The sequence below is a fragment of the Camellia sinensis genome, chromosome 3 (genome assembly GCF_055761805.1).
Source record: "Camellia sinensis isolate YWXY chromosome 3, ASM5576180v1, whole genome shotgun sequence".
In the NCBI taxonomy this organism is placed as follows: Eukaryota; Viridiplantae; Streptophyta; class Magnoliopsida; order Ericales; family Theaceae; genus Camellia; species Camellia sinensis.
Genome location: NC_138963.1, coordinates 90,729,054 through 90,801,142, shown reverse-complemented (window position 1 = coordinate 90,801,142; position 72,089 = coordinate 90,729,054). Strand labels below are relative to the sequence as shown.

Here is a 72,089-nt window from a genome sequence, read left to right as displayed (position 1 = left end):
CATGCATGTACATGTTTTTGGGATTTGAGGTTGTTTTCATAAAAAGCCCCACATGCATGTCCATTTTCTAGTTATAGTTCATGAATTCATCATGATTTTGGAAGGATTGACTCATTTGATCATGTGTTAGAAGCTTTGAACTCAATTGAATACATGCATGTTAAATGTACATCTTGTTCTTGAAGTTTATTTGAATTTGTGTTTAATTGACTTACCTTTGGGCTTTGATTTTTCAAATTGATCTTCAAAACATGTTATATTATGGGTTTTCAAGTGTTTTCCAGAAAATTGGCCCAAAATGATTAAATTTTGAGGCTTTTAAGTTGAGTTTTGTGCTTGGGGATGAATTTGAAAATTCAAGATTTTGGACCCACGCTCGACCGTAGGACTTCACGCTCGAGCGTACACTCTGAGTCATGCACCTCCGCTCGAGCGTCGAAAGTCACGCTTGAGCGTGAAATGCATATGCCTAGAAGTTCATGTGTTTTACAGTCCGCTCAAGCAATAAAGTTCACGCTCGAGCAAGGACCTGAGTCTCACGCTCGAGCGGGGGTCGAGCGTCCGTCGAGCGTGAATTGCATGCATCTAGTACTTTTCATGAAGCTTGCAGTCCGCCCGAGCGTAGGAAGTCACACTCGAGCGGAGCTCCTTTGTCTGCATGTCCGCTCGAGCGTAGAAAGCCACGCTCGAGCGTGGACCCCTGTTTCAGCAAATTTTGAAAAGTGTTTTAAAGTGCATCATTGCATCCTCTTTCCATCCTAGGCATTCCTAGGCCATGTTTAAGGCATCTTAATAAGGATATTGATGTAGAACCACACCAAGTCAAGATAGGGACTAAGTTGTTAATTCCCGAGTGTGTAACTTAGTGTGTGTTCGTTCTGTAACTGTGTAGGGTTGGCACCCGAGGACGCCCACTAGCTGCTTATAGCCAGTGCTCTGTGAGTAACAATGTTGGAAAGATATGTTCAATTATGATTATTTTCTGAATGATCAACTGTACTGCTTACTGAAATGCTATTGTTCAATGAATGAATGTTTGTCATATTTGTAAACTGTACTCGTGGCATCCATAGCAACATACTGTTATTGTTATTGTTACTGCTACTGTTACAGTGATCTCTGTCAGTTCCCATGTTTGGAACCACTGCTGTTACTGTTATAATGGCCATCAACTGACTGTTCGGTCTATTAAGACCTACTGTACTGTTTTGTTATGAGATGCACCACATATGACTGCTATAGTCTCTAAGTGACTGATATGACTGTTTAATTACTGAAAGGACATTCATTCTTAACCTCTTTACATAACTGTTATTCACTAGGCTTTAGCTCATTGTTTATATATATATATATATATATATATATATATATATATATATATATATATGTAGGTGTTCAGGCACCGAACCGGAGCTAGGAGCGTCGGACTAGCTCTAGTTTTATCAAGCCAACCACCGTGCCTCACCTCGAGGTTCCAAGTCCGTTCAAGCTACGGCTGTTTTGGGTTGTTCGAATTCACCCTTCTGTTTCTGTTTTGTAATAGATGTTATAGACTCCTAGGGTGTGTTTGATTGGGGGGATAAGGGGGGGATTATTTACTGTGCAGATTGTAATCCGCACAGTAAATCCAATCCCATGTTTATTTTTTTTTTAGTCCATCGGACATGCAGTCCGGCCGGACTCCTTATCCCCCATATGGGGGATTATACTATCCTAAGGAGGGTGTGGGACAATTTTGGGGGGATTATTTACTATTGGGATTAGGTAGTGAAATGACCATTTTGACCCTCTACTATTTAATTATGTATTATATTTAGTAAAATTCAATAAAATTTAAATGTCTCAATTTAAAAATAAAATAATTTTATTCAACTTTTTATTGATGTTTTATTTATTTTTTTAATAATTTTTTATAGATATTTTATTGATGTTTTGTTTTAAAATTTTATTTATATTTTATTTAATTTCATTATTTAAATGTTAATAGATGTTTTATTTAATTTCATTGTTTAATTATTATTATTTTTAAAAACAAATTTATTTAAAATTTTAATTAAAAAATAATATAAATTTTTATTGATATTTTATTTATTTATTTATTTATTTGTAAAAAAATAAATTTATTTAATTGTGTAAAAAATAAAATAAAATAAATTTTTATTTAATCTAGCTAAAAATAATTAAAATATTAAAGATATGTTTAATATTGCTATTACTTAGTAAACAATTGAAAAAGGTTAAAATAGTCTTTTGTTCATTTATCCTATCCAGTCCGTCCAACCAAACGTTGGATTCACTAAAAATAATCCTTTCTAGTCATCTAATCTCATGAAAAAACAAACACAGGATACATATCCAATCCAACCAAATAATCCGGGGGATTCACAGTCACAGGACTCAAGTCCGATGGATTCTAATCCCTCCTTATCCAGTCTGTCCAATCAAACACACCCCTACTGTACAGTTATAGTTAGGGATTCGATCCCTGACATGGATGTTTGTGTATACGTTGCATATACATATGTTTTGGTTGTCAATGCAACATGTTTATAAAAAGTCTTTTTGCATTCAGACTGTCACAGCTCATTGGATATCTTTTATTTACTGTTTTGGCTTCCGCTAGCCCCTTTACTCTGTATTACTGGCATTACTGTTAAGCAGGCCTTCGGTAATCACGGATTACTGGCCGGTTACGGTGCTAAACCCATAGGGGCGGGTTTGGGTCGTGACATTATCACCAATTGAGAATCGCTGAAAACAACAAGTTGCTCTACACTGAAGTGTTTGGCACTGCATAAACCAACCGACAGTGCTTTGTATTCTGCCTCATTATTAGAAGCCTTCTAGCCGAGCCTAAGAGCTTGCTCCCAAATAAATCTTTCTGGTGACATAAGTACTACCCCTACTCCCGAGCCTCGGTTATTAGATGATCCGTCGACATAGAGTTGCCAGATGTTTCCAATAAAGAGTTTCCATGCTTTTGAAGCGCATTGCTTTCCCAGTTTGGTGGTGCGTGGCGCCTGTGCCGAACTGGAGTTCTCAGGCTCGGTACTCTGGGTGGGAGCAAATTCTGCGACGAAATCTGCCAAGACTTGGGCCTTGATTGCTGTCCTGGATTGATATCGAATGTCAAACTCACCAAGTTCTACCACTCATTTTGCTATTCAACCAGAGAAATCAGCTCGGCTGAAGACAGATCTGAAGGGGAATTCAGTGAGGACATTGATGGTATGCCCCTAGAAGTAATGTTGCAACTTTCTTAAGGCGATAAGCAATGCATAAGCTAACTTTTCCAAAGGTAGATACTGTGTCTCGGCATCTAGTAGAGTCTTGCTAACATAATATACTGGCCTTTGTTCCTTGTTAACTTCTCAAATCAATACCGCGCTTACGACGTGATCTGAAATTGCTAGATATAAGTACAGCTCCTCTCCTGGTTCTGGAGTGGACAGAAGATGTGGTGTACTGAGGTATCTTTTGAGACTTTGCAATGCTTCGGTACACTTAGGACTCCATTCAAACGTTGCCTTTTTTCTCAGTAGCTGGAAGAAGGGCTTCATCCGATCTGAAGACTTGCTGATGAACCGATTTAGGGCGGTCGTCATTCCGGCCAACTTTTGTAGCTCTTTAGCCTATGTTGGTACTTCAAGCTCTTGCATTGCTTTGATTTGATCCGAATTTGCCTTGATTCCTCTATGAGTAACCATGTACCCTAAGAACTTCCCTTTTCCTACCCCGAAAGCGCATTTTGAGGCATTAAGGCGAAGCGGATGGTTTTTCAGGATACCAAAAACTTCTTTTAAGTCTGCAAGGTGGTTTGTAGCGAGCTTGCTTTTTACTACCATATCATCTATATAAGCTTCCATGGTTTTTCCAAGTTGGTCCTTGAACATTCGAGTGATCATTCACAAGTAGGTTGCCCCGGCGTTCTTGAGGCCGAACGGCATTACTTTGTAACAATAAGTGTCCTTTGGAGTGATAAATGATGTCTTCTCCTGATCTGGGCCGAACAGTGGTATCTGGTGATAACGGCTATAAGCGTCCAAAAAGCTCATACACTCATGCCCTACTGGTGAATCCACTAGTTGATCGATGCGAGGTAGAGGAAGACTGTCCTTGGGACAAGCTCTGTTCAAGCAGGTGAAGTCAACACAGACTCTCCATTTTCTATTCTTCTTTCTTACTACAACTGTGTTGGACAGCCATTGTCGGTACTGAACTTCTCTAATCGCTCCTGATGCTAGGAGCTTTTCGACTTCGGCAATTACCGCTTCCCAGGTTTGGCCACTGCTTTATCCTAATCAATGTAGTCTCGGAGGTGTCCAGCTACTACTAGGTCTTCCAAGTGTTGCTTCAGTGCTCTGCAATTCTGAGTCATATGTCCCCCTGTCTTGGTAATAGGTGCATCTGCACTTCTGATTACGCCGAGCTGGATCTCCCAACATTTTCGACAGCCAAATAAAGAAGGGCTCTCTCTTGTTCTTTTCCAAAATGCGATAGATTGGTTCTTTGAATACGGTCACGATTGCTTCGTGAGATTTGGATTTATCCACCTCATTCACCGTGAGTCCTCGGCGTTCCCATCAGTCCATTCTCTTCTTGTGCGGAGCTATTTGTTCTGTTGATGCTACCTCGATAGGGATCTGGTCATCCTCGAGGCGAGCATACTACTCAATCCTGGCAAGCAAATCTTTCAATGCTGTGGCCGGGCACTTGGTAAGTGACTGCCTCAACTTACTTTCCGAGCGCAGATCATGTTTGAAAGACATAACAGCCATCTACTCACTGCAAACATTTTCCTCCAGGTCATTGTACTCTTCCTAATACCTTATAGCATAATTGCATAGCGTTTCTTCCTGTTCCTTTCGAAGACCGAACAGTGTATCCAGCTCTTTCGGGATCTTAGTATTAGAGACGAACTTGGCTAAGAACTCTTCGGAGAGTTGCTTCCAATCATAAATTGATCCAACGGGGAGTCGATCAAACCATCGGAGTCCGAATTCTCCCAAGCTGGACGGGAGGAATTTGCACATCAATGCTTCGTCTCGGCTCCATAGAGATATCATCTATCTATAATGGCTTATGTGCGTCAATGGGTCTGACTTCCCATCGTACAACATGGGCTTTGGTGGGGTAAATTTCTTGGGAGGTCTCATGGCTTCGATTTTCGGGGAGAATCGGGAGGATACAAGCCTATCCAACGCTCGGTGCTCTCTCTGGTGGATAGTACGGTCTAGATGATCTCGACGTTTCTCATTATGCTTGTTGCTAATCAGCCAAGTATGAAGGTCTTGAGGAGGGTACTTAGTCTGCTGGCTAACCGTCTTTAGCCTCTTGGCCCTTCTCCGGCGTGAGCCACTTGTGTGGCTGCTCGCCGCCTCACTTTGTACCGGGATTGGCTGGCTCTGCTGCCCAGACTCATTTCTGGGGATCTTCTTCACCGGTGGTTCTCTAGACGAACTTATCGGTCGTAGGCGAGAGGGTTCTGCGTCAGTCCTTTTCTTCGTCGGATCGCCTAGCACCCTTTTGAGTTACACTTTCAGCTCCTGTATCTCCATCCCCATGGAGTCTATGATTCGATCTCTGTAATCCTTTTCTAGAAGAAAGTGATGAGAAGAACCTCCAGCGAAGGGCAATCGATGCTCGACAGATTTGGGAGTCCGGTTATTGTTTCCAGTTTGTTCTTCTAAGACTGTTGGAAGTGCCAAGCCTTTGTCCTTTGTCCTTTGTCTTCTCCATCTGTGGAGTATGTGCCGAAGGTGGGATGTCCTCAATCCCCATTGCCAGAATCGAGTGCAGAACTCAGAGACGAACCTTCCACATTCACCGCACCAATTGTGCGTACAAGATACAGCACTAGATGAAAGTGGATCAGAGCTCAGCACTCAACTGGACTATCCAGGAATTGAGGTCCTTCAGCAACAAACACCATAAGAGCTGCCCGGCCGGGGTTGGCCGAAAAACCCCTCCGGTGTGGGAATGAGTAATCGGAGAATAAGTAAAGTGCTCTCTAAGTGTAGAGAGTTGAGGTTTTGTAAGTAGGGTTCAACTTAGATCAATTACCTTCAATGTGAAGTCCATGTAGTTTATATAGAACTCCTTGCTTGTTGCCCAAGATGGTTTCATAGAGCTCTTGTGCTGCCAAGTTTGCCTTTAGCATTGCCCAAGGTGGGGGACCATCTGGTAGTTGTCAAGGAGTGCATATACTCATTGTAGTCATGCTGATAACAAACCACATTCCTCTGGTTTAACTATTTCCATGATTCTAGGTGTAGGGGACCAGCTGAGGTGGCAACTTGCACATGTATATACTCAGAGCTTCCACGTTTCTCTGAGAGGTTCCCTCAGCTCGGCACCTTTGTGCCTTGGCTCGGCCCTTTGTGAGACTACTGTAGAGATGGGCTGGCCCATTCGGAAATCTTTGTATGGACTCAGCCCACCTCAGTTCTGATGATGGGTTCGGCCCATCAGTTCGGCTCATAAATTGAGCTTTGTAGCTCGGCCCAGCCCAATATCGCGGCTGGGCTGGCATTTCTACTGCGAGTTGGGCCCAAGTGCTTGAGGACTTGGGTGGACAGTTGGTAATGGAGTTGGGCTTAGTTCGTTTGCCCACATGTTTATCTGACCTATTTAGATTTCGGTTTAGAAAAATGGACCGGCCCAAGGCGTAGATCCGACCCATTTTATATCTAGCCCCTTCACTATATTATTTCTATGATTTCTGACTCAAATACACTGTAATTCTTTGTATTCCTTTGTTTGTTGATTTGCTTATGACTACTGCTACAATACCTAACAAATAGTACCCATGCACTCAATTGTTTGTTGGAATGGTGAAACTTGGATTTTGTAAAATTTTGTGAAAATTTTGAGCTACAGGACTGATCTTCTTGTTCTGCATAATATCTAGAAAGGTCCCTCTTTTTTCATTTTTTCTTTTTATTTTTCTATATCAATTGTACATTTAATAAGACTTTCTTCCTCATAAAACTTCCTAAAGGCATTTAATCAATGATGGTGATTTTTTATTTTTATTTTTAATATGACGTCTTCATTTTGCAATATTAATATATTTTTCCTCATTTGCTCTTAAATGCTATGTAATTCATGAAGATATTCTTTTTAATTTTCATCCCACTTTGTCAAGTAAAACGGAGGCATCTCCAAAATGATAAAACTGATAATTAAAACAAAATCACTTATTAAACTTACAAAAATGACTTTATCTAGGTAGTGCTACAAAAAAGAACAATCATTTATGCTATAAAAAACTCAATTCATGATCCACATAGTTTTAATGTGATGCATAATACCTACCATCATATAACCCATTCTTGTGTGTGCCCTAAGAATAAATGTTTGTGTGACACACAATGAACATAGGTGTTTCCTACTTAGTTTCAATATAATATAAAAATAGGAATTTTGCTTGGGATTCTTTGAACTAACTATGCACACCCAAGAATATGTCCTCCTTTCTTAAGCATGCCTAATAAATATATATTGGATGGACATTTTGTGAACATCCATGCCCATATGTGTCTTGTCCAACTTGGGTACCTTTGTTTATTTCCAAGATGTGTATCTTGTAATGTATTACAAGCAGTGATGTTTTATTTTTATATATAATGATGTAGTGCTATTGCATTTCTAAGAATAGGTATTGTTAATTATATGCAATGATTTTCTTCCTCTTTTTTCTTTAATGCTATAGGTCATGGAGAGATACATGTACTCAATGTCAAGGAAATGATATTCATAATGATCTATGTCTCTTTCGATATGATTATCGGCGCCTATCTACTTGGTAACATTGCAGCATTGATTGTGAAAGGATCAAAAACAGAAAGGTTTAGGGACAAAATGGCAGATCTTATTAAATATATGAATACACACAAACTTGGAAAGCCTTTAAGTAATGAGGTCAGGATATTCCAATCCCCATTCGAGCTAATGTACTGTAAAATGATAAAAAAATCTTAACATGTCTCATTTATATTATGCTCAATAGCCCATGTTGACACCTAAAAATAAAAAAATAATAATAAAAACTTAAAAAACAGTCGTCCTGTTTGGTGTAGCTGTTAAAACAGATTATAGATTATAGCTTAACAGATTATAGATTATGACTTTAATTAGAAACTGTTAATCTGTTTGGTGTAACTGTTGGATTATAAATTTAAGTTGCTGAGTATTGTTTATTAAATAAACTGTAAAGTAGTTTTTTCAATTAACTTTTATTTTTTATTATTCACTATTTGTCTACATTTCTCATAATAATAATATTCTATAGTCCATTTGGATCTTTTTCTATTTTTTAAAAAAATAAAAAATAAAAAAATCTAAGAGTATAACTGTGAATTAACATGTCCACAACAGAAGTTGATAATCAGAAGCAAGAGGTGAACAACTACTTAGAATCAGCTTTTTTGACTTAAAATAAGTTGTTAGAATCAAAAACTGTTTGAAATAAGTTTAACCAAATAGTCCAAAATAACTTTTTAAAAGCCAGAAGCCATAAATTCGCTCAAAAAAGCCCCACCAAACACCCCTAGAAGATGCTGATTTAGTGCTTTAAAATAGTTGACCAGTCTCTTGCTTTTTGTTGGAAATGTGTACCTGCAGTTTGCTTCGTCACCCAAAAAAGAATCGTACGTTGTAGATTGATTTGCCCCGTGAACTGTTTCTTCTATGCAGATTTCACAAAAGTTATATGAGCCATATGTTAAAGAGGTTCCACTTTTCAATGGCTGCTCTTTGGGATTCATCAAACAAATTGTAAGCCTTTTTACTAATAGTAAACAAATGCTAAGATCATACCTGCATTGGTTTTACAACATCATGCGACATTTATTGGCTTAATTATCTGTGCAAGGTAAATATTTACTACTAGGGAGGTTAATGAATCTAGCAACTCCTGATCCTATACAACTTCCAACTTATTTAAGAGCATCAGTTTACTAATGTCTAGCTATCTTCAATGCATAGGATTTTTTGAGTAACCTGAATATTGTTTATTGCATTTCCATACTTGTTCTGTCCTTCTATATTATCTATATTATTTTAATAATTACTGGTTTCTTGGTATTCCTTTTAAAAATGTCTCCTCTGAAGTGTCATTTTTTTCATTAATTTGTTGCTTTTGTTGTCTACTATCATAATTTAATGTCATGTTCATTTCTACTAGAACATTATAGATCTGATAAGATTTGGAGCCTTATATTAATTTATAGTAGTCGGCCTTACTTTTTTTCTGATTTTCAGGCAACCAAAGTCCATGAGGAATTTTTCCTCCTAGGAGAAGTAATTATAGAGCAGGTAGATATAGTGGATCAATTGTATCTTGTTTGTTTTGGTGAACTGGTACAATTTTTTCTCATGGGCAGCTTGCTTAAGCCTAAATAGACTTGTAGGAACAAACGGGATCTCGATTAGATTTCCGGTGAAAAAGTTAGAAGGAAAATAGTAAAACACAAGACTTAAAAGGCTCGTTCGGGCGGCAAAATTGCGAAATGACCATCAAAACTTAACACGGGCAACTTGCTCATGCCTAAATAGACTTGTAGGAACAAACGGGGCCTCGTTTCGATTTCTAGTTAGAAAATTAGAAGGAAATTTGTAAAACACAAGACTTAAAGGGCTCGTTCGGGGGGCGAAATTACAAAATGACCACTGAAACTGCCAAAACTTGGCATGGGCAGCTTGTTCAAGCCTAAATAGACTTGTAGGAACAAACGGGACTTCGATTGAATTTCCAGTTAGAAAATTAGAAGGAAATTTGTAAAACATAAGACTTAAAAGGCCTAGTCAGAGGCCGAAATTGCAAAATGACCACCGAAACAGTCAAAACTTCACACGGTCAGCTTGCTCAAGCCTAAATAGACTTGTAGAAACAAAAGGGACCTCGTTTGGATTTCCGGTTAGAAAATTAGAAGGAAAATTGTAAAACACAAGACTTAAAAGGCCCGTTTATGAGGCGAAATTGTGAAATGACCACCGAAACCGCCGAGGGCAGCTTGCTCAAGACTAAATAAACTTGTATGAAATCAAAATTAGACTTCCCATTACAAAATTAAAATCAAAATTGTGAAATTCATACCGAGTTTTTTTTTTTTGTTGTTTTTTCTATCAATCTAATATTGTTTTTTTCTTTTTCATGTGACAAATTGTCAATGGTGAAAAATAGTTCGGGCTGCATCAAAAGATTTGATTTTGTGTTTTTGAAAATAATTTGACATAGGATTTTGATAAATGACTTATGGGTTGGATGTTTAGCATTAAAATATTTAGTTTTGTGTTTTTGCAAATATTTTGATATAGAATTTTGGTAAATGACTTGTAGGTTAGTTGTTTAGCATCAAAATATTTGGTTTTGTGTTTTTGAAAATATTTTGACATAGGATTTGGTAATGGATTTGTGGGTTTGATTTTAATAGTTTGTAAATATTTTGGTATGAATGTTTCAGATTGTTAGAGAATTGTAATTATGTTTATTAGGTTGTTTAACAGCTATTAATTTTGAATTATTATGAATGTCTTGCACAGGTGTATTACTATTTACATTGCATTTGTGTATGTATTGTGTAGAGAAAAACAAATGTTTTGGATTATTTTGAATGAGAAAATAATAAAAATCAAAATTTGTGCAATGAATTTTTAGTGACATGTGATATTTTGGTCGCTATATTTGGCGACAACATATTATTTTTGTCGCTAAAAGTTCGTAGCTATTCCAAGAAAGCAACCAAAACTCAGTTGTCTCTAAAAAGTTGATTTTTAACAACCAAATTAATTTTGTTACTAAATAGTACTTTCGACGATGAATAAATTCGTCACTAAAACTACATAGTCTATTCAAATCTTAACCTTTTAATGACAAATTAGAATTTTACAGCGACGAAAATATGATTTTTGGTGACCTATTTTGCTTGTCACTAAATGTCTACATACGGTGACAATTTATGATTTGGTCGCCAATACTTTTAGTGACAAGCCTTTGGCGACCAATTGAGTACTTGTCACCGATTCTTTTGGCGACAAAATTTGTACTTTTGGCGACTATTTTTTTGGTCACCAAATGTGCTTTTTGTTGTAGTAAATAAAATTACAATTGAAAGAAAAATTGTCAAACGGAATTGCCAATTACAAAAACCTAACATATTTGAACTGTTTTTTTTTAGGATTTGTTGGGTAGAATATTCATACAAAAAATTAAGATGATTGGATATCGATAGCTATATATTTGAATTATATTTATTTTAAAATAATAGACTACAAATATAATTTGAAAAATAATCATCTATTTTTTATAATATAAATTTAATTCAAACATATAGTCATTGATATCCGATCACTTTAATTTTTTGTATAAATATTATTGAAACGATATTAAAATCCCAACCTGAGAGAAGTTGAATCTCTTTCTTTCAATATATACGGTTACGAGCGTTACTATTTAAACTCAAAAATTATATCTGCTTTCTAGATTTGGTGATATATAAAGAAGATAATTAGTTAATAATTAAATCTTGTTTAATTATCAATCAATCATCTTCCTTACATATCATTAAATTTAAAAAATAAGAATAAAAAATGAGCTTATATCAATTTTTTATACTAGTATAGACAGTGGTTTCTGCAACGTGCCGTCATGACGTGGCGGTCGGTCATTAGACATCTGATCGGTAGTAATTTTGTGATCTTCAACGGCCAGATCTTCGGAACGGCATCCCCATCACCGTTAACGGAGTCAGCACCATGCACATGCGTGACACCAACAGAAACCGTACAAAACAAATCACAGCCGTCCGATCAAATCTATCAAGCCCATCCATCAACTCTATTTGTAGTTCACTAACTCTATTGAGTCTCGTAACAAAGATTCTGATAATATATATACTCTTCCCATCTTAAAATATTAATTTTTTATTATCTTAAAATATTAATTTATTTTTAAAAATTAAAAATTAAAATAATATTAATTTTTTATTTTATTTTTTAAAATTTATTAACAACACAAAATGTATAATTATGATAATTGATATTTTTTTTAAATTGTACTATCGATAATTTTGAAAATTTAATTTTTTTTAAATGTAATAATTGTATTATTAAATAAATTAATTTCTTAAAAAGATTATTATTTTAAGACAGAAGAAGTGTTATGTATATATATATATATATACAGAAGTGCTACCCACCCCGAGCAATGCTAGGTATCATGAAAAAACTTTCATGAAAATGATCATGAAAAATTTATGACCCTTGAATTACACTTAAAATAAAACACTACACACTAATCAAGGTAATCTAAGAGTCATAAATTTTTCATGATCAGTTTCATGAAAATTTTTTCATGATCCGTATCTTTTCTCTACCCACCCCACTACCCTATGCACCTGTGAGAAAGAAGAAAAAAAATTAAAAAAATACATAATGAGTTATCATCAGTCAATTGAGGGGCAGGGAGTAACCTATTTTGAGGAAGCATTTTTCTATATATAGAGAAAGAGAAAGAGAGATAGGAGGAGAGAGATAGATGGCGATGCAACAGAAGAGTTGGAGAAATAGCAGTAATGGAGGTGGGACATGGTAGAGTGCTGACAACGATGAGAGCTATGGAGGTTATGAGCTCTTCAAGTTCAAGTTCAAGTTCGTCTAAGAGAAGAAAGTTAGCGTCCAATCTTCATGAACAACTCCTTAACGTCAACCACCGCTACGTCCTGAATTCGCCGGAGAACTTGGTGTCGTCGTCGCCGGCTTCAGATCGCCTTGCGGAGGAGTGTGATTGTCCGAGAAACTTGTCCACCACAGAGTTCGATAAAGAAGGATTGAGATCCTTAGATCTGAATAAGGTGACTCTTATTCAAATTTGAATGCCGGTTTTTTTCTAGCTTAATTATTGAATTTCGCTTCTTAATTGCTCATTCTAAATCGTAAACTTGAAGGTTGAATCACAAGAAGCCTGTAGTTTTGAAAATGAGATCTCCACGCTCATCAACTGCAGATTCAGGTGAACTTTAATTTCTCATTTTAATTCACCTTTAAATATATCATCGAATCGACAATTCTATAGTTTCTTATCTTTGTAAATTTCACTTTGTACCGTATGAAACTGTGAATGTATACATTTATGTTTTTATAAATATTTGGTTGTTCGAATCTTCGTTGTGTAATTCATGGCACTTGTTTGTTTGTTGGTTGCAGAAGAGAGATGACTCCGTCAAGCGAGTTTTCGACAGACAAGGACGAACTGGAGTCTTCGACGGTAACAAAGCCATCATCAGCGGCGAGTCTCCTCCGCAGGAAACATCCAGTGGCAAAGATGCCATCAGCAGCGGAGATCGAAGAGTTTTTTTCCACGGCGGAGAAGTTAGAGCAAAAGCTATTTGCAGACAAGTAGGTGTGCGCAATGATCTGTAATATCACCATCACACGCTCACTTTAGAATTCATCGCAGTCACTTAAAAAATATATATTATTCTTTAATTCAGCACAGCTAGAATTACTGAAAAATCATCAATGTGAAAGAAAATGTTCACAACATCGTGTCTGCATATATATATATATATATATACATATAAACCGTCCAATTAGTACATTTGGGAGAGAAAAGATTAAGTATGAACTTAACTTTTGACATAGGTCTCGTTTGGCAAGAGACTATTTTAGCCAATTAGCCAAAAAGTTACTAAATTAGCCAAAAAGTCAACAACTCATACCAAAAAGTCAAAGATTCTCTTTTCTCTCTACTTTTTGCACATCTTTTCGTAATTAGCTAAAAAGGCATTCCAAACATACAAGTTTTTTTTACCTACCTTTTTAGCCAAATAGCCAAAAAGTTACTAAATTAACCTGTTCCCAAACGAGGCTATAGTATATAAAATAGTTACTTCGAGACTTAAGCACATAATCTCAAAGTTATTAGATCAAAATTTTAACCATCGTTGATACAATTATTTATGATAGTATACTTTTCCTTATTAAGATTTTTACGTCACATATATAGATACAATTATTCATTCATGACAATGTACTTTTCCTTATTAATTTGCATTCAGGTACAACTATGATATAAAGAAGGATCTGCCAAAGGAGGGTCGGTACCAGTGGGTTAGATTAAAGCCATGATGATGAAGAAGAGAGAGAGAAAGCGAGAGAGAGAGAGAGAGTTGAAGAGGAGACAGTGACAGTGTTTCAATGACACAATGGACATCATTCTTCTTTCAGGAAGGTTATCCTTGTTACATGTATTAACTTTCTATCTATCTATATATGTGCAAAGAACCTCTTCGATTCAATTCGATTCGGGCACCACACTCAGAGAAGCTTCTTCTGGGATGATCCATCTCTTGAATTTATTTATTTTTTTCTTGTTTTTTTACACAATTTGATTCCTACAAATACTTGTTCTTTTTCTGTCAGTTTTCACTAGTGGTGGTGGTCCAGCAGAGAAAGTAATTAAAAGTGGAATTTATTTGAGCTTCGCTTGCTTCTTTTTTTAGATTTGTCACTTTCTATCCATCTTTAAGCCCAATTTTGCAATGTGCTCTTTTCTCAATGTGGGACTGTGTTGTGTGGACCATGGACTTGTAATTAGTGGGATCATGTATATGAGTGTGTTCTTGCAAAATAGACATATATATATATATATATATATATTTACAGCTCAGCCTAATAGGTGGGTTGCAAGATTTTGCTGTTGTTTGAGAAGCGAATGATTGAGAATGAATATTTGATTTTTGTGTATTAGTTGAAATTTTGTTTTAATTTAATTTTTTTAATGACTTTTAAACTAAAATATTTACTTGTCAAATAATTTCTAATTCTCGCTTTGCAATTTTCTGTCTCGTTCTCATCAGTAATATTTAAATCACACTTATTTTTATACTCAAACACACATTCAAAGAGAGTGAATGTATGGATCCTACAGGCATGTGTATGTGAGACTTACTTTAATAATTTCATATGCATAAGGTCAGTATCTCATGAGATGGAAGGGCAGGTTGTGAATTTATGAGTAGCAGTAGTAGGAGAGTTGTTCACTTTGTGAGTCTCTCAATGTATTTTGCTTTTTTGTACTTTTAATTATGTTTTTAATAAAAAATTTACTTTGTCGATAAAAATAGAAATAAAAATAAAAGTTTTGTATCTCATTTAATAAGAAAATTTGATTAAAAAAAAAACCATTTATAATAGCATTTTCCTATTATGATTACCTCAACAATTTGAAAAAATATTGAGAGTCGTCATTGGTCAATATACAGTTAATATAAATACAATTAAATAATAAGTTGTCTTCTATTAATTCAATAATATTGTGGTTTCTTCCACAAATCAAGTTTACTTATTGAATAGTGATATCGTTACGTGATATCATTGTTACACCCATTTTTAATCCAACAACTTGGTTCACCCCTTTATGCAAGCAAATCAGTGAGACGAAGCGAAAAATATTATAAAAATATGAATTTGCGAATGTGATATGTGCTATTGTGCAAGTAATTAAGCCAAAATTCATCGTTTCACACTTATTTTCAATTCATTTCACTGATTTGTAATTTCTTTTTATATATTCAGAATTTTATTCAAAAATATTAATATTTGATCTAGTTTCATTCCAGACATGTATCTCAGAATACACTAATTTAATCTCAATCATACACTTAAATTCCAGTCAAAATTCTAGACTAACTTTCTGAGATTTGGTGAAAAAATTCTGATAACTAGTGACAAAGACAATGGGTGCAATTGTGCAGCTCATACATAATTGAGAGTGCTTGGTCTAAGGGAACCAAAGACGAAGAGGACAGCACATTTGTGTTCCGAAGCCAAGGGCATTGTCGGGAAATAAAAGAAACAGATGCATATGCATATGCACATTGTCTTATTAGGGTGAAACATGCATGGAAAAAGTTTGTAACCCCATGTGAGGCCTTTAAGGTTTCACTCTTTATAAAGTATATATTTACTAAAAAAGCTACATACAGTGTATATGCAATATAACAACAGGAGCTCACGTGCTGTGATGATGTGGGTTGGCAATTGCTTTGGATCTGATGCGCAAATTTTTTGAAAGACGAGAGAGAGAGAGAGAGAGAGAGAGAGAGAGAGAGAATGTTACTGCTTATTAATGAAGAAGAAGGTTTGGTCTCGATTCAAACGTTTGTTGCCGTTTTCTCTGCATTCGAAACTGATCTTTGATCCTTACCTTACTTAAAAGAATTACTGCGTGTATTTCTGTGTTCTAGTAGATTGTTGTTGATTTTTATGTTAATTTTGGTCTGATCACTAATATTCTATTTTCACATGCCATAAATGATCAATTCAGATACATGCCATAAATGATCAATTCAGACCTTTAGCATAGTTTTAAATAGCGGTATCGGTTAACCTAACGGTATCGATCGCGGAGTATCGGTATTGGTAGTATCGGCCAGTACGTATCGGGAATCAGGTATCGCGACCGTGAAATTTTAAAAATCATTAGCAATTCCTCTAAAACTAAATTTTATGCATTTTTTTTTACTCTTTTAACCTTAATTTGTTACATTTTAATCAAAGTTTTGATATGTAAGAGCATTTTTTGACTCATTTTCAACTAAATGATATGCATTTATTTTTGGCATATGTTAAACTTTTAATAAAAAAGTTGATTTGAATATTTATTTTTCTTGTACTGAGAAAAAAATAAATATATATATTAATATAAAAAGAGGTGTAGGTGTATAAATAAATAAATAGGAAAAAAAAAAAACTTAAACATTTACAATATAAACCCATGCCCCTTCATGTACCTAAGTACCTCTCTTCATACCCATTTCAATCTCAGACTACCAATGCACCTCCATGTATATTCATTTCAATCTCAGACTCCCATACCATAATACAACCACAAACAATCCTATCCCCTCTCTCTCTCTCTCTCTCTCTCTCTCTCTCTCTCTCTTAAAATGTTGACCGGAAGTTGCAGAATCCCGCCAAACCTAGACAAATTCAACTTTAGATCGACGACAAGAAAAAAAAAATCAGAAACAGAGCACAACAACAACAACAACAACAAAAACAAAAGCAAATCTGTATTGGATTGTATTGGTCCGTATCGGCCCATGTATCAGATTCAAGCCGCTACGTACCGGGAGTCGGACGCTACAGCTGTGAATTTCATTCTCACCGGTATACCGGTCCATATCCGAATCGGTGCTGTTAGGTTTTTTTTTTGGCAATCCCGTTTGACAAAACTCCTTTGAGTTGTAATTTTATTCGCATTTTTATTTCAGTGAGGCTATGAGTTGTTAGATGCGAATCCAACCCGAATCAAGCCTTTCAGAGAAGTTTGTGATGATAAAGCTTTCAAGATTGCCACTTCGCTGATTATAACGGGGATCGAGCTGCTCGGTCAGCTCGCAGGGGTCCAAGGGGTAGCGCCACGACGGGGTCGAGGGGCAGCGCCCCCGAAGCAAAATGTAAAAATGCATTCCAAGTTGCCTGTCCGCTCGAGCGGACATTACCCTGCTCGAGCGGAGAATTCCTGGTTTCAGCAGTTTTGGTCGCCTGTAAAAGTACTGACATGTGTAATTTTGCGCTCGAGCGGACCTCTGTTATATCACGCGCATATTTTGCTGAAGCCGCTCGAGCGGGCTGTTGGGCACTCGAGCGGAGATCGCGGGACAGATTCTATAAATTCACATGTTGGGTCAGATTTTAGGATTACTACTCCAGATCTTCTTTTTGGGTTCTATGGTTTATATCTGGGGATACTTTGTGAGTTTTCTTTGATGTTTTGATTGAGTATTCAACTGATATTTTAAAGAGTATACATCAAAGGTTTTGTTTGTTCTACAAAAGAGAGAGTTGTTCTTCGGTGGATTCTGAAGAATTCAAGCCTGAAGCTTTGGTGGATTCCGGGGTGGCTCATCGTAAAAGACAATTCCGAGGTGAAGACGGGTTGGAAGAGGCACATAGTGGTTGGTTCAATTAGGCGTGGATTCGCTAGGTAATTGAGAGTATACCTGTGTAATTCCTTTAAATCTTTTTAGTGGATTGTTTTGTGGCTGTTGCCCGTGGTTTTTTAATCACAGTTGGAGGTGTCCAATTGTGGTTTTTTCCACGTTAAAATCGTTGTGTTAATTTGTCTTGATTGTTTAATTTGGATTGTTATATACTGCTTAAAATTGTTACATAATCACAAATCAATATCTAGGGGATTTTTAGATTTTTCAGGTGCTATGATTTTTCGGTACGAATCGGTCGGTACGGCCGATATTTAGAACTATGACCATTAGTGTTTTTATTTCTTAAATTATGAATTTATCCTCTAATTATTTACATTTTAGACAAAATTTTAAAATACATTTCTTAATCCACACCACCACCAACAAGCTATTGTCATCGTCGTCGCCGTTGCCATCGCTGCGAAACCCCCTATGTTGTGTACTCCCTTGCACAACTAATGCTCCTTTGTCCTGAACCCTCTTAGGCCAAAAAAAAGGTCCCATTTGAAATAGTAATAAAGATTGATGGTACCAGTAACTAGATGACCTATGGGCCAAACTAGATGACATACGGGTAAATCGAATAATGAAATATTGAGCCAACAGTTACTCAAGATTTTTGACAGTCTTAGATTAAATATTCAAATGAAACTTTATTTAACTAAGCCTTTGAACTTAGCTTGTCCAATTCTACTGTTAACAAGCCCTTAGCCCTTATTTAACTAAGCCTTTGAGGTCTTTTTTCTGTATCTTGTTTAGAATAGCAAAATCCTTAATCAAACTATCAGATAGTCCAACCTCACAAACCACACTCTTGTGGTAATTAATCTTGTGCCCTGAGACCATTTCAAAGCACTTTAATATTCTTTTCAGATTAAGCACCTCCTGCACAATACAACCACCCCTTTGCCTCCAACATGTACTCCTTTTACCAATCCCATTTTCCTGGCTCTGAGCAGTAGAATATTGAGCCCTTCGGCTGCCAGATTAAACAAAAATGGTGATAATGGATCACCCCGCCTGAGGCCTTTCTGAGCACTAAACTCTTTAGTTGGTGACCCATTCACAAGAACTGAGATTCTGACAGTGGAAATACACTCTATCATCCATGAAATTCATTTGGAACCAAAACCAAAACCAAAATTTGATAACATGGAAAACAAAAAGGCCCAGTTGATGGAGTCATAAGTTTTCTCAAAATCGAGCTTGAGCAGTAGCCCCTTCTTCTTGGCTTTCTTCCACCATCCACAATTTCATTCGCAATCAAAACCACATCCAAGATATTCTTTCCCCCCACAAAAGTTGATTGAGTTTCACTAATTACTTCTGACATAACTGGTTTAAGGTGGTGGGATACCACCAACTCCTTCCATTTTTCTGCCACTGGGTATATGACGATGACCCCATATGATTTCTCTATGCTGACAGGCCTCGATGTGGGAGGTCGGCCGATTCCGTACGACCCAGACATGGGGGAGTGGGAGGCATCCTGGATCTATCTATTGGGAGCACCCTCACCCATCTTCCGATCCAGCACAGTCAAGTACACATGGTTTTCGAACCACTTCAGAAAGACCGAGCCCATGACTGTCAAGGACATAGAGCAGTATGCTCGTGGATTCTTGATGTACCTCATTGGCACCACACTGTTCGCCAACAAGTCGAACACGGTCGAGCTATATCTTCTGAGCGCTTTGGTAGACCTGTCCCAGGTCCGGGATTATGATTGGGGCAGTGCTGGCCTTGCCACCCTCTATTGTTATATGAGTTCGGTCTCCCGCAGGAGCGGGGTGAGAGTAGGTGGCTATTGGAGAGCCTGGGAGGTATGCTTTACTTTTCAGCTTTGCAGTTCCTACTATACTTTCTGCTTTGCATTTTCTTGCTTACTACATTCCCTGTATTTGCTGCATTCTGCATTGCACACATGTTTTGCTTTCTACGTCATCTGTGTATTCTGTATTCTCATTACCATTATCTCGTTTTTCTACAGTTATGGATGTACGCCTATTTCCCGATGCTAGCCCCTGAGCTCGAGGTCGATACACCTCTCGAGATCCCTTATTCACGCCGATATGACGAGAGATGTCTGCCAAGGCCTCGGGAGACTCTACCATATCTCCGGCATTACTTTGACACGGTACAGGTGATCGAGGTAATCCAGAACTCTCAGTTCCTTATACTTTTAGCTTCAACCCATTTTGTATGTCTAATGGCAACTAATCAATTCATGCACTTGCTATTCGCAGATCACTTGGCAGCCTTGGATAGCAATGCAAGGGTTCTCTCGATTTCAGTTTGCTGGGGCGTGGGCCGCCTCTCGGTACCGGATCCTATTCAAGGGACCGATTGGTAGAGCCTGGTTTCTCAAAAAGCGCTTCATGCGCCAGACACTGGGCGATCCCTTTCAGGCAGTCCTTTCATCTCCTCCGTTAGACATGCGCACCACAGAGAGTCTGTCCCCTCGGGAGGTTAGTAACCTCATGTAGGGTGTTGACGTAGTTCTTTTCCTCGAGGAAGGGGAGTACACAACATACCTCCATACATATCTGACGCCCCCATTAACAGGTGTTCGTGTCCCTATGAGGAGAACTACTGACATTCCCTCGTCGGGCAGTGCCCGAGCTGTAAACGTCCCCTCGACGAGCAGGGCTCGTGCATCGAGAGGTAGGGCCAGGGGGATGCCTCCCACTAGGCAGTGTGTTGGATGGCCAAATCCTCCGACAGAGCTGACAAGTTAGCAGTATGGGACGCCTTATCAGATTCCACTTGAGCCCCCATTGCCAGATCATCTATATGTCAGGGCTTCTGACTCAGCACTGGTATGCATTACAGCTTTCATTTAGCACTCAGATACTTAGACATTCATTCATTCATTGATGATTTCAACTTACACCTGTAGCATTCCACGGAGTATGTCGAGGGGCTACTCGGGGTGATGGCCTCCTTTGAGAGCATGATCTTGAGGAGAAAGACCGTGCTTAGCTCTCACGAGATCCAGGTAAATTTTCAGTTTTTCATGCATTGCCATACTTTTGCTGATATACCTAAACTGAACACTTCATTGCATTGATTCGCTGTATGCGTAGATCACATCTGACACGACATACTACATGCACACATCGTATCTGACTTCCACACATACTCTTCATACTACATTTGTACTTGACACTTGCTGATAAATTCAAAATGTCTTTTCAGGTCACACCCTTGCAGACAAGACCCTCTGAGCCTTCTCAAGCAGCAGAGAGAGAGGTTCTGGCACGCGACCGAGGAAGACGTCGGGCGCCTGCCAGATGCATTGACGAGTCTAGCGACGAGGAGGAGGAGGAGGAGGAGGAGGAGAATGGGAGTCCCCAGTCAGAGTCATCCGAGGATAGAGGCAATGCTGATGAGGGTTCTGAGGATGGGAGCGGAGCTAGCTTTGGTTCAGATAGCGGTGCCGACGGCGACAGTGCTCCAAAGCCTGCTCGGCCAGGGAAGAGGGCCTCTTGAGTTTAAGATAGCCAGCACCAATGTAGATGTTTCTGCTTTATTTCTCTTTTTGCTTTAGTATTAGCACATTGTACAGCCTTAGGCAGTTTTCTTTTCTTCAAAACTTTGTACTTTTGTAAAGAGAAACCATGATGAAATGAAAGTAGCTTTTTGATCAAAAAGTGTTGCATTTGTATTCTAAGTATCGCATCGCACCATTTTGCACAAAAGTGAGATTGATGGAAATTGAACATTCGTGTATTGCCAAGTCAAGTAGTGAACCAACACAACAAACAAAACAACACAACTTAAATAACAATTCGATAAACGAATTACAACAACTCGATAAGCAAAGAGCAATAACTCAATAAGCAAATAGCGACAACTTGATAAACAAAACTAAACAACTCAATAATGAAGCAAATTCAACAAAATGAGTAAAACCGAACAACAGAACGCATCTGAAATAGAACAAAATACAAATTCCAGCACTTCAACCACTTCAAGAGGACCAGAGGCTACTTGCTGGAGAGAAGGAGTGGCTGTAGGCCACTTAATGGATGTGTCGGCCACTTAAAGGGTCGGTCGGCCAGTTAAAGTGGCCGGTCGGCCAGTGAGGCTGGGAACCTCCAGATTTTGGCCACCTGTCCTCCACTCAAAGCCTTATCTTCTATAAAGGTTCCAGCTTCGTGGTTCCCTCATTCTAACTCAGTTTTTGCACCAAATGGAGGCATTTCTTGTCCAAAATCTCACAAATTGAATTTCTAACTTAGATGGCTCGGAAAAGCTGAATTTCTGGGATTTCGGGATAAATGCACTATTCGCGCTAAGCTGCATCCCGCTGCGACTTCCATTCCTCCATGCCGCGGCTAGGTGTTCGAATCTGGTAACTCATGTTTTTAGCTTTGGCAGACAAGAGATGTGTCCCACTTTTGAAGATTTCCAAGCTTTGATGGAGTCTCAGTGCGATAAAGAGATCTTACCCCAATTCCATTTTGGCCACATCTAAGCCTTAGGATGGATGTGTGGGCTTACTTTGCATGACGCTCGGTCTTTGATTCGCGACAGAGAATTAGACATCCCCAGCTTGATTCATCGGTTTTCTGATGCCGGTGATCGCGGCGATCATCACTGGCAGGGTTTTCGGTGACATGCACTTTGCTTGTGCGTGTTGTCTTATTTCTTGCTTGCCCCAGGCTCCGGTGGGTCTAGCGTCCATTTGATTGAGGTTGCCCAAGGTTTAAAAGAGGGTAAGAGCTGCATTGCCATGACACTAGCTGAGACACTGATGGGTTTGGATGCCCTCCGTCGCCGGGAGATGACTAGATTCGCGGGGAGTCCACTACTCTTAGAGGTAACGTTTCCCTCCCTACTCACATGTGTATTCCTCACATCACTCAGCCCTCAGGCTCAGTTTTTCTCTCAAAACCCTTTTCTCACTTTTCTCTCCACGTACACCTCTCTATTCTTTAATCTCTTATTTTTTTCATCATTCCCCAGATATAGTTGATGGACAAGTTGAGGGTGGTGGACTCATGCCCAGCATATGCAGCTCGCGGCTATTTCTTCCGGCAACGTCTAGTTGATGCCCCAGATGAGGGATGGTGGTGTGAATGGATGTGCATTCTATCCGCTGTCAACATTGCTTGGTGCTTCTCCTGGCTTAATTTACCAGCGATGAGCTACAGCATGTCTCGCCAGCCCAGGATTCAATTAATCGGCCTGACACATTGTGTCTTTTACTTCCCGTTTCGATTCTGACGCCAGTTCGGCCACGATCAGACTTGCCTGAAAGAGGGGATAGAGTACCCTACTGCATTTCCAATCCGAGGTGCATAGCTAGCGCGGTATGCCACAGCATGGAGGACGAGAGAGCTTCTGGCCCCCGATCCCACTTTCAGTTCCACCCTCTCTGATGAGTGCATAGCTTAGCTCGATGAAGAGGTGCAGGTTGGGCCTACTTTGGCATCAGAAGCTTCCACCAGCTCTGAGAGGGGGCGTAGGAATACCTGACTATGCCCCGAGTTTATTTGCCTTAATCAGCACTTTCAAGTTTTCTTTATGAATGTAATAAAAAGCAACTTCAATTTGTATTCAAGAGTAGGAGAACTCTGTACTGAAATCAATGTAATTGAAGGTTGTGGGTACTGAAAATTTTTCGTTTGGTCCAAAAATGGTCTAAGTCGTAAAAAGATTAATTTGAGCAAAATCAACTTTTATTAAAACTTTTCAAAACCATTTTCTCTATGGATCAAAACTGGGCACGCCTGAGATCTATCATTGAGATATACAACCCTAAATCTCGAATAACTGGAAAGTTGCCCCTAGATCACAACCAAGCTCTTGAATGCAAAATAGACAAAGATGACCAACATGATTATATGGACAAAGTTGATTTGGAAGTGTTTATGGCTGGACTTCAAAATGAAGTTGCCTACGTATCCCAAAGATGGAAATCAAGCCTTATGTAGTTCGGTTCAGGTTCGCTCATGTATTAACACTTTCCTTTTGCGCTCTAACTTTTGCCAAAGCCGCCCTTTTTGGGTTTTCAACCTTGCGAGCTCAGTTTTTATTATTTCAAATTTTGTGTGCTCTAACTTTTGCCTAGGTTGTCATTTCGGGATTTCGGCCTAGCGAGCCACTCAGGGATAGTATTTTTTCAACTTGTCCATGTTGATCAGTTGGGAGAACTCTAGGCCATCTAGGTCTATCAAAACGACAGCTCCACTCGACCAGATAGACTTGATGATATAAGGACCAGTCCAATTAGGTCTGAACTTGCCCCTAGGATCATGGATGGAAGCTCGGTTGTCTTTGAGCACTAGATCCCCCTCTTTCAAATTCCTGGACTTAACTTTCTTGTTGAAAGCCTAGCAATTCTTCGTTGATAAACCTGGACGTGGTATAGTGCTTTTAGCTTTCTTTCGTCAAACAGCATGAGTTCTTCGAATCTGCTATGCTACCAATCTGCCTCGGCTATCTGGCACTCATCCATAACCCGTAATGACGGAATCTCAACTTCGATAGGCAGAACAGCCTCCATCCCATAAACTAAGGAATACGGAGTTGCCCCAGTAGAATTTGAATTGAAGTCCGGTAGCCCCAAAGAGCAAATGGCAGCTTATCTGGCCAGTCCCTGTAGGCTTCCACCATCTTCTGCAGAATGTGCTTGATGTTCTTATTGGCAGCCTCAACAGCTCTGTTGGTTTGCGGCCGATATGTAGATGGCTTATGAAAAGCCACGTTGTATTTCTCTAACAAGTCGATCACCTCCTTTTTGAAGTGGGAACCATTATCCGAAATAATCTCATTCGGTACCCCATAGCGATAGATAATGTTGTTCCTGATGAACTTAGCAACGTGTGACACCTTCAACACAACGTAAGATTGGGCCTCAACCCACTTCGTGAAGTAGTCTATCGCTACCAGAATATACTCATGCCCGTTGGACCCCTTCAGAGTGATAGCCTCAATCACATCAATCCCCCAGACTAAAAACGGCCATAGCGAAATCATGTTGTATAGCTTCGACGGCAGAATGTTCATGCGGTTTGCATGGATCTGGCATTTGTGGCATCGCCGAACAAAGTCAATACAATCCTCATCCATGGTTGACCAGTAATAACCCTGTCTAAGGATCTTCCGAGCTAGCATCACCCTGCTCATGTGCGCTCCGCACTCTCCTCCATGGATGGCCTCCATCAGGCGCTTGAACTCTTCAGCATCAACACATAGTTTGTGCATCCCCAGATGACCCCTCTTGTACAGTTTACCCCCGCAGACGATGAACTGAGCATCCATTCTTCGAATTGCCCTCTTATCTTTGGCATTTGCCCCTGGTGGATACACTTCCTTTTCCAAGAAGTTCCAGACGTCGTAATACTAGGGGTTTTGATCTTGTACCTCATCTATGGCAGCAATCAGCTTATAAGCCGCCACGAATTTCTGTTCAAAGATGATTGGACGTATTCGGACTCTAAAAGGGATGTTTATCATAGACGATAGAGTTGCTAATGAATCGACGAACCTGTTGTTCTCTCTTAACAGATGGGCAAAATTCAGTTTCTTAAACTGAGGAATCAGAACGTCCAAGGTCTGGTGATAGATTCTCATCTTTTCTTCTTTAACTTTCCAATCTCATTTAGCTTGAGATACAACAAGGTTCGAGTCTCCGATGACATCCAACTGTTTTGCCCCTAGTTCTAGGGCGGCTTCCAATCCAGTAATACATGCCTCATTGTTCGATACTTTGAACAAGAGTTTAAATTCTAAGGGTATGCGAGAATTGTCGGGTGCTATTAGCTACACCCCTATCCCGCACCCGTACTGGTTTGATGCTCCGTCAAAGTACATCGTCCAAGTCTCTTCTTCGACATACAGAATGGCCTCGTCTGGGAATAGATATTCAACTACTTTATCTCTCTCCACTGGGTAGTCAGCTAGGAACTCCGTTACCACTCTCCCTTTCACTGACTTGCGCGTCATGTACTTCAGATCAAATTCGGAAAATAAAAGCAACCAACGGGCTAGCCTACCTGTAAGTGCTGGTTTCTCGAAGAGATATTTGATAGGATCTAATCTCAAAACCAGTATTACAGAGTGAGCTAACAGGTAGTGTCTCAACTTCCTGGTAGCCCATACCAAGGCCAGACAAGCTTTCTCCAGCGGAGTGCAATGGGTCTCGTAATCCAGCATTTTCTTGCTCAGGTAGTAGATTGCCTTCTCCACTTTGTCCTCAGACTCCTGTGCAAGCATGCAGTCCGTCGTCGTTTCGGTCACTAACAGGTACAGAATCAACGGTTTACCCGGCTCTGGCAACGACAACACAAGTGGGTTCTGTAAATATTGCTTGATTTGCTCGAAAGCAATCTGGCATCAGTCGTCCTATTGGAACTTTTTTCCTTTCTTCAAGAGACCAAACAGTGGTTCACAAGTCAAGGTTAATTTTGCAATAAACCGTCTTATGAATTGCACTTTACCCAGAAAGCCTCGCACCTCCTTTTCAGTCCTCGGTGGTGGCATTTCTAAGATGGCCTTGATTTTGGAAGAATCGACCTCGATACCCCTTTGTGTGATCAAGAACCCCAACATTTTTCCTGCTGTAACACCGAAAGAACATTTCTAAGAGTTCAGCCATAACCGATACTCTCTGATCCGTTGGAAAAATTTCTTCAAGACGGTGTAGTGGTCCTCTCTTTCCTTGGCCTTGATTATCATGTCATCCACGTACACCTCAACCTCTTTGTGGATCATATCGTACAAGATTGTGGTCGTAGCCTGCTGATATGTAGCCCCAGCGTTCTTCAAACCAAACGGCATCACCCTATAACAATAGGTTCCCCATGGGGTAATGAAAGTAGTTTTCTCCCCATCTTCAGGTGTCATCAAAATCTGATTGTAGCCCAAAAAACCATCCATGAACGAGAGCAGCGCATGTCCAACAGTGAAGTTCACTAATTCATCGATATGCGATAGAGAAAAGTCATCCTTTAGACTGGCTTTGTTCAAATCCCTGAAGTCCACACATACCCGAATTTTGCCGTCTTTCTTCGGCATCGAAACTATATTGGCCAACCAAGTTGGGTACTCAGATACTAACAGGAACTGTGTGTCAATCTGCTTGGTGACCTCTTCTTTGATTTTTAGAGCCCAGTCCGGGTGGATCCTTCGGAGCTTATGTTTAAAAGGTCGGGCCTCTAGGTCAAAAGGGATCCGGTGCTGTATAATCTCAGGATCGATTCCAGGCATATCTTCGTAGGACCATGCGAAAACATCTTTGAAATCTTTTAATAAAACGACTAAGTGCTCGCGTTCTTCAGAAGATAACATGGACCCGATCTGGACCAGCCGCGAGTCCTTCTCAATACCAACATTAATTGAGGTGATTTCATCAACCAAAGGTTTTACAAACCTCTCCTGCTCTTGATCAAGCTAATATTTCAAAACTGGAGGAATTTCTTCCTCGTCGTTTTCATCAAAATTTTGAAAGTTTTGATTAGTGCAATAAATTAAAGGCATAGAAAAGTACTCAGAAACCACAGCCGTACCATTCTCATTAATCACATCCATATCGCATGTTCCTTCGGTTACAACAGACTCAAAGGAAAAAGAAAAAGACGACCTGGACATGACAGTGGCATCTAGGTTATCACCCCCAGGATTACCCGACTCAGACTCAGAAGAGCTGGAATCTGATTCCAACTCCACAGACTCTGTGGAATCAGATTCCGGCTCACTATCTGACCTGGAAATGCTCAATAAAAAAGCCCTCATCATATTGCCAACTGAGGGAAGGTGCGATGGATGCGTCGAGAATGCCAGAAAATGGGCCCACAGCCGCTTCATCCCCGATCATGGAAACTAAGAAGTTATCCCCCAAGCACTCCGGTACGATCTAAGGATCTGAGAGGAGACAGGCCAATGCTACCCCCATCTCAATTTCTGTGCTCTCGGAATCTTCCTCCTTGCACTGCTCAGCCTCATCGGGTGGGTCTGTCTACTCTTCGGCAACTTCATCCCCCGACAATTGAAAGTCAAAAAGATTTCGAAGCCGGGCAAGCGTCGTTTCTCTAAATTCAACCAGGGCTTCGGAAAGCCGTAAAACAGGTAGTCTTCCCCCTCCCAGACGAAGCGTCCATTCAAGGTCCCTTAGATAGGTCTGTGCATCAACTCATAATGTTTCCTGGCTTGCTTTGCCTTGGCTCTTCCGGCCATCTCTCTTCCTTTCCTCACCCAATCCTCTTTGGTAGGCAAATAACCTAGGCCAAAAGTATATGGGTTGTGTGAAACTTCGACCAATGCTGCGACACCCTTCCGGCCACTTCGCCCCAATCCCATCCCGGGCATGTGTTGAAGCTTGTTCATGAGGTAGACAGATTGTGCGCTGACGTATAGCCCCTCATCAACAGCTAGCATATCCTGTACAACCCAAGCCTCAACTAGGGTAAATCCTGACAAAAACACATCCTCCACGTCGTGCTCAATTTCTAGAACTGGTGTAGAAGCCTCTGGCAGCGGATGTATCAAAGAATTCCCAAAGACAATCGCTACCCCCTTCCCGTAGGGGTACTTCAGTATTTGGTGTAAGGTGGAAGCCTTCACTTGGTGCAACCACGGCCGCCTGAGAAGTAGATTAAAGGTGGCTGGAACATCCAAGACATGGAACTCAATCTCTTGCTGCCCCAGACCAACCTGAGTCCTAATCTGTACAGTCCCCATCACCTCTCGGCTGGTATTATCATAGGCCCGAATCACCTGGGCCGTCGGTACGAAATCCGCAGGCTTAAACTCGATAGCATACGCCGTTCTCGACGAACATACATTGATTGCAGACCCCGTTTCGACAAAACCACCGGTATCCACTTCTCTTTACACTCCGCAGAGATGTAGAGTGGTTTGTTATGATCTGAGCCCTCGGGCGGTAGTTCCTTGTCAGTGAAGGTCAAGGTCGGGGAAGCTCCTCCCGGGAAAACCAGCCATACCAATTGTTCGAGTGTGGTATCGATTGAAAGCTTGGCCCTATCCATGGCTGTAAGGATGGCCTATCTGTGACCCCTCGAGGCCATAAGCAGTTTCCTCAACATACCAAGTGTCATCCGGTTGGTTCTGCCCCCAGTCTTCGTCAGTGTGGGCAAGACGCAAGTCGTCGTCTTCCCACCACATCCCATCGGCAATCGATAGACAGCTGTCCGATTCCATTGTAACTGTTTCTATGCTTACAGCACACTCTACCCCCTCAGGTGCTTTGGCCTTCCTATCCCTCTCAAGATCCTCAATCTTTTCTTGCTCAAGTCGCTTCAATGCAGCCTCTTGTTCAGTGTCTACTGTACTCAAACTGCCCGAATCCCATGCAAAATTCTTCGCACCGGTGCTCTCCGACGATTCTTTCTAATTGCCGGCTATTCCGACCACCGCTGATATTCTGGTCTCTGACAGTCCCTGTTCTGGCTGAGATTTTTCAACAACATCTGGCTAGTCGCTGAGCCACACCATATTCTCTGCCGATTCATCCAAGTTGAACCAATTGATGTTCATATCCCCTGAGTCCTGCTCTTCAAAGAATTACAAATTTGCGATGTCTTCTTCCAGCTCTGCTAGGTCATCTAGCCCCTAACTAGGTCCATCCTCCCAGACCACACTGATTTCTGCGCCAGTTAGCAGCTCTACCCTCGGCTTAACCTGATCTGTTGACACAATATAACCACACGAGTTGTATGCTTCCTCGCCAAAACTCCCAGATCCCTCAGGTTCTGAATCAACACTCTCATTTGCCTCTAAAGCCACCCCAGTTCTGTCTTCAACAGTCACCACCACTGGCTCGGGTTGGGTTAGGGAGGTGCTCAACATGCACAAGTCTGTGCTATTTGGGATAAACACCTCAAGCTTGGGTAGGTGGGTGGGTGTGATGTATATGCTTGGGTAATATGGAATAGCCGCGGTTTGGATCAAGTTGATGTGTTTGGGTGAAGGAGCTTGGTTATGTAGTGGAAGTGGGTTGGTGGTGGCATTTGGCTTTTCTGGAGGCGCAATCACCTTATTGTCAATAAGATCCTAGATCTCATGACGCAGTCTATAGCATTGGTCGGTGTCGTGACCATGCTGTTGATGAAAGGCAAAGTATTTGGCCGGGTTATGGGAGGAAGGAAGTTTGTCTGGTAATGGCCGCGGCTCCAGGGGCTTCAAATGCCCTTTCCTGATTAGAACCCCCAGAGCCTTGAACAAAGGCATGTACAGTGGAGTAAAGGTCCTCTAGCCTTGAGGTGGATATCTGGCTGCTTGTGAACTGGTTCCGGACGCACCAGTGAATGGGGTGGCTATTTTTGGCGTGGTGGTGGTGACCATGTCCACATCAGAAGTTCTTGCGGTTGCACTACTGCTGGTAGCTGCACTCGAACCGCGGGTAAACGCCCTCTTAGACTACTCTCTCTCGTATCCTCAATCTGTACCCCAATCTCGTGTAAGTTCGCAAAGGTGGGGAAGGGTAAGACAATCATTTTCTGCATCAGCTTGGGTTAGAGGTTGCGCACAACCATCCTTATCTGATCCTTCTCGAGTGGCCGAGTTGTCATCATGGAGGCTTTAGCTCTCCATCAAGTGACAAAGTCAGAAAAGCCTTCATTCGGCTCTTCCCTGGTCGCTTCAAGATCACGGGTCGTGACCTCAATCTGGGTGTTGTATGAATATTGTGCGACGAAGGCCTTGGCCATCTCCTCCCAGCTCCTTTTCACTGAGTCCTTCAGCTTGGCGTACCAAATGGCCGCAATACCCGACAGGGTCCGGCCGAAGAGCGAAAGTTTCTGGAGTCTCGTTAAGCCCATCGGGCGCAAAATATTAGAGAACAGCCTTAGATGAACCATAGGGTCGCCTGAGCCGTCAAAACGGTCTATGTAGGGCATCTTGAATCTGTCCGACAATGTTACCGCCGAATCAGTGTAACCATTCTCTATGTCCGGGGATCGAGTTGACTCCCTGGGCCCGTTTAAATAGCTTTTCAAGCTTACTCATCTTCAGAGTGGTTGGGTCCATCTTAGATTCAAACGGTGTATCGTTGAGAAGGCCGATGTCTTTGAAGTCTGTGGTAGGATTGGTAGCGGGACTGGCCCTGTTGGAGCATCCATATCTTCCTGGACGTTTGCAGTATCCCCGAGTGTTGGAACTCTAGGTGGGAGCAGCGGTGGATGCGAAGCAGATGCTCCGGCTTGTTGCGGTTGCTGCTGTTGTTGGAGCCTGGCAATCAATTCTGCCTGTTGGGCTACAACCTCTACTTGACACGTGGTAATCTCTGCCCGGCGAGCAGTATCCCGCTGCATGGCCTACATGGTCTCTTGGAGTTGACGTATCATGTCCTCCATTTTGACTGTAAAGTGCTGATCTGACTGAACAGGTATGTATTCCCTCTCTGAGGTGGAAACAGACATCTCAGCCCGACTGCGTACAGGTGAGGCGGATAATAATCGCTGAACCAACGATTGTTGTACTGATACTCTCTGCCTAACTGCCCCCCGTCTTGTAACCGGGGGTAATGAAAAGAACACTGCTTGTCCGTTAACTAGATCCTCAAGTCGGTGAAGCCTTCTACCTCTAACCCAAAGTGCTTTGGGGGAAACTACCTCCTCGGAAGCAATAATGCAATACTACCTTGCAAAAAGATAAATAAAGCAAAATAAGGAAACAACAAGCAGAAAAACGGGCAGCATTTCGGCTTAAATAAAGACAACACACAGTTGATATCATAAGCTGAACAAACTGTTCTCAAACACTGATCTCTGCCCCTGAATCACTGCCTCAAATCTGATACCCCAAATACTGATGTCCTCAGACTGATACCCAGACTTGCAAACTGATACATACAACCTGTAGAGACGCACTCTGACAGCACATATCAAGCAAGTAAGAGCCAAAACACCCTATGGTGGGATAGGGTTTCCCTGTCCTATTTGGTCAGGAACTAGGGTTTCACTACGCACACAGTGGTTTCAAACAACCTACAATCAAATAAGCATCCTGTCCTAGTTTGGAATGGTCTTTATGGCTTCCGATATGCAACTAGGTCGAATGGTCAAAAAGGGTGCCTCGGTAAAAATCAAAGTTTGTGTTTCCATCGTGGCAGAGCCCGTAACCGGTCAGCCTTATGGCACGCTTTTCCAAGCAAGCCTCCGACAAACCATTCAGGAATAACAGACGGCAAACACGATGTCCTAGGCGCACCAATGCAAATGCAATGCAAAGGAACACATAAGTGTAAACAAAAAAACATATCATGATGTTCGAGTCAAGTTCTCTAAATCCCCAGCAGAGTCGCCAGAAACTGTAGACCGCCCGAACTTTCTCTGCGCTCTCCCCTTTCGGAGAGGGCACGAATTTGGGGTTCAAAGCTACTACAGTTCGAACTCCTGTCACGGTTCTGAATCTAATCTCACAAAGTGCAATGTAAGACTGATAAATCACCAAAGAGTCCAAATCCAGCAAATCGTTTTGAAAAATCAATTTTAATCGAAAAGCGCCAAACATGGACTGCTTTGCAAGATTTCAAAGTCGCTACCTAAATAATTTGTTTTTGGGAAATTTAGGAAACCCTGACTCGTGCTTAAGGCCACGTATCTGTCATCACCAAAGTTGCCTCGGCTCGGGAACTTGGGTACAAGAGGGGAAGGTCTTGAAATGAGCACCCCCGCCTACCTGATCAAAGATTGACATCTACTAACATTATATGTTGTTTTTGAAAACACATGTGTTCTTATTCCGGTTATTAATCTAACTTACTATGTGATGCGCACAGTATACAAGTATAGACTAAATCGCTCAATTTGGAGCAAAATATCTCAATGTTTGTTTTCGAAAATGGTTTGAATTTGCCAGCCTCAAGTGGGCTTAGAAATGTGGATTTGCCACCAAACAAGGTGGGCTTAAAACATGATGATTTGCCACTCCAAGTGGGCTTAAAACTCACATTTTGATGAATTGTTCTAATTCAAGTAATAAAGCCTTTATCCACAGGCATTCATGCATTTAATCACTTAAGCAAATAGCATCATGGCAAGCATGCTATCATGGCAACATACACATCCCATGCAGTATGCTAAAGCGTAAACACTTACAGTGTACTCCGAACCAAAACAGAAAACTAGTTAGAAATCATGCATGATCCTAACCATGTTAAGTGCCTAATGCAACACATGCAAAATGCAACTAAATAGGCTTGGCTATCTAAGATGGCATATGAGTTGCAACACTTGATAACATACTTTGAAACACGTATTCAAGAAAGTGTATTGAAATACAATGCAGTTTGTATGATGTGCCGAGCCCGGTGCATGCAAGACAAATGAATGATGCACACATGCAAACATAAGGGTGCTAATTGAAATATGCCCTAAACTAACCATCGAAAGCTGATAAGTAAAACGGAGAAAGAAATGGGGTTAGAAGACATGCATACACACACGCACCCTTATTACAACATTTGCCCTCTCGAATGAAGGTCGGAATGAAAGAGAGCTAACTAGCTACGCTAATTAAGCTAACTATTACAAAATGAAACTAATTAACTAACAAGTTAACTACTTACAAACACAAATGAATAGCTAAACGCATTAACTATTTAAGTACAGAATCAACGAGTTAACCATCTAAGCAAAGCAGTTAAAAGGAGCCTCGGGGTGAGGAATGCATGCATGCTCGATTGCTTCTTCCTGAAATCCCGTCGCCTTGCCAACGGTTGCCTCTGTTTGTATTTGCTTTGATTCTGAATGCCAAACAAATCTTCAGGTTGTCTTTGCTCCAGAACCAAAATAACTTTGAACCATCTTCAAGCTAGTGGACTGTCGGCCACCAGGGGAGGCTATAGGCCACTTGTCAGCTACTTAAGGAGGCTGTAGGCCACTTAAAGTGGCCGGTCAGCCAGTTGCTTCTGCACACTTCCAATTTGCTGCAAACAGAGTTCAACAAGGGCAAAGCAAGGCATTTGCAGGGTATGTGTGTACAACCACCCTCCGTATCATTTCTCAAGCTCAAAGGAGTGCGGTACTCGACTCTCGGGCCACCAACCGAGCATGGCAATGCATGATGGCCGAGAAGCCAAGTTTGTACAAGTTAATGAATGCACAAGTAACACACAAGACTCAAGAGGCCTTCACCCTATCATGCACAATCAAGGGGGACGGCGACCAAGAAATGAGGCATGTTTCATCACTTCAAGTATGAAACACCCCTCGTTTCTCGTGTTTGGATTAGCGTCCTATCCAAACACAATGTAATGCAAACAACGTATGCTCATCTTTCAATGCTAAGGTGGCATGCACAAGGCTCTAACATGCAAGCAATGCGTGTCTGGCATGTTTAAAGGCTAAGGCATCAAAACTAGTGAAGTGTATTACACATGAGGCATGCATTATCAATCCCAAATGGTCAAACCGACTATGGACAGACCTACATCATACCAAAATAGTGGCACAATCATGTTGAAAATGAAGCACCAAAAGCTACAACAACATGCTCATGCATTGGCTTGCAAGCTAGTCATTAAACACAACTCTCAAACACAATAAAGAAGTGATAAACAAGAGAGTATGGCAGAGATGTAGGCACTGAAATTGCATACCAAATGGTGCTATAACATGCAAACAACACAAGCATAGTATGCTAGGGTCCTTAAGCATTGAAACTAGTGAAGGACACAACACAAGGGCTATGCAATACTATGCACAAACAACCAAACCAGCCCAAAATAGAGCTATATCATGGCAAATTAGTGGCAAAAACATGCTCAAACTAAGGCTCAAAGGAGTAGAAAATCATGCTCCTTTGGTAGCTCACAAATAAGGCACAAAGGCACAACTCTCAAAAGCTCTCAACGAGTGAAAGAAGTGAGAACATGACACATGTATATGCTCTGAAATTACATGCTAAATGATGCCAAAACATGCAACCATCACAAATATAGCATGCTAAAGTGCTCAAAACTCAAGACTAGCTAAGGCACTTGCAACATAGCCATATCAAGCAAGCCCCAAAGGACCAAGATCACTTAAAATAGTCCTAAGGCATGTCAAAACAATGCTAGAAACATGATGGAGTGTAGCCAATACAAGCTAGAATGGTAAGCCAAAACACCTAGCATGCAAGGCTAATAAGTGAGATTACACTACAAGTACCAAAACCAAGCAAGAGGTGACTCCATCAACCAAAATCAGAGTTGTATCATGGAAAAATAAGACCAAAAACATGCTGAGATAGAGCTAACATAAGCTAGAATGAGAGGCATGAAGCATGATGCATGTTAGGCCAACAAGTAGGATTGCACTACAAGTGTAAGATGCAAGAAACCAATGATCCAACCAACCCAAGACAGAGTTATGGCAAGTCCAAAAAGTCACAAAAACATGCTTGGACTAAGCTAGCAAATGAGAGAAATACATGCTCATGTATTAGGCCACCAACACAAGGAATAAAGGCACAACTCTTAACCACAAAGAAAGAGTGATAAACATGGGAGTATGATAGAAGTTTATGCTCTGAATTTACATACCAAATGATTCTATATCACACAAATGTCACAAATAAGGCATGCTAGGGATCCCAAGACACAAGATTAGCAAAGGCCATTACACTATGGCCACACAAGGCAAGCCCCAAAGGGCCAAGATCATTCCAAACAGAGTTTAAGCAAGTCAAAACAAGGCTAAGAACCTGCTGGTGCAGAGCTAAAACAAGCTAGAATTAGAGGCACAAAGCATGATGCATGTTAAGCCTATAAGGAGGATCGCACTACGAGTACAAAGACCAAGCAAGAGGTCACCCCACCAACTAAAATCAGAGTTAAAGCATGCCAAAATAACACCAAAAACATGCTGGAGTGAAGCCAATACATGCTAGAATAACAAGCTTACTTCTGAAGCATGTTAGGTTAGTGAACAAGTTTACACTACAAGTACAAAAAGAATACAACATGAGGCCAAACCAATCCAAAACAGAGTTATAACATGAACAAATAAGGCCTAAACATGCTAAGATAGAGCCTCAAGAGGGTAGAAAAACATGCCAAAGTGTTAAGCCAACAATACACGCAAACAAAGCACAAAAGGGAGGGGGACCACCCCCATCCATTTTGGGTCTCAAAACCCACTTTCCACCATTGAAATTCCTCTAGAATTTAGTAGTGAAAAGGCTAAACAAAGGTGATCTCAAAGGCCTTAAAGGATAGCTCAAAGCAAGGCAAAATAAGGCACAAAAGGGAATAGACCACCCCTAACTCAAACAAGGCCTCAAACAAACATCTTAAACACTTAAAAACAAAAGTTTTTTGCAGTTGAGAGTAAGGCCTAAAAAAGCATGCAAGGATGGCCAAATACTTAAGCAAAACAAAGCTTAAAGAGGGTAACTACTCACCCTTGAAGAACCATAGCAAAACAGCAACTTCGGAGGTAAAAATCAGCTTTTTAGAACCCAAGTATGACCTCCAAACCTCAGCTCAATGATGGTGGTGTTTTACTAGGTGTTTGTGTGCAAAAGTATGAAGAAACAACACTTTTGAGTCAATATAGCACAAATATAGAGAGAGAGGGAGAATTCTAGTGAGAGAGAGATATCTTTTGCTCTCTAAAAAAATATGAACCCTTGAAAGGGAGAGAGAGCTCCCTTTTTATAGAATTCCAAGCCTCAAGCTTATTTGACAAGCTAGAAGTTTGGTGCAATCCCTCCATACACATGTATGAAGGATGCCTTCTGTGCCCAACAGCTGGCACAGCTGGCAATAAAAATATCTGAAAAAATAAGAAAATGGCCGTCGGCCACCTCAAGTGGCTGACCAGCCACTTCCACTGGCCTACCAGCCACCTAAAGTGGCCTACGGAAGGGACAAGTGGCCTACAAGAGCCAAAAGTGGCCGACAGCCTCTCCCCTCCCTCTAGGCAAGGGGGAACAAGGTATGGCACAAAAACAAACCAAAAGGAAGAGAGTTAAGAGGCCACAAGACAAGGCACTCAGCCGGAGGCCTCGAAAACTAGCCTACGAGCCACTACAAGTGGCCTACAAGAGAGATAAGTAGCCTACAGCTACAAAAAGTGGCCTACAGGTCTCTCTCTCCCTCCAGGCAAAGGCACCAAGGCAATGGTCCAAAAACAAACCAAGAAGAAAAGAGTTAAGAGGTCCCAAGACAAGGCGCTCAGCCGAAACCCGAGAAACTCGAAATGAGCACAAACATGCGCGATCATCGCGTGCACGAACGACAACGTCTGAGTCTTAAAGTCGGTCAAAAATGAGGTGTCTACAGGTTTAAGTCTATTTGCAAGAACTTTAGACAAAATCTTGTACATTGACCCAATCAAGCTTATAGGCCTATAGTCACTTAGCTTGCCTGCGTTGACCTTCTTGGGAATTAATGTGATAAAAGAGCTATTCATCACATGTGACAAACTACCCAAATTGTGAAACTCCTTCATAAAAGACATCACCTCTTCTTTAAACACCTTTCAGTTCTTTTGAAAGTACATTAAGTTAAACCCATCTGAACCTGGTGCTTTATTCCCATTGCACTTTTTTACTGCTACCCATATCTCCTCCTCCGAAAACTCTACTTCCAACTACTAAAAAAAAATCACTACATTTGACACTCTTGAAAGCACCAATTATTATAGGTCTACTCCTCCATTCTTCTGAAAAATGCCTGTTAAAGTGGGCCCATACCTCCTGCTTCACATGCTCTGGATCCTCAACCACTTGCTCATAAACTAAAATAGAATTCAGAGCAGTCATATTCTGCCTACTGCTAGCCATCACATGAAAAAATCTAGTGTTCCTTTCCCTTTTTAGGTTCCATTCTAATCTTGACTTTTGCAACCATGACCATTCCAACATTCTATTAAGCGTCTACATTTCACTTATAATCTCTCTTTTTAACTGCAACTCTGCTTCCACCAAAGGTCTATCTTTAGCCAATACATCCAAGGAATGTAACTCACTTAGTGCAATAGAATGAGGTGACCAAGCGCATTAATCAAGGTGGGTTGGGAATTAGGCGAATCAGAGAGGTTAATGCTTGCTTATTACTGAAGTGGTGGTGGAGACCAATGAAGAGGAGGCACTATGGAAAAAGGTGGTTTGCAGTAAATATAAAATTGATGTTGGAGCTTGGGTTCCAAATCAAACTATTGGCATTAGATGGTCTAAGTTATGGGGTGACATTTTAGCAGTGGCAGAGCAAAGAAACAATCTTCTACAATTTTTTGTTAACAATTTTCAAATTAAAGTAGGTAATGGGAGCAGAGTGAGATTTGGGCATGATAAATGGTGTGGTGGAATTTGTCTTAAGGAGGTTTTCCCTAGACTTTACTCCATTTCCATCGTTAAGAATTGTTCTCTCAAGTTTTTTGTTGATAAAAAAGGTCACTTTGAGTTGTGGGATCTCAGTTTTAGACAACCTCTGCTATAGTGGGAGGGTGAGCAGGTATCTAGGCTCACTGTCATGTTAAGAGCAGCTCCTGCATTATGTTTGGGTGAAAAAGACAAACCAATGTGGCTAGCATGCAAATCAGGTCAGTCCTTTGTTGCATCTCTTTATAGGCATAGTGAATTGGGTTTTGGTGATTGTGTGAGGTCTAGTAGAGTGGTGTGGACTAATTATCTCCATCCAAAGTTCAATTTTTTGGGTGGTTAACTTGGAAACATAAAGTCAAAACGCCCGTCTTTCTTCAAAGGATTGGAGTTCTGGGTGAGGAAGCCTCTACTTTGTGTGTTTTTTTGTAAATCTAAGGTTGAATCCGCTGCACATGTACTTATTTCTTATCCTCTAGTTTGGAAGGTTTGGACTGGTCTGTTGCAGTGGTGGGGATCGATTTGGGTTGTGCCTAGTTCGGTTGAGTGCTTGTTGCATTTGTGGGATGGTACCTGCTTCATGAAAGCAAAAAGGAGGATTTGGAAAGCTATACATTTGGTTGCACTTTGGTCCATCTGGAAACATCGGAATGATTGTTTGTTTAAAAATGTTCAGCCGAATATGGAGGAGCTGCAGGAGTTAATTATTATCAGACTAGTGATTTGGTTGAAAGCCTCTTCGAAGCATTATCAGTTTATTATTAATGATTTCCTATAGAACATTTGGTAGATTAGAGTTTGTTTAAGAGGCAAGGTTTGATGTGGTTTACAATGTCACTCATCATATTAAGGTGTAACAGCAGCTTAGTTCTTTTGTCAATGTACTGGGCTTGAATTTGTTTTTCTTGTGTGTGCAGCAACAGTGGTTTTACTTCCTTTGGTTCATACTATTTGGGTTGGTCTGGTTTTTTATCTGTTCTGTTTGCAGTTCTGTGGGTATGGTGGCTGAGTCTGTAGGTTGTTTGTTGTGTTACTGTTGCTGTATTTTGTGTGATTGCTAATGTGCTGGCTATGGGTTTGGTGTTCTAGTTCTCTTTTGTTCATTTTGGTTGGTCCCTCACCAACTTCGGGGATGCTATCTTTATTGGTGTTTTTTGTTTTGTACTTTGTACTCTTTTTTTATCAATAAAGTTTTATCTCTGCCGTTCAAATATATATATATATATATATATATATATATATATATATATATAAATACTATGTTTATTCATTGATGATGGGAATATTTGAGGCATGAAATTGCTTGAGCGAAGACTCAATATGAATAGATTCAAAACACAACAAGGAAGACAAATCTTCCATAGAAATAGGATCAAATTGAGCTCTAATGGTATTCTTGAAAGTATTATATTCTTCTGGTAAACCATTAAGAACTAATAGAGCCAAATCTTCATCATCTAGTGGTGATAAGGCCAGAGCAAGTTGATTTGAGATGGATTTGAATTAACTTAAGTAATCCTCCATTGTTAAGCTTTTTGTAACAATGTGACTGAGTTTATTATTCAATTGATGAATATGAGATTTGGAAAGAGAAGTAAATCTCTTTGCAAAAACAATCCATACCTTATGGCTTGTCTGACAATGAATGACAGATGTGTAGACAGATGGAGACAATGTAGCAATTATGTAGCTCAAAAGATATGAATTAATGGTGATCCATTATGTATAATCTGGATTCAGAACTTCTTGATTGCTAGAATCAAGGATAACAGATAAAGGGCATACCTCTGAGCCATCAACAAATCCAAGAAGCTTCGTAGCTTTCGAAATGTTGTCTAGTTGACTCTTCCAGACAATGTAATTGTTCAATTCAAGTTTTGTAGTTACAAAGGCACTCAGATTCGAAATCAGCAATGTAAGATTTGCAGGTAATGAAGAAGAATGTGAAGAACTTGAAGTATTTTGAGGTATAACCATGGAGGTAGGGAGAGGTATAGGGTTTGGAGGCCATTGAAAGATCTCTAAGAATCTCTGCTCGTAGGAGCCTAAAGCTCTGATACCAAAAGAAAATGTTATTTATTCCATTAAATACCAATTATGGAGAGATCTAGAACTGAAACAACCCCGACCCATGATTAACTGTTAAACCATGATTAATATGTCTAATAAGTAATTAAGATAAAATTCTGAATTAATTTGCATGTATATTGCATTAATTGTGTTCATATCTATCTACTGTAGGAATATTTATTTGTGTTTTTGTTTTGTTTTGCGAATTAAAGGCCTTATCGGCATCCGATCACGAAATTGACTTCATATATGAGTTATTTGGAATTTTTAGAGCATTATGGTAGGTTCAATTGAAATTCGATTTGGAACCAAATAATTAAAGTTAAAAATATCAATTGATTAGTCCTTTATTATACATCACTAACCAAGCCTATGTAAGGCACATTGACTTAGGCCTTTAGTTTACACCTTCATTTCCTCATCTTCATGCTTAAAACGTGGGAGAGAGAGAAAAAAAGAGTTTGAGCTCAAGTTAAGAGAATTGCTAGAGAACTTGGAGGTTTTGGCTTGGAACTTTACACAATTGATCATTTAGAGCCTCATTGATCATCTAAGGTAAGAATTTAACCTTTGAGCTTTGGAATTGAGTCATTTACCACTTGAATTCAAAGAATTAAGTTGTGTAATGCAAGAACCAAGCTTAGATAATAATTGGTTTTGGGAGTGTATCATGCATGCATGCATATTTCTCATGATTTTGAAGTTGAATTCAAAGAATTCCCTCTTGCATGTCCTCATTTTGGTTTTGTTTTAAGAATTCAACATGTTTTTAAGTTAAACACGTCATTCGATCATGTTTTGAAAGTTTTGAACTTACATTTTTACATGCATGATATGTTTTCGCAATTTCAAGTTTACGTTTGCACAATTGACATGCTTATGGGCCTTGATTTCATGACATGTTTTCTTAAGTTTTGGGGCCCAAAGGTTGCATTAAAGCTTTGAATTCGAGTTTTGAACCTGGGAGTGCAATCTAGAAATTCCAGAATTCTACTCTCCACTCGAGCGATAAAACCTACGCTCGAGCGACCACTTTGTATTTTGCACTCCCGCTCTAGTGACCAAAAGTTGACTCCAGCGTAAAATGCTTGCTCCCAAAAGTTTACCATTTTTGCAGACCGCTCGAGCAACAAGAGTTGCGCTCGAGCGAAGACCTCAATCTCACGCTCGAGCAACCGTCGAGCGTACGTTGAGCAAAAAAATCAAGCAACCAATACTATTGCAAAGTTTATAGACCGCTCGAGTGAAAAAAGTTGCGCTCAAACGACCACTCACATGTTTGGACGTCTGCTCGAGTAAAGGAAGTTGTGCTCAAGCGAGACCCCTGTTTTCAGCATATTTGACTAAGTGTTTTCAAGTTTTAACATCCTCATTGCATCCTAGGCATCCCTAAACCAAGATTAAGACATAATAATGAGGATAAGACTTAGAAAAACACGAAGAATTAAATGAAGCAAGTTAAGTACGATCCGAGCGTATGTTTCAATATGTGTATCTGTTATGTTTATGTAGGTCATGCGCCGTAAGCTGTTGATACATTGGTTGCTATCAAGCTTTCTGTGCAACTATCTGTGAGTAATAACTTAGTAAAGCTATATTTGATATGAAATACTTTCTGAACATTATGATATGATATGAAATGTTTCTGAATGATACAAAAAGTTATTTTATAATTCCATGAATGATGATCCATATCTTTGAAATGTATTTGTGGTATCCTTAGCAGAGGCCCTCGCCTAAGGGACATAATACTGTAGCTTATGGTCATGAGGCCCTCACCCAGGGAAAACAATACTGTGGCCCAGGCCCTTACACAGGGGAAACAATACTGTGGCCCATGTATGAGATATGTTACTTGGTACTGGAGGTTCCATTATGGAACTTGATATGCTTGACCAAAGAGATATGTTGATGCCAAAGGAAGTACCATACGTGATTTGAATACGAATATGAACACGAGTTTGTTTTTTATATGACTATGCTTATCTCTCTGATTGATATGACACGAAACTAGACATCATTCATTAAAATCTTTACTCTGTTATTATTCACTTGGCTTTTGCTCACTATTTATTATATGTATGTCGGTGACCAAGCACGTGACCAGGCTCAAAGTTGATGACCTTGAGCCTCAGTCGTGTCCGTGGAGGTTCCTTTTTGTGACACACATATTTGAGACCTTATGTTCTTTTGGTATATGAACAAGTTTTATGTTTATGTATATATTGGGCTAAGTTCCCCTTTGTTATATCTGTCATGAACGTGATGGGAATTACTGTGTTTATGACGTCACGCCTATATATGTAAAGTTTTTTTGAAATTTCTATCTTATGTATGTTTACACAGCTCAATGGACTATGTATGTTACCATATTTGCTTCCGCAACCCCTGATTACGTGTGAATCTGTTCAGAGGCACTTAGTAATTCAAGAATTACTGGCCGGTTATGATGCTAAACCTATAGGGGCGGGTTTGAATCGTGACAAGAACATTATATACATGTGATGCAATTGCTTAATCATAACTACTAACTACTTAGCCTAATCATAACTACTATCTAACTCTAGTTCTAACAGATTAACAATCTTCAAGCTTTGGCTAACTGAGTTGCAATAGACTAAAACTGGGGCTGCAGCTCATACTGCAGCTTTGACATGTGTGATATGTGTGGCTTGAGCTACAGCCGAGTAGTATAATCCAAATGTGCCTTTATTTGTGACTGCCCTGTATCTATGCTCAACATTTCATCTTGATCATTAGTTATCTTATCGTAATTGTGGTGGGCTTGGACTAATTATTCACATATACATTCGAGAAGATTGTTTGGTTGTAAAAATTTAATATTATATATCCAACAAAATACTTTAAAAAATATTTATAATTTGAACATATAAAATAAACTTGGTGTAGTAGGGTTTGGATCACAAGCTAAGATAAATTTGATTAATAAATTTTAAATTTTAAACATTTTTTTTTTTTATGTAACATTGTTATTTTTTCTTTTCTTTGAATACTATATTTGTCATGCACTACAAAAAGTATACAGTTTAGGAACATCATTTTAGTGGCATTTTTTTTTTTTTTTTTGGTATGGAAGTGCTAGTTCGAACAGTCCAGTAGCATCACTTATAAATATTTTATTTATAGAACACCTTGGATGCTCAACAATTATAAATGTTTTTTTACATAAAACACCTAGGATGGTCTACACAAGTCACATGGGCATATTATTAAATAAATAAAAAGTTGTTATGTATTAGATTTGAATCTGATATGTGTGTGAGTTTATATAAGAGTTAGATAAAGTGAAATTCAATATAAAGTAATATTGATAGAATAACAAAGCCTTTTATGTGACACTGATTAAAAGAATTCTCAAATAAGAAATTGTTTCAATATATTATGGTACACTTTAATTCACATAAAAAAGATTATACATAAATCATGATCATATGACCCAATAAAATATTCAATGTAATGATTATTTTCTTTTACATTAGCAAATATATCTTTTCCAATAAAAAATGCTTGAGACCATTAATTAGTAATGGCACTAATGATGTGGCAGTGGATCCCACCACTGTCACAGTGTTGCTGTGACTTGTTTTTTTTTTATTTTTCACCTCATTAATGATGGTTTAGTGGTACCAAATTAGTGGTACCAATCACTATTCTTTCCAATAAATCTACCTTCACAATGTCTTATCTTGTCTCACATATTATGATAATGAATATAAAATGTGAAATAAGCAATTGAAGTGAGATGCACATGGCATGCTGCTCGGCAGTAGTCAACACAATGGGGAGGCATAGCACATGTCAGTAGGCCAATATTGGCTTTCATGTGGAGGCATAGCACAAGCTAGGCTTGAAGTTGTTAGAGCATTCCCAAAACTAGTAAAAGTACACTAATTTTTTTATATATTATTTTTCTTTTAGTCAGTTTTTTCAATGTGAATTTTTAACAATACTCTCATACTTTAGGCAATCATTCACAACAAAGTGTATTTTTTATTTTTTATTTTTTGAAGATGTCCAATGAGAGAGGGGAAATGGAATTTGGAGCCTCTCACAACAGTAACTGTTGCACAGCTTGTGAGAATTATTTTTAGGTTTATTTTGATAATTTAAATTGTTCAATTTTTAAAGAATATGGAGTAGAACATACCTGTGAAACATCAAGTTGATCGGATATCAATAGTCCCTTCATCAACTCGCATTTATATTCAGTTTAATACTTGCTACATATTTATTTTTATATAAAATGTGTTTTGATAAAGAAGATATCGATATCTGATCTACTTGATTTTTTACGGGTATGTTCTACTTCATATTTTTTAAAAAATGAACAGTTCAGATAATTAAAATAGAACCCAAAGTGAGTCCCATTAGCCACACAATAGTCATTTATGTGTAAGTCGCATTACAGTGACCCCAAGTTTGGGAAAATGAGAACAAGAAAAATTGAAGATGGAGAAGAAATATTTTTTTGTGTTTAGCTAGTATAGATTGACTCTCCAAATATTAGGGGAACATTGTACATAGAGTAAACTACATGAAAGTAATGTGAAATTTACTATTGAGGTGGGGTTTGTCGTTTCTTACTGATAATGTATAATAACTGGTGATTGTAAACACAACATAGGCTCTGTTTGGTAGGACTTATTTTCAGCTTATTTCAGCTTTTAGCTTAATTTAAACTATTTTGATGTGTCTGGTTCAGCTTAACAATACAACTTATAGTTTTTTGTAAGTCAAAAATCAACTTATTCTTTGAGTGGGGGAGAAGAAGCTTAATTTATAAGTCAAAAATCAGCTTTTGTTCACAGCTATAAGCTATAAGCTGTTAGGCTATAAGTTATAATCACTTTCCCACAGCTCTATCAAACGGGGCCATACACATCATGTGGTCTTCTGATGCATAAACAAATAGAAAACATACACAGAGAAATTTATCTTTATATATCTAACCTACAAAATTTCAATGAGATATCCATTTAATTAAGGTTTTTTAACAAATTTCATTGACCTGTATTTGTCAGTGTTTACTAGCAATGTATGCTAATTGTTGATGGGAACATAACGTACACATCATGTGGTGTTCTGATGCATAAACAATTGGAAAAATACACACAGGAAAATTTCAATGTGTGTGAGAGAAATTTCACTAGTCTAAAGTAAAACTACAAAATTTTGCTAGTATATGTAATTAAAGTTTCCCAACAAATTTCACTGAACTATATTTGTCATTTCTTATTAACAATGTATGCAAACTGGTGATTGTAAACACAATGTACACATCATTTGGTTCTAATGCATAAACAAATAGAAAACATACGTAGAAAAATTTCTCTTGATATATCTAACTTAAATAATTTCACTGAGATGTCTAATTGAGGTTTCCTAGCAAATTTCACTATATTTGTCATGTTTTATTGACGATGTATGCTAATTGTTGATGGAAACACAAGGTACACATTATGTGGTTTTCTAATGCATAAAAAATTGGAAAAATATATGTAGAGAAATTTCTCTCTGATAAATAACATGTCTATTTCATATATCTAATTTAGAAAATTTTACAAATTCACTGACATATATAATTAAGATTTCCCAAGAAATTTTACTGATCCATATATGATATTTCCCACTAACAAAAACACAAGATTCAAGAAACTTTCAAGATGCCAAGGAATGCAATAGGGCACAGCTTTCATTAAAATTGCAAGAACACAACAACATCAGAATTGTTCACACTCATATTGCAGTCACATCACATCTGAGAAAATACAGAGAAATTTCTCTTCATCAAATTCAATCACTGAAAAATATTTTTCCAATCATAAAAAACTTCAGAAGCTACAAAATACATACCTCCCAAACAAAAACAACAAACACTTCCAATGGAAAATAACGAACACTTCCAATGGAAAAAAACAAACTAAATCGAGCAAAAATTCTAAAAAATCACCTTGAATGAACCTTACAAAACCTCACAAATCAAACCTCATAGATCAAAAAATGGAATCGGAATTTGAAAACAAAATCCAATCGCAATCTCTATGAGACCCCTAACTTTTGTAAACCTTATAAAGTCTCCAAATTTTGAGTTATTATAATACATCCCTTAGTTCTCTGTTTATTCACAAATATAACCCTAGAATCGAAAACGAATCGCGAATAAACCCGTACAAAACCAAATCCACCCCGATAATGTTAGTAATCATTTTTACACACTAATATTAATTATTTAACTATGAGACCCTTGACCTTTGTAATTTTATTTAGACCCTTACTTTTGAATTATTTCTATATAGACCCTCAATCCCCTATTTATTTCCAATTTTAGCTGTAGAGCCGAAAACGCACGCCAACAGAAAACTCGCAAGCCTTGATTGAACCCAAGAACTCAGGGATCCTTCCAAAATCCTAATAATAATAATTAAATTAATCCCCTAACTATATTTGCCAATCAAAAATCCTTTGCTTTTGTTCTCGCCCTTTAATTTGAATTAAAGAAACTTTAACCGAATTGAAGTTTCAAACCATAATTAAATTAAATACCGCACTTAAATAAATGTTCCTATACGTGAATTAAACCCAAAGCCCTCACATTTTTATTAAATCGCTAATTGACCCCAAACAAGTAACCATTATATATATATATATATACACTTGTACCCTAAAATCTATATTTATACACCACACTTTACAATTTCCAATATTTGTACACAAGAAAATAATAAACTAAGTCCCTCAAATCACCATCATATGGCCGGCCATACCTACATACATACAATGAGTGTACTTTTGAGACAAACTTGCATAATTTAAGGGAAATCTTTGACTTTGGCGACAAACTTATATATATATGTATATGCAATTGTACACAAAATAAATTCATAAAATCTCTCCAAATCTTCATCTTGGCCAACCATCATACCCCTCCCCCCCCCCCTCCCGGGGTTATAATGAGAATCAAATCATATATATGTTTATACCATAATCTACTCTTGTCTACAAATATCACATCAAATTGTAGAATAGGCCAGCCACCCCTTTTCCCTAAGATACTATAGGATTTTATTGGATTTATTTAGTACAAACAATCCCTTGAAATCTTGGAGCAATAATGACTTTGGTACCTATATAGATTTGCTATATATATGTATGTACTTCTAACTAGAATGTATTTAAATTAGCCCTAAACCTAACTAGATCATAATTAAATACATAATTAAGGTTCTAATCCTCCCTCATTCCATTACATTTAAACTAAATCAAAGCACTGTTCAATTGAATTGGAACCAATGGGCATTTGGGACTTTTCACACAAAATTCTCTATAAATATACCACTCATCCCCATTTGTTGAGCACATATACACACCCACACACACACCCACACTATATTCAAGTGAGAGAAGAGAGGGAGGAGGGTGAGCTTGGTGGAAGATAGGAGAAGAAGTTTGCTAGCAATTCCAACAACCCTCGAGTAAGCTACAACACAACTCTCTCTTCCATTTTTCTTTTTCAAATACATGTTATTAGAAGTTTAAAATGGTATTTTTAGATGTATTATAATGGTATTCTTGTGTTAAAAATGAAAGGAGTTGAGCCTTGATTATACCCTTCTTCTATTTTTCTTAATCGGTATAAGACTACATTTTTTTCTATCAATCTCTCAAAATTTTCACAGGCACACTTTCACCTTAAATTTCTGAGTTTAATACATATTATTTAGCATGTTTTCATTACAAGATAAGTGGAAAATTTCCCCTAGCTGACCTCTTTTCTCACCAACTTTCTATTTTCAAGAACTGTGCCAGAAAAATCTATTTTACAGCCACCTTACGAAAATTGTAGAAAAATGTATAAAAATATTCTGGACCTCCATTTTATGTCAAAATCTTTCTTAAGGAGTTATATTTCAAGGAAAAATTTTTTCATTAAAAACGAGTGAGCGGTTTGTGAAAAAATATGATTTTCGTAACGGTCAACGAATCTGGACAGAGCTGGAGTATTTCTGAAATAACTACAAATCCAGAAAAGCTATTCCATTTCCGAAAAATGTTCTGAAAACTAGATAAAATTCCCTACGAACCATAAGAAGGCCGGGCTCTAGAAAAATCTGAAATAGCCCTTTTAAGTATAATTTTTAGGTAGTACTGAATTTGAAAATTCTGTTTTCATTAGTGTTTTATGCTCTTGTGTTCATGAATATGCTCATTAATTTATGATTATGTCTCGATATGATATTTCACATGTCATAGGTTTATGTATTTTATTTTAATCCTTCGATGGTGCTCACACTTATGCAAATCTGGAAATTATATTCATGTGCGAATTTATTCCCTTAACTACTTGAATATGCTTAGAGCTACTTGTGTCTATCTTCATATGTGAATCTCATGTGTTGTAACCCTATTTCCTTCTTTTTGTGCTATTTAGTTGTTCAAACTTGTACAATAGATGTTGTTTCAAGAGCATGTCCTAACTCTGGCTTAAATTATCTAACTCAAACGGGAAACTTAATGGGTGGTAATGGGTTGCGAATTTTTGGATAAGATTACTAAGATATTGATTGGTTGACAGGATGCGTTCCCTATTTAGAAGTTAAAATCTTGCACAAGTGGTTGTCGAAACCCTTGAACGGAACGGTTGTATTCGGACCCTAGGTATTTGGTGTAAGAATTAAGGGATTTGGGCAAGGCCCATTATTACCGTCTCTTTTGAGGCCCTACGGTTGGCGCTACGCAGTATATGACCGTTGGTAGGCATCCGAGATTAGTTTTACAACAAAGTAGCAAAAGATGGGGCATACCAAATAATCTGCGTCCGATTCTTGTGGTTGGGAGGACGAAGTCTCTTTGAGGGATTTCTAGATTTCTAACATCTAACCTTGTAATCCTTTATTATTGAATGATTATCATGCTTCATATGCATTTACTGGGCATTCAAAACTCATGGCGTTTCATGCCAGGCATCGAAGAAACGTACGAAGCCAACGATGAGTCAAAGACATTTGAAGACTTAAGTTTTCCTTAGAGAAAGTTTGGAACCATTTCACTCATTAGTCTAATTGTGCTTTTATTTATTCTTTTTTTATTGTAATAGTAATGGAACTCGTTTTGTAAATTTAAAATTTGAGACGCTGTAATTATTATTTACTTTGTAATCCTATACCTATCTCTGCGTTGCTTATGAGACCTTGCGTCAATGCTTTTTAAGATCTGTCAAAAGGGTGGTGCGCTACCTAAGAAAGTCGGACTTAGAAGGGAGGCTAACTTGACTCCTCCAGCGATCTGGGATCTTACTCAGTCATTGGCCATAAGACTCATTAGTGTCGTTTCCTAGACTCCTAACTTTAGATAAACCCGTATTTAATTGATAATAAATTCTCTGAAGTTCGCGATTTTTGGAGCGTTACAATCTCCATTAAAACTGAAAACAAATCAATTTCAACCTATATTATAAGAAAGGGTAAATAGGCATTTTAGATATAAAAAAAAAATGGCATAAAAGAACCTAAACTACTAAAATAATAACACAAGGGAATCTTAACTAAAAAAATAAATTATCTTAGACCTCTCCTACAACTCAAACTATATGGAGGATGCATTGCTAATTTTCCGCTTTAAATACATTTAAATTAGATGCATCTAAAAAAATAAATAAATAAATAAAAATAAAAAATTGACCAAAATGTTAAAAAAAAATCACTAAAAATAATATATATATATATATATATATATATATATGAATTAAAAACTTAAAATCCGATTTTTGAAAACTAGATAACCGGGGGGAAAAAATCCCAAACACCTTCTAAAAAAGCCAAAAGACAATGGCTTGTTTTGGTTTAGTTTTCATAATCCGTTTTGAGTATTTTTTTTCTAAAAAATTAAAATTTGATTTGGTGGGAAAAAAATGAAAAATAATTGTCACTTTTTTTAATAATTTGATCTTCCTGAAAGATGGAAATAATTTTTAAAAATTCAAAAATATCTTTTTTGATATTTATTATTTTTTCAAAACTATTTTCTATTTTTTTAAAAAAAAAATTAGAAAGTAATTTAAGAAAATCAAACCAGACATGGCCAAAAAGCTTTTCAATTGTTTGTCAATAGTAAAAAAAAATTAAATGTCACACCAACTTTTTCACTGAAAAAAAATCGTAAAAATTTCTCAAACAAATTAATTTTTTTACTCTTAAAAAAACCTAAAAAATCAACCCTAAACCTAGCCTTACTAGTAAAATAAAAAAAAATTACAAATCAGTTTGTTTGGTTTGAATCACTTTTCTGAAAATTGAATTTTTTATTTTCATATTTTTATTTTTACTAAACTTTTTAATATTTAAGCAAATTTTTTAATTTTTAGATACACCTAATATAAATAGAGTGATGCACCAATAAATCTTAAGATGATAACTTATGAACTATTTAGTCCTGTGTTTATTTGTGTAGACCAATAAGTCCTATTATAGTGTGATTGACAAAAAATGACACTAATAAGTATGGGGAGTTGTGAAATAATAAGGGGGTAAATCTGGTAGTTCGCTTATATGGAAATTACACATTTGGGGCTTCTTTTATATGTTATTAATTGAATTTCAGATTGCATGTTTAGAAAGATTTTGTGGATATATGTAACGTTGATCAACACCGACGTGGTTTTTGGTGCAATGTAAATGGGAATCGCTAGTTTTCAGCATCGATTAGCAAACCCAGATCCCACACATTTGTGAATCAGGATCCCTAACATTGACCAAACCCTAAGAACATTTGTCAAGCGTAACATCGGTTCACAAACGATGAAAAAATTGAGGCGGAGGATGATCTGCGACAGTGAGGATTGATACATTTAACATCAGTTTCAGCCGTGAAGAGGTCATTCGATCACAATTAAAAAGTTAGAAACTAAAGTGACACGAGTCCTAAACTATAAGAATTGTTAGTGTAATTTGCCTTTTTCTTTTTTTTTGGGGGGGGGGCATACACATGTTAATGGGAATGGTAGATGTGACTTTTTTGGGCAATACACATGTTTGGAACATCATTCCTTAATTTGGGATTTATTGGTAATTTCTCCATATAAATATACTTAAAAAAATATAATATTTGTGAAAAATTCTATAAAAAAATTCATTAAATACCAAAAATATAAATATAAATATATATAAATTTAGTACATTTTTTGTATTATTGTGTATTTATTGATTTTTTAAAATAATTTCGAACAAATATTTTGCTTTTTATGTACATCTTGGTTAAGTGCATCTATTAAATAAAATAAAATAAAAATTAAAAAAAACTATTTAAAACATTAAAATTCACTAAAAATACAAAACTATGAAAAATAAAAAATTTGAAATAAAAAATTGGAACCAAACCAGATGTGTTTTCAGGAGGTACAAATTTTCTGTATGCATGGTAAATTCTAATATATACCCCCTTTAATAAATATGTACCATATACATTCCTAATTGTGTCATTGTTTTTTTAATTATGATCAATTTTTTTCTTTAATTATAACATTATTTTAATTATGACTCGGGAGTTTTTTAGTTACGCTTTATGTTGTGTTTAGTTATGATATATATATATATATATATATATATATATATATATATATATATATATATATATATATATATATTATAGTTATGACTTAAAAAATTAAAATTGTACAATTTCTCTTTTTTTAAATTATAAGGTGCATAGGTGTGTACCACAAAATCCCACATCTTTTATGTGGGTTCTTTTGGGAAGTGGGTTATAATCCACTTTCCAGATTATAACTCACTTCTCTCTCGACTAAAAAGCTGATTATAATGAGATTTTAATCAGTTTTTAACCAAAAAACTGATTATAACTATCTTCCCAAAATAGCTATGTGTGTAAAAATCGTATGCCAATCCCACATCTTTTACACATTGAATTGTAATTTTTTATGTTCTTGGTGCACATCTTTCATGTATGTCAAAATCGTACCACAAAAGATTTCATCCATACTACAATTTTCTGAATTTAATTTTTTAAAAATTGAGTTTTTTATTTTTTATTTTTAGTGAATATTTTTGAAATTTTAAACAATTTTTTTACTTTTTTAGATATACTTTACTTAGATATATCTAAAAAGTAAATATTTATAAAAAAAAATATTTTAAAAAAATCAATAAATACCAAGAATTCGAAAAATGTACTGAATTCTCTTCTCTTTTTTTTTTGTATTTTTTGTATTTAGTGAATTTTCTAAAAAATAATTTCATAAATATTAAACTTTTTAAATATATTTATGTTAGGTGCATCTAAAAATTAAAAAAATTACTTAGAATATTAAAAAAATTCAATGAAAAAAAAACACGAAAAAAAATTTAATATTTTAAAAATTGAATCTTAAAAATCCAAACTAAACAAGCTAATTATATTTTTTTCTTTTTTCTTTTTAAATTCATACAATTATATTTTCAGCCATCCGGGTAATTCACAATATTCGGAGTAAAATTTCCCGTTTCTATGATCCAATTTAATCATCAAAGGCCAATGTTTGTTTAAATGGATTGAATAAGATGAGATTGTAATCTATCGGACTATTAATTCTCGAATATAGTCCTTGAACTATTTAGTCGAAAAAAATGTATATCCATATTTGTTTTCTCATGGAATTGGATGTCTAAAAAATATTATCCCATTGAATTCAATATTTGATTGGAATATTATAAAGAAAGATAAATGCTTAACATATTATTTTACCTTTTTCAATTGTTTACTAAGTAATAGTCAAACTAAATTTGTCTTTAATATTTTAATTTTTTTTAGCTAGATTAAATAAAAAAATTAAAAAAAATTTAAATAAATTTATTTTAAAAAATGATAAATATTAAATAATGAAATTAAATAAAATATGAACAAAAATTTAAAATAAAACATCTATAAAATTTTATTTTAAAAAATAAATAAATATAAATATAAATTAAATTTTTTATTTTATTTTATTTTATTTTTGAATAAATTACAAATACACCATCTGAGGTTTGATTAAAATACAAATTGTCCCCTATTATTTAGAAAATTAAGAATACCCCCTTGTCAAAAAATTTTATCTAACAAAATTAATTAAAAAAATAAAATTCATAATTGCTCTCCTATACAATAATAAAATTATCTAAATTATTAATTGAAACATATTTCGAATATCATTAAAAACTGTTAATTGACTTAATAATTTATTAATAAAAAAGACAATTTGTTATGAAATTAGAAATATCAGGAGTGTAATATAATTTCCAGAATCACATGGGACGATTCGTATTTTAATCAAATCCAAGGAGATATATTTGTAATTTACTCTTTATTTTTTAATTGAGATTTTTATATCTTATTTTATTTTACTGAATACAATACATAATGAAATCAAATATTTAAAACGCAAATATGTCATTTTACAATTTACTCCCATGAATTCCAATCTCACCATTTTTATCCCACGTTTTTAAAGACACAAATGGTCCAACATATATATAGAATTCATTAGAAGTGAGCAACGGATATCTGATCCGCCTAAACCGATCGGCCGCATTTTGTACGGATGCGTAATGATGAGTAGATGATTACGAATTAATTTTTTTTCAATCCGCCTAGTTTTAAACAGATTGCAAATTTGAGGTTCCTGTGGCAACAACCGAACCGCCAAACTGCGAGTACTCCTATTGATTTGTCAGACTTGTGTTTTTAATTTATTTCGATATTATATTTGTGCTTTTAATTGAAAAAGAGTTTAAATATTCTATTGTGTTTTCAATTTAGAAATTCTTTTATCCAATGAGAAGTGTTGATATTTAATATTTTTATGTGAAAAATATAAGGCTTAATTTTGTCATTTTTTTAAAATCAAATTAAATAGTTTTTGAATAAAAAAAAATAATAATATAGTTTTGATAATGTTTGGTTTTCTTATATGTATTTATTATTGATGTTTGACAATTTACTTGATAATATTTTGATTATGTTGAGTTAGATTGTTATCCAAAAAAATGTTGACAAGTTGTATTATGTTCAAAATTTATAAAAATTTAAATCGTCAAACCGATTCACATCCTTCTATCAATCTGCATCCTTCAATCCGGCGGACGGATGTGGATTGATTTTTTTTCTGATCCGCCAATCCGAGGAAAGAATGGCAAATTAAAAGTTCTCTAATTGCAACCGAACCACAAACATCCCTTAAATTCATAATCTAGTACCATTTGGGAAGAAGATTTCCAGGCTTTTTTGGCTATTTTAGCCACAAAAGACAAAATAGGCTATTTTAGCCACAATAAACAAAACATCACATCCAACCCATAACCATTACACTCTTCTCTTATAAAAAAAATCAAAAAATTCAAAAAGTCCTTGCCAAACCAAGATTTTTAGCCCAGGCTAAAATAGCCAAAAAAAAGTCAAAAAGTCAAAAAGTTAACCCATTTTCCAAACGGATTACGCTAGGTTTGGCATAACCTATATAATCCATCTTTTTATCTTTTTATCTTTTTTTCATCACATCACCTCTCTACTTTTCTGCACATCTTTTCATAAAAAGACAAAAAGTACACTTTTTTAGGACACCTCAAACCAACCTTTAATCCAATTTATAAGGGGTGTTTTGAGAAGTTAGTAAAAAATTAATTTTTTAATTTTTTTAATTTATTTAATCTTTTTATGGGTAAGTTATGTGAAAGGTAATGTAACTAAAAAAAAGAGCACTAAATTCTCAACCAAACAAATTAAACATGGAATCTAATCACCCTGCAATCCTCGTAAACAAACACCCCCAAATGGGACAATAGGGATATCTTTCAGGACAAATTTGTTCGCTTCACCAGTTTCCATACCTAGTACTAACTGAGAAGGAGAGGATTTCAAATTTTTGGCTCCATTTCAGCGGTACTTGCTCCGAGAAAGAGAGAGATACATAATAGTAAGTGCTCTGACATGTCTTCTTACTTCCTCTCTCCTCCGTTGCAATTTCAAACCAAACGAAACGGTCCTCTTTTCTTTCTCTTTTTACCTTCCCCCTCCCTTTCTCTCTCCTTAGAAAGATTGAACAAAAAGAACCAATGGTCTCTCTCTTCCTCTATCTCTAATTACATGTTTTTCATACATACATGTACTGAATATTAAAGTAATGTTTGTTTGCTTTATTGGCAGATTAATATGGAGGAGCCATTGGAAACCAAGAGAAAGCGACCCCCCAAAAGGCCTTCGGGTCTTGAAACTGCTACCAACAAGGTGACCAAGTTTTTTTTTTTTTTTTTTTTTTTTTCAAATACTGAACAATTGCTACAACCCTTTGTGAGAAATCCAAACTCAGCTATTTATTTTTGCCAAAACCCTTGTGTCTTGAAGAATTTTGAGTTTCTATTATGCTAGTTTTGCTATTGGAACAATCTATACTTGTATTCTACAAATATTTATGGCCTAGTCCTTGCGTAGAATCGTGGTTTCAATCATAGTTAATAAGAGAACAAGTACACAAAAAAACAAGCATACAAGATACACGTGGTTCGGCAAGTTGTGCCTACTTCCATGGCTGCGAGGCTGAACAAATCTACTGTACTCGATAAGAATTACAAGAAGTCTTTCAACCTCCCAATGCAGCCAAAAAAAAAAATTTTGGAAACACTGTTACTAAAACCCTATATAAAAATTACAATATATACTACCTAATTGCTCCTGGAACCCCACAAAAGGCCTGGGTGAGTCTCCATCCTTGACCTAATGGCCTTGGACCTCCGTAAAAGTCCCTTTACATTAGTCTTAAGAGTACAATAAATATAAGACGTCTCACAATAATAGTTTGACACCATTTTACTTTAGGAACAAATTGACACAATTCGAGTCCGAAATGATGTGAACCACATAATTTGGGACAAAAGTACATTTGAGACAATTTTGGGTTTAAGGGACAAAAATGACTACACCTAAACTTGAGCCCTTGATATTAAGGTCAATATAGCAACTGGGTGTCACTTGGCTTAAAAGACCAATCACAAGCAATTTAAGGTTGAAACCCTTGTTTGGCAGATAGTGAAAATATTTTGGTCACCTTGCCAGTTAGGGGTTGCTTGGGATGACCTAAATAAGTGTATTTTTTGTCTTTTTACGAAAAGATGTGCAGAAAAATAGAGAGATGATGTGATGGAAAAAAAGATAAAAACATAAAAAGTGTGTACTTATTTAGGATAGCCAAACTTGGCCTTAATTTTAACAATGATAGATTGCATTTTTTCTTACCAAAAATGTAGTAATTTTTTTGTTGTTCTTCTGCAATATCTAACTTCCTTAGATTTTATCAGTTATGTAGTAGTCTTTTTTGGTGTTTTTTTGATGGGTTTAACTAATGAAGTTCTTGAATTATCATGTGAATTCCTGAGCAGGTAATTTCTGATAAATTCAAGAAGTCGACAAGGTCAGTGAACACTATATCAATGTCTTTTTCAACTTTTTCAACATGATTGGCATTGTATAAATCTTTAACTACAATCACATATGTTATTCTGATAAGCAGTGAATCAAAAGGGGCTATGATCCTTACCCGTCATGATTGTATCCAAAACAAGTCCTCCGTTATGGAGCGAGCTCAAGTGGTTCAAGCAAACCTAGCAGCCGAATTCCCTAGCTTTCTGAAATCTATGCTTCCATCGCATGTTGCCGGTGGATTTTGGCTTGTAAGCCCAAAATCATTTTAAATTTATTTTTTTAATTTCAGAACTAGTCGAAATATTGAGTTCTAAATTGGGTTTTTTTGCGGTAACTTGTTTGGTGACAGAGTTTTCCCAAGTCGTTCTGCGATAAGCATTTGCCAAGGCAAGATGACACTGTTACTTTGGTTGATGAAAGTGAAGAACATTACAAAGCAAAGTATCTTGTGGGTAAGAATGGACTGAGTGGCGGGTGGAGAGGGTTCTCTATCGCACACAAATTGCTCGAGGGAGATGTTTTAGTCTTCCAATTGGTTCAACCCTGCAAGTTCAAGGTAAAATTTTTCCAATTTTCCTATGAACTCTAGATTTCAATTACTACTCGTATCATTAGCATGGTTCATAATGGAAAATTCATTAGATTCAAGATTCCAATTATTTAACTGTATTATTGCCATAGCAAAAGGTTTTAATTTTTCCTAGCTAGTGTCGATAGGAAAATTAACTGACTGTCACCGCCTCACCGGCCTTCCATCTTTTTATAGGTGTACATTGTGAGAGCAAGTGGTTTAACTGAAATAGATGGCGCTATCGGGCTTTTAACTCTAGATGCTGGCGTAAAACCAATGGATATCGGTAAGTTGGCTTTCTTTTCCATTTCAGGACTCCATAATAATAGCCCCAAAACATTACTCACAATCTTTTCTTGTTTATAAAGATCTAACTGAAGAGGATATGAAGGAAGGAGAGAAATGCTCGCCTCTTTCACTAGACATTCATCAATACAACACTGTCCAGGAGAATGGTATAGTGGCTTTAAGCACTGACATTGGGCTTGGCACAGAACCTGAGTTTGGCTCAGGAAATGAGAGTGATGAATTTAGCTCTGAAGTGTTGGAAGGCATCAAATTTTCAGAATCTTGTGTTGATTTCAAAGACATTAAGAGTATTGACAATTTCACCGTTCTTGTGGATGGTTTAGTCATCGACTCTATGATACCTCCATACCTTCGGACCAAGTACTACGAGCTTTGCTGCAGTCAAAAAGCATTTCTTCACAATCATCTGCTCTCGGGCCTTAACTGTAAATTAGCTGCCGGCATGATTTCTGAAACAGTTAACATTGCAGATGCCATTAAAGCTTCTAAACTTACAACAACCCGAGATAATTTCACAACCTGGGACAAGACCCTGAAAGCCTTTGAGGAATTGGGTATGAATGTTGGATTCCTTCGTGCTCGGATAGACCGGCTTGTGAGCCTTGCATTTGACAAAGAGAAGGTTTTGGAATCTAAAAGGCTTGAAAGAGTTAAAGCAGAGGAAGAGATGAGAAGTCTTGAGGACAAGCTTTTGAAAGTGAAAGAGGTTATGAAAAGTCTAGATGAGGAGACTGAGGGCTTGAAGGGGAATAGAAAGACAGTTGAGGGTGTGTTTCAGGAAGAAGTTAATGCACCGTGGTGAATGAAACTCTGTACATTTTTTGGTACACTGTAGTGCAGGTTTTTTGTATGGAGTTACATGTATATTAAAGTCATCGACATGTTAGTCATTATTCTTCAGAGAAACAACTTGTAACTCAATGCTGTTTGTCAGTTTTTGAATTCCAGAAATCAAAGCAAGTTCTCTCTCTTTCTCTCTCTCTCTCTCTCACACACACACACACATGCGTGCGCACGCACACAGATTATACCTTCTGCTGATAGTCTTATAGATCTGATTCCATTCAGTGACAAGCCTGCAGAACAGTATGCTCATAATATGTGTGGTAGACTAGTCTGGTTGCTCCATAACTCCCCCAACCTGAAAACCTGAAAGGCTGAAACTAATCATATTTCATATTACCACTAGCCATCCATGTTAAGTGTTTCCCTCACGCCCATAAGGAGATAGCACCTTATTTCTTAAAACCCAGGCGACCAGTCGAATATGTATTATTAGTAGATAGTCATCTGGAGGTCTCATGGCAATTAGCAAGCGGAAGAAAGATCTCCACTAATATCATTCATTCAATGAGGCGAGCTGCGACCCACAACAAACGAAGGGGGAAAGGATTAGTATAGATACCCAGTGGCTTCTGTGACATTGGCGACTTTCATGTGTTAGGTTTTTGTAATTGGCAAAACTCTTTTCAATTGTAATTTTATTTGCTCTTATGCGTCAGTGAGGATATGAGTATTTAAATGCGAATCCAATCCAAATTGTGCTTATGCAGAAGAGTTTGTGATCTTGATGCTTTAATGTTTGCCATTTCGCTCGGTCGAAATTGTTTGACTGCTCGAGCGGTCATTTGTGCACTCAAGCGAAGAAAATGATCATCCAGTATTTTTGCTGAGAGTTTGAACTTCTGGGAGCAGTGAACGTTGTGCTCGAGTGGTCAGTCTATATGTTTTGCACCGCCTTTACTCATGCCGCTCAAGCGGTGAAGTGTGTGCTCGAGCGGTGTTATTTGGGATGATCTAAATAAGTATATTTTTTTAATTTTTTACGAAAAGAAGTGTAAAAAAATGAAAAGGTGATGTGACCCAAATAAGTGCATTTATCTAAATAAGTGCACTTATTTAGTTTATTCCAAATAATGTACTATAAAGTGCATTGTTTGCTTGTTTTAGGGTTTAAATCGTCTAGATTTTCAGTGAGGAAGAAAAAAAAACAAAGTATTTTTATATTGGAGAGTGTTTTATGAGTGTTTCCTTAATGATTAAGAGCGATCAATAGATCTATGAACTTTATATCAACATCATCAAGGGGTTTGTTTGTCTTATTTTATTCACAAAAAAGAGAATTGTTCTTTGGTGGTTTTCGAGAAACTTGGACCTGAAAGTTTGGTAGATTTCTGAGTGGCTCATCGTCGTGGATTCAACATCAGCGTTGTGGATTCAATGTTAGACAACACAATTCCAAAGTGACGATGGTAGTGGAAGAGGCACATGGAGGTCAGTTCAATTCGGGCATGGATTTGCTAGGTAATTGAGGGTACACATGTGTAATTCATTTTTGTCTTTTTAATGGATTGTTTTGTAGCTTTGGCCCATGATTTTTTTATCACAATTGGAGGCGCTCCAATTGTGATTTTTCCACATTAAATTAGTGTATTGATTTGTCTTTGATTGTTTGATTGAGATTGTTATTCTTTGTTTAAAATTGAAACATAATCACATATTAATATCTTGGAGATTTTAGATTTTTCATCATGTATGCCTTAAATTCATTCCAATTGGTACGATTTTTACACTCTTTGATATCGACAAGATAAGAAATAGAGATATAGATGTGACACAATATGGATACATTGATGCGAAAATTTTCAAAAAAAAGAAATATGACATAACACATGGGGTGCATGCAAAATATTTAATTTTATATATTTATTATACGTTATATATAAGGATAAACATTTATTATTTGAATATTTAAATCAAATATAATTTTTTAAGTCTAAAAAAGAGAATAAGTATAAATTTATATTGTTTTTGTTTTATCATCGAATTTCAAATTATTTTTGTTGGAGATAATTTCGACAAATAGTTAATTTAAGCAAATAATAAATAATAATAATAAAATAATAAAATTAGACTTACAGTACTTCTGCAAATTGTTTATAAACAAGTTTATGATTGAGGCCAATGTTTGAACACTGTGTCTTTAAGACAAAATTTCGTCCTCTCTAATGGTACTTGAAAACAATGGACGTCCTGTCTTCATGATACAACAATCACCACAAATGAAGAGAGTACATTCTTTTACTGTACAACAAATCAAAATTATGTTTCGCACTCATAAATTCAAATTTACATTGATGAAGAATAAAAGAAAAGAATGCTTGAGGAATTTGGAATGAATAAACTGAAATGGGGGCTGTCTTTATATAGACTTGTTGGCACATGTTCAGTTTGAACTGAAAAGGCACGAAGAAGGGACATGACCCTTGGTTCATACCCTTTAAAATGAAGAGACACCATCCTTGAGTCACACCCTTTATAATGAAGAGGTACCATGAAAGGTTGCATCCTTTCAATTGAATGATGTCCATTTTCATTCACTTCTAAATAGGGCTGCAAACTAACCAAACTGTTCATAAATAGCTCTAGCTCGAGCTCGGCTCATTTAAAGCTCGACTTTTAGGCTCGTTTATTAATCAAGCCAAGCTCAAGTAGCTCTAAGCTCGGCTCGATAAGGCTCGTGAAAATAAAAATACATAAATTAATATTTATTTTTAATAATATATTAAATAAATTTTCAATGATTTATTTTATTTTTTATTTATATTTGGTGTTTGTGTAAATTTACATATTTGATTGATGAAATTTAGTATTAATATAAGTATTATTACAAATTTTACTCATAATTTTGTATTTTTTTATCTTAATAAGTAAATTAATTTAAATCTTTTTTTTTTCAAGCTTGAGCTCGAGCTCGAACTCGGCTCGTTTATGTAATCGAGCGAGCTCGAGTTTAACAAATATTTGACGAGCCGAGCTCGAGCTCGATTTTTGAAGCTCAATTAGAGCACGACTCGAGCTCAAGGTCGACTAATTCTTAATAAACAAGCTTGAACATTCAAAATCTTGGCTCAGCTCGTTTGCAACCCTGCTTTTAATTTTTTTCTAACAATCCTCCACATGAATGAAATTGACAAAACAAGAAATACAACAACATTCAGATTGTGTTAGTACAAATCTAGAAATATACTGCATAGGATAGGTAGTTTTTGGCCTTGAACCTTCCCTTGTAAAGACTATCGGATTTACTGGTTGATCACTAAACATGATGTCTTAAACTATTCTACCGTTAATTTAAATCGGGATAATAACCTGTCACACAGTTTTATTTTCATACATAACTTGATTCTATCAGTTGTGTCCATTTTGACCCTGGATAATTCTTGGATTTATGAGTACTCTAGAGAATTCAGCCTTATCAATTCTCATAGAAGTGGCCCCTTTACACTTATATAGGTGATCCTTATTTTGAGTCTCGTAAACACTCCACCTGAAAGATATCCCTCTAAGTTTTTCAAGATATAAGTAATTATTAAAAACATAGCTTACCCTAGCTTCTTTGCATATAACACATGTGATGTCTAGGGTCTTGAGTTTAAATATTATTGTATTGTAGGGTAGTGTGCATTACTTTCGGGGTTTTGTTTATCGTATTGGGTCATGAAATTTCTTTTCTATTGTTACTTAACCTCTCTTAACTTTTTTGGGTTGAAAATTTTGAGTTTTGGGCATTGGAACTTGTCTTGGGTTGCAAAATCAAATTCTGAGTTTCTGGGCAAAACCGCTTGTGCGGATTTGGGAACCGCTCTAGTGGATTCTCACAGAGTTTTTCAAGTTTTTCAGAGTTTTCTGGGCAGAAAACTGCTTGGGCAGATTTTGGGTCCCGCTCGAGTGGATTTTGGGTGGATTTTTTGGACAGCTCTTTGGAGCAAACTGCCCATGAGGTAAAAAAAATCCACTCGTGCAAATTGGAAATTCCATTCTTTCTGTCTCGAAATTTGTGCTTATTTCCTCAAAACTAATGCCAAAAACGTGTTTGTACAAATTTTCACTTCTTTCTCTCTCTCTCTACTCATATTTTCTCTCCCTTCTCTCTACAAACACACCCAAATCCAACTTCTCTCTAAGATTTAGCTCAAATCTTCAAGAGTTTGCTCAAATCTTCAAGGGTTTGAAGGGGCTTTTTGCACCAAATCGAAGAGAGGAACGAAGACTACATTTATAATCGATTGGATCGAGTTTTTACTAACTTTGAGTTCTAGGGTTTTCTTTCTCTTCATCTCCCAAGCTTGAGAAAGGGAAAATCTTTGAGTTATATATATATTTTTTCAAAATTATGCTTTTTTGAAGCATTTATTATATGTTTGAGTTATGAATTTGGGTTACCCTAAATGATGTTAGAAGATGATTTTATCTATTTTTCCCAAAATTTTTGAGAATATGAGTTATGTTCTAAGGTGTAGGTGTTGTTTTGGAAAAATCTTTTCAAAAAATGGAACAAAAACCTTATTTTGGTGGAAACCCTAGAATTTAGGGATTTTGGAAAAAAGTTGGGATATTGTGAAATTGATGCTTGATAATTTGTTATGTGAGTAAATGATGGAGGAAATTTCTATAGTTGTATCAAATGAAGAAATTCCATGAGAAAATGAGAAATTCTTGATTTAGGAAGCTTGAGGAATAGCTTGTTCTTGTTGTTTTGGAAAGACCAAATGCTAAAAGTGATAATTAATATATGGAAAATGCATGAAGGTTGATATTGTATTATTTTATCCCTTGTAAGTGTATTATAATGTTATAATGACAAGAGATAAGAGAATTTGATCACAATGGAGGATTGTGTGGTGCAATTGAAAATGGACTATATTAATGCATTATTTCATTATTGCATTGCCACTCAATTTTATCATTGTTGCAATTGATTTTGAATCTTACATTAGAAAAGTATTGTTCTGAGAAAGAAAATTGTTTGTGAAACATGATCATTTTGGATTTGTTTTAGGGTAAATACGTTGGTAAGTCCAAATAAGGGGTGTAGTTGGTATCGGTTAAGTTGGCCTGAGTATCCATGGTGAAAGACCGAAAACACGCGCGAAGGAGGTACCACGTGCCTTCCGGTTAGCAACTGGTAAAGTGGGGATTGGTAGTGCTTGTTATGCCTACTTGCAGATAAAAACTTAGGGATTACCTGAGTTATATTTATCCTCCTTTGAACTATATTGAAATCATTGAATTGTTAAATTCTCAAATTGCATTGTGTACAAAGGTTTCAAAAGAAAGAGATATATGTTTTTGAACATAGCATAGCATTTGCATTCATCACAGGAGATTATACAAAATGTATATACTTTGTTAAGATTTTCCTATTGGGCTTTATGCTCACCCTATGGGATTTTGTGCAGGAAATGATGTAGTGATCCAGCCGAGTTAGAGGCATAGAATATATTTTGAGAGCACAAGGCTCTTTCCTTTTTTGTTGTAATTATTTTTGACAAGCCAAGGGCTTTACATGTATGGGTTCGAAAAACCATTTTTGTGTAACCGGGCTTAAGCCTTGGAATTTGTAGCCCTTAAGGGCATTAATTTGTACTCGACTTATCGTGCCACATGCTATAGATTCATATTCTAAGAATGTTGAATGTATGATTGCATGTGAAATATTTTTGTAAATCTTTGGAGTTTAATGAATACACGTGATAGAGATTGATGGTGATGTCTATGTTAAGGCTTTATATTCCTTTTATATGTTAAGCATTGGAAGGGTTGATTTGAAAATAAGATAATGTAATTGGAGGTTGATGAACTTATATTGTGTTAATTTTCGTGGCGTAACAACACATGTTGCAGATATCACTCTTATCATAAGAATGGATATGAGATATATTTCGTTAGTAATTTCTAGTGAGTCATCTATAATTCGGTTGTCTTTTTGAACCTAGATCTTGGGATTTCCAATCAACTAGGTTGAGTTTCCATTATAGCGATTTGGAATTAATAAGCTTTAATTGCATTTCCCTTGATGAACGTTTCCTTATTTGCTCTCTAGTCAAACTTTTTGTTAGCAGTCACTATTTTTCATTTGACCTTCTTCGTTATATATTATTGAGTAGTTGATGGATCCACTATATTGTCCTTAGACAATATTCACATCTGATAGAAAATGTCTTACGGCATTAAGTCTTCGATTACATTGAGACTTACTATTATTATGTGTCACTCTCATTACTGAAATCAAATTATAGGAATAGAGGTGTTCCTTAGAAGTTAACGAAGCTATTTTTACTTCTACTTCAATTTTGTCCTAATCAAAGAATTGAAATTCTTTGTGGACCTACCATCGAGAACCGGTACTTTGGTAAAATCCTTCAAGCACATCGACATTTTAAGTACTTTAAGAAGAATCAATTTCCTATTAATACACCCCTACAATTCTGATATAAACAAAGTATAACATCCATCATTTGTTGACTATGGCGTGTTTGAGTAACAAAATTCTAAATCAAATTTATGAAATAGAAAACCTAGAATAATTATGACTACACAAATCAGAATTAATGCTCAAATAAAATCATATTCTCGTAAAGATTTTGCCAAAAAATCAAACAATTCAAAATCACATTTGATTGTATAAACTCTTACAATGCAAACAAGAAAAAAAAAATACTTGTACCTCCAAATTAAGATTTAAAATCTTAATTTTGAGTACTTCTTATTCGAGTTTCTGTGGGTTACTTGTCATGAATCATGATTAGCAAACAACTATGTTTCTCTCTCCCATATTTGTGGTAATACATAAATTAGCACAAAACATAACTCATTTTCAAACAAAAGTCACTGGCACAACTAATAATTCATTTTGATAAATTTATCAAAAAATATTAGTGATAAAAGAAAAACAAAAAAAAAATTAAATTATCTCTTCAAATTCAAGAGATAAGCTCCCACATTTAGATCATGGTTCATGATTAAACCAATTCTATTACACAAAGTTTGTAATTATGACTTGACCAACTATGTCATAAAACTCAAAAATCACTTCCAATTAAATAAAACAACACCACTATTTAAACCATCACGTTTAAACTTCTTTTGGTGCCAATGATCGCTTTCACAGTGCAAAGATACTATGACCATATCAAATTGAAATATCATTTACACATGAAATATATTCTCAAAAAACCTATATGTATATATATTTCATAACAAATTCATTAGTGGTTCTATCACTATCACAAATAGAAAATGTTAATCAAAAATCAACCTAAGATGGGGGTGAATTAGGTTTCTACAAATTAAATAATTACTACCCCAATGAAAAATACAACTTGTATAGCAAAAATATTATCACATGATATGAAGCTAATTAACAATTAATGATCAAGCTTAAGATCAACTTAAAAGTGAAGTATGAAAATCAACTAAAGCAAATTATGAATAAGATTATATGCTTAACATATTTTGATATAGATAGATTAGCAAAGGATTTAACTAAATCAGGTAGATGAGGAGATTTGATGTTTTAGCAAATACTCTAATAACTATATCAGTGAAAGAATTTAATAGAGAGAGTTATGTTAAATCAATTGAAGTTGATAGCACAAAATCATATAGCTATATCAGTTAAATAGATTAGCACAATGATAGCAAACATTATATCAGATATAGCTATAATAGTGAAGGACATAAAAGAGATTAGGGAAGAGGAGGCAAACAGATTTATAGTGGTTCGGCTTCAACTAAGCCTACATCCGCTGCTCAAGCTTCACTTGAGATTTTCACTGTCCTCTAGCTTCACAGGAGTGCTAGCAACCTCTTCACAAATTAAGCAATCCTCCATAGATTTTACACAGACTATACTAACTCTAAAAACCCTTGCAATCCTTAGGTGATTCACAATCACTCTCAAAGAATCAAGAAATATTAGTGTACTACACTCTTACAAGATTGATATGAAGGTATTTTTGCTTTCAAAGAAAGCTACAAGAATAATGTCTTAATGATAGAGGTACAATATTGAAGCTCAAAGTTTTCTATAAACCTCACACAGGTAAGATAAGCTTAAAAGTTAAGGTTATGTGTATGTTTTTCTAAAGGAGAAAGAAATCTCAGTTGAAGAACGCTTTAGAGAATCAGAGAGATAAAGAATGTGTGATTGGTGAAGAATCAAAATGTGTATAGCACATTGTATGTCTCTCTGTTTTAGTTGTTGTTATCTGTTGCTAGTTTAGAGCTCTGTGTATAACAAAGTTGAGTGCTCTGTTTGCTCTGACAGTGCCCATTTTCTTCTTCCCATTGAAGAGATGGGTTGGTGATGGCTGAGGATGATAAACAATTGATTGCTCAGATATTCCCTGATATCCATGTGTGTCTTGCCCATTGAATGATGGGTCATCTGATGAAAAACCTTTATTTTCTCTTTTCAGTATCTGTTACTGATATATGAATTCTTTACGCAGTGGACGTCTACTCGAATGTCCCAAGTGAAGTTCTGTGTCTGTGGGTCATCTGCCCGGATGTCCCATGAGTCCCGATCTTCAAGATTGTCGTCCACGGTCGTCGAGCCTACTATTTTCTGACGTTTAGAGCAAACCAAAATTGAACTGGAATGAAACTAGGCCAAAATGACTTGGCCAATCGTCCTCCTAGATGTCTGCCCGGTTGTCCAAGCCTGCACAGAGCTATAGAAGAATTTTTCCAAAATCTACCTTGGTCGATCGACTGCCCAGTCAACTGCCGTGTGTTGTCTCAGCCTTCCGTGTTCTGCTGTTCTACTACTGCTTTGGTGCACTAGTTTGGTACCTATTTAAGCCTCATTTTGAACCTCCAAATGGTACGATTAGTATATTAACATGGATCAAAATATCATGGAATAAATTATAAGAATTCGATTTATTTTACTCTTCCAAATAAATCAAAACTGAATTAAAACAAAATAAAAAACAATCATCAAAATACAATAAGCCTAACAATCTCTCCTTTTTTTATGATGGCACAACATGATATTTTGATTTGTTTGGGAGGAATAAAAGCTCCCCCTCAAATCATGTTCCCCTTGAATGTTTGCTTCTTCAAGATGTATAAACACAAAAGTAATATATATCAATATAATCATAGCATGATGATTAAGATACTAAGTAGGAAATTTTGTCTAGGCAAAATACCAAATATCATGACAACAATACCATAACACATATCATTCAAAGAAAACACATCACCGTTTCTCCCCCAATCTATTTACCATTTCTCCCACAATTTATCTTAAAACAAAACATCACCATTTCTTCTCCTGTGACATTATCAAAAATACATAAATAAGAGATTTCACAATGTAGCATGAGGTGTTGATAAATGAAATTGGCTATAAGTGTGATAGATTTCACCATTTCCCCCTGTAGATTTCACAATATAGATTTCACAATATGACTATAAGTGTGATACCAAGAAGCAATTTAGCTCAAATAATCAATAGTAAAGCACACATTTTGTTGAGCAAGGAAATATATGGCAAGAGTTTTGAATCAATGAATTCATCCATTCTGAAAGATTATGCTATCTCAAGTAAACAAGCAATTTCTAGCAAGAGCATAAAGATATAAAGCTTATGCAATATGTTTGTATGCCTCAAGAGAAAATGTCATAAGATATATAAATGAGGTACTTTGAAGCATTGTCAATGAGATACCAAATACCAGACTATTTGAAAAATATATAACAATGCATAGTCCAATAAGTTTGACAATCAAGAGCATACATCCATTTTGACGAGAGATGAAATGTTTAAGAGTGTTTGATAGCATTCAAATAATATGAATGTTTTCATATCAATGTAATAGTACACATACCTCATTTTAAGAAGAAAAAAAAAATTGAGTTTCACAATCACAACAAAAACTTAAGTTGAATTCAACATTCGAAGTTCGCCACAGATAAAATTAAAACATTCCTCGCTCAGGGGTTTTGTGAAATATTCGTCAATTGCTTGTCAGTGTTTACAAATTCAAGAAAAATATTCCCTTTTTGAACATGATCTCTTAAAAAGTGATGTCGAATTTTAATATGTTTTGTTCATGAGTATTGAACTAGATTTTTTCTTAAATTGATAGCACTAGTATTATTACATGTAATACAGATATGATCATAATGCAAATCAAAGTCCTCCAATTATCGTTTCATCCATAATACTTGGGCACAACAACTTCCGAAAGCTATATATTCAACTTTGATCGTTGATAAAGTAACAAAATTTTACTTTTTGCTAAACCAAGATACTAATGAGTTACCAAGGAAGTGACAAGTATCGCTAGTGCTTTTTCTATCAAGTTTGCACCCAATAAAGTTGGCATCCAAGTAACTAATCAAATCAAATTCTACACCTTTAGGATAAAACAATTCCAAATTTTGAGTGCCAACAAGATATCTAAAAATTCTTTTAACGACGCTAATGTGTGATTACTTAGGATTTGATTGATATCTAGCATACATGCAAATACTAAACATAATATTGGGTCTACTTGTGGTTAAATAGAGAAGTGAGCCAATCATACTTCGATATTTTGTTTGATTAATGGACTTACCCTTTTCATTCTTGTCTAGCTTAATTGATATGCTCGTAGGTGTTGTGGCTATTTTGGAGTCATTCATACCAAACTTTTTGCGTAGTTCCTTTAAATACTTAGCTTGGTTGATATATATCACATCCTTACATTGTTTGATTTGAAGCCCAAGGAAATTATTTAGCTCCCCCATCATGCTCATCTCAAACTCACCTTGCATACACTTAGCAAAATCCTTACACAAAGCTTCATTAGTAGCACCACATATAATGTCATCCACATATATTTGCACAACAAGTATGCCATTGTTTTTGGTTTTAACAAAAAGTGTTGTGTCAATCTTTCCTCTAGTAAAACCATTTTTGATAAAAAAATTTGCTCGAATGTTCATAGCAAGCACGAGGGGTTTGTTTCAAACTATATAAAGCTTTTGAAAGTTTAAACAAATGATTTGGAAAAACATGATTTTCAAAACCTGGAAATTGTTTGAAATAAACCTTTTCATTTATGAAACCATTTAAAAATTCACTCTTTACATCTATTTGATAAAGTTTAAAATCTCTGAGACATACAAAGGCAAGTAACATGCGAATAGCTTCTAATCTAGCTATTGGAGCAAAGGTTTCATTGAAATCAATACCTTCTTCTTGATTGTACCCTTGTGCAACAAGTCCAGCTTTGTTTCTAACAATGGTGCCGGATTCATCAAGCTTGTTTCTAAAGATCTATTTTGTTCCAATAATGGAATGATCTTTAGGTCTTGGCACTAGATCCCAAACTTTGTTTATCTCAAGTTGGTTGAGCTCTTCATGCATAGCCATCATCCAATGTTCATCGAATTTGGCTTCTTTGAAGTTCTTAGGTTCAATCTGTGAAAGAAAAGCCAAGTTATCACATATATTTCTAAATGAAGAGCGAGTAGCAATTCCTTTAGTGGGATCTCCGAAGATTAAATCCTTAGGGTGATTATGGACAAACTTCCATTCTCGTGGCAAATCAGCGTTGTTTCCACATTCTTCTTGAAGAGATAGTGACTAGGTTGTTCATCCTCTTTGTTCACTTCACATGGTTGGCCCCCTTCTTTGTAGATGCTTGAATCTTCCTCATTTTGTTTCAATTCTACAAAATCTTCACTAATAACTTGCTTTGGAGAAGAGATGTTAGTTTCATCAAATGCCACATATATAGATTTTTCAGTAACAAGAGTTCTTTTATTAAAAACACGATAATCTTTACTAATTAAAGAATAGCCAAGAAAGATTGTTTTATCAGATTTTGAATCAAACTTACCCCAAGTTGTCCTTACCATTATTATGCACATAACATTTACAGCAAAAAACATGCAAGTGACTAATGTTGGGCTTTCTACTATTCTAAAGTTCATAAGGAGTCTTTTTTAGAATATGTCTAATCAAGGCATGATTTAAAATATAACAAGCAGCTTGAAGAGCATCAGCTCAAAAATATTTAGGAAGATTGTTTTCGCAAAGCATTGCTCTATTCATTTTTTCTAAGGTTCTATTTTTTCTTTCTACTACACCATTTTGTTGAGGAGTTCTAGGTACTAAAAAATTATGTCCAATTCCATGCTCATCACAAAACAATTCAAAATTTTCATTCTCAAGTTCTCTACCATGGTCAATTCGAATATTAGTAATAAGAAAGTCTTTTTCATTTTGAATTTTGTGACAAAGTTTTGTGAAAGAAGAGACGGTTTCATCTTTGTGTGCTAAAAATATAACCCATGTAAATCTTGAAAAATTATCAACAACAACAAGACAATAATGTTTACCACTTAGGCTAGATGTCCTTAAAGGATCAAATAAATCCATATGCCATAATTGCAAAGGTCTAGAGGTGGAAATATGAGATTTTGATTGAAAAGTAGTTTTAGTTTGTTTTCCTTGTTGGCAAGCACCATAAAGTCGATTTTTTCAAACTTAATTTTGGAATTCCAATGACCAAATCCTTTCTCAAAAGTTTAGCAATTAAATCCATATGAGTATGACCAAGTCTTCTATGCTATAACCAATTACTATCATTACTAGCATATAAACATTTAACATCACTAGCATAGAGATCATTGAGATGAAGGGGGGAAAAAAAAAACATTATCAAGGCGATTTCCAACAAATAGTGTTTTGTGATTAATTGTGCAATGTGATTTATCAAAAATAACACGATTACCCTTATCATATAATTGACTAATACTAAGTAAGTTATGTTTAAGTCCATCCACAAGAAGAACATTTTAAATAGAAAGGTTAGGAGAGATAGCAATGCTACCAATACCAATGATTTTTCCTTTCTTGTTGTCTCTGAAAGTAACAAATCCTCCATCTTTGGATGATAGAGTAGTGAAGAAAGATTTGTCTACGGTCATATGTCTAGAGCATCCACTATCAAAGTACCACATTCCTTCTTTAGCTTTGGACTTAAGGCATACCTACAATAAGACAATCAAATGTTGGATTTTGGTACCCATAATTTCTTGGGTCCTTCTTGGTTAGTATGATTAGTACCTTTTACAATCCAAATCTTTTTAATTTCCATATTCATATTCTTTTTGAATGGACAAATAGACATATAATGACATTTCTTTCTACAATAATGACATGTAATATGAGGGTGTTTCATGGGAGGTCATTTTTCAAAAATTGTGTTGAGTTTCTTTTGCTTCTTAATAAGGTCATATCCAATGCCCACCTTATCAAAAACACATCTTTGATTGCCAAGAAGCTTGTTGAGATTATCTCTTCATTTTACAAAATTTTCTAGAGTTTTATCCAAATCATCAACACTGTTTTTCAAAACAATTTTCTCACTAGAAATGGTATTAAGATCATTTTTCAAAGCAAGGTTTTCTTTCTTTAATTCATCCACATTGCAAGATAAAGATGCAACTAATTTCTTTAACCCATTATTTTTGGCACATACTTTTCTAAACTCATCATTTAATTCATTGAAAGCGCTCTCAAGTTCTTCATAATTAAAAGTTACCTCATCATA

At 36.6% G+C, this 72,089-nt stretch overlaps 2 protein-coding genes across 3 annotated transcripts; both read left to right on the top strand.

Moving 5' to 3' along the window:
* The first annotated feature begins 12,392 nt into the window (after positions 1 to 12,392).
* On the top strand, positions 12,393 to 14,481 carry LOC114317495 (cyclin-dependent kinase inhibitor 3). Of its 2 annotated transcripts, none has more exons than XM_028264230.2 (4): positions 12,393 to 12,854; positions 12,948 to 13,012; positions 13,207 to 13,398; positions 14,061 to 14,481. In XM_028264230.2, exons 1-4 carry the CDS (start codon positions 12,576 to 12,578, stop codon positions 14,128 to 14,130), a joined length of 606 nt encoding a protein of 201 aa, XP_028120031.2. In that variant the 5' UTR covers positions 12,393 to 12,575; the 3' UTR covers positions 14,131 to 14,481. The 2 variants fall into 2 exon arrangements, with proteins under 2 accessions (XP_028120031.2, XP_028120032.2); XM_028264231.2 differs by having other exon boundaries at positions 12,443 to 12,854; positions 13,207 to 13,402.
* A 40,854-nt stretch (positions 14,482 to 55,335) lies between these two features.
* LOC114284920 (B3 domain-containing protein Os01g0234100) lies at positions 55,336 to 58,657 on the top strand. Its single transcript, XM_028227876.2, has 7 exons — positions 55,336 to 55,447; positions 55,536 to 55,616; positions 56,765 to 56,796; positions 56,896 to 57,055; positions 57,157 to 57,363; positions 57,574 to 57,664; positions 57,747 to 58,657. The coding sequence occupies exons 1-7, from the start codon at positions 55,445 to 55,447 to the stop codon at positions 58,487 to 58,489; spliced, it is 1,317 nt and encodes a 438-aa protein (XP_028083677.1). The 5' UTR covers positions 55,336 to 55,444; the 3' UTR covers positions 58,490 to 58,657.
* Positions 58,658 to 72,089: the final 13,432 nt, after the last annotated feature.

Bases quoted from the DNA above. Each gene is read 5' to 3' on its own strand.
- LOC114284920 (XM_028227876.2), top strand. The intron at 57,364-57,573 runs GTAAAATTTTTC...ATCTTTTTATAG, and splicing joins TTCAACCCTGCAAGTTCAAG to GTGTACATTGTGAGAGCAAG. The intron at 57,665-57,746 runs GTAAGTTGGCTT...TTGTTTATAAAG, and splicing joins CGTAAAACCAATGGATATCG to ATCTAACTGAAGAGGATATG.
- LOC114317495 (XM_028264230.2), top strand. From the start codon at position 12,576: ATGGAGGTGGGACATGGTAGAGTGCTGACAACGATGAGAGCTATGGAG. The intron at 12,855-12,947 runs GTGACTCTTATT...GTAAACTTGAAG, and splicing joins GATCCTTAGATCTGAATAAG to GTTGAATCACAAGAAGCCTG. The intron at 13,013-13,206 runs GTGAACTTTAAT...TGTTGGTTGCAG, and splicing joins CTCATCAACTGCAGATTCAG to AAGAGAGATGACTCCGTCAA.